The sequence below is a fragment of the Corvus moneduloides genome, chromosome 3 (assembly GCF_009650955.1).
Source record: "Corvus moneduloides isolate bCorMon1 chromosome 3, bCorMon1.pri, whole genome shotgun sequence".
NCBI lineage: Eukaryota > Metazoa > Chordata > Aves > Passeriformes > Corvidae > Corvus > Corvus moneduloides.
Genome location: NC_045478.1, coordinates 54,289,678 through 54,361,766, shown reverse-complemented (window position 1 = coordinate 54,361,766; position 72,089 = coordinate 54,289,678). Strand labels below are relative to the sequence as shown.

Genomic DNA, 72,089 nt, shown 5'->3' with positions numbered 1-72,089 from the left:
TGGTGAGGTCAGCACGAATACTGGTCGAGAAATTTCCAACAATTGCTACTATCTTCACACACAAGCAGCAACCTTGCTCACAGTCTGTTGCTCATCACATCCAGTTTTCCTGTGTCACATCCTTTGGATAAAGCCTATGAGTTGTTTCAGGAGCGGGAGAGAGCTGTGAGTGCTGGGCAGCAAAGAATTGCTGTGCTTGCAGCCCCTTTCCCTCTGCCTCTGCTCCTTCATACTTGGCATCAGCTCTGCCCAGTGCCCCACCCCAGCAGAATGAAGTAGCAGACTCAACCCCATATCTATGCTTCCCCACAGCCTTGTAACTGTCTTCATTCCTATCAAAAAACATGCAAGTACTTATCTCACCAATGAGGCCTGATGTACGGCTGCATGTTTTTGGACATTTGGACAGGCATAAATCAGTTTACTAGTCTGAAAACAAACCAGTGGGAGGCACCAAGTCAGAATAACAATTTAATAGGGAAATTTAAAAAAAAAAAAAAAGGGCAGAAAACACTGGTTTAAACTGACAGAGTCAGGATACAACCTGACTCCCTGTTAGTCAGTGTGGTGGTAGCAGTCTGATAAGATGGTGGCTGCAGTCCTCCTGAAGTGGTGGATGCGGTTCTGTCAAAGCAGAAATCCTGTAGGAGGATCTGCTCTTCATCAGAAGGTCCAGTGGTGGCTGTGTAGCTCCTATCCTCTGGAAATCCAGTGGGAAGGGTTGTCTCTGGTGTTCAGAGTCCCAGATTATATCCACGATGGGATGCTTGGTTCCTCCCTCTGGGTGGAGCATCTCACAATGGGGTAATGAGTCATGAGGCAAAGTGTTGATGAGGCTCATTAACAGAAGATAGTCCGGAGGGAGTTATCTCTGAGTCAGGCGGCAGGACAATGATGGGCAATTAACAGAAAGATAGTCTGGGGGGAGGAGGCAAGGAAACACTGCCCCACCTGGTTTCAACAGCTGATGGGGATGGTAATAGAATACACTGCAACCCAGGACAATCAGATATGCATTTTTTTCAGCAAGATCAATCTTTGCACACCCATCACATTCTTGATATTTAAAAAAATATTTATGTTTATATAGTAAAACGATAAGGTAAATTTTATAAATCTTCAAATAAGCTTTCTAACAATGACAAATCTAGACCCACAAGATTTCTCGGCTTACTACAAGCAATATAAAAAAACACATTACAGATTTATGCTATAAAGACAACTTTCCCCTTCCTCAACATGTTCTATTCATCAGATTACACAGCTTAAATAAGCATATATAAACTACTATTGTTGACTAAGAATATAACAAGTTATTAGATATACATCTGCCATCCTTGGAGTCATAGCGCTACTGAAGATAAAGATTCAAGCTGCTTGGACAATACAGAAATGTCTAATAAGGTTTCTGATGTTAAAACTTCCCAATAAACTAGTTTAGACTACTCATACTAACATTTCAGACTCATCCATAAATACATCATTAGATAAATTAGTCTTGTTACTAACTGGAACCTTTTTTTCCACTAAATGAACTTATGCCCAATGTCCAAATGTCCAAATACTGTTTTGAAAATTTTTAGGTACCCATCCAAAAGTATACCTGCTTTCTGCTTGAATATGTAATGTTTAAAACACTCAGTAAATACCTTCTTAAATATCAAAATATCAAATTTTGAAAAATACAGTAACATGGTCAGTCCTTATACTTTCTCTCATGCACTCAAATTTGACAGGAAGGTCCCTTCACATTGTCCCTATATCAGAAAAGGAAACTGACCCCTGACCAGCCCATATGTGAGAGCAGGTAGACACATGCCTTCAGACTAAGCACACACTCTTGTTCTCTTCCTAAAGCAGACAGAAGAGAACGACCCTTTCTACCCAGCTGAAAGGGGGCCTTGCCTTCACATCCAAAGACTGAGAGGGGTGCTTGCAAGTTATGACCACAGTGAAAACTAAAGACATGTCTGGAAATAAAATGTCTATCACTCCTTAAAACAGATGGTTTGAGTTGTCCTTTATAGCCTCCAGTTCTTCAAGGAGCTCCATGCCATCCAAGCTGGAGACTGAAGTTCTAGCCTTCTCTTCTCACTAATCCCTTTTGGAGACACAATACAAGAGACCATGCGCTGAAGCAGAGGGTTGTAATGTCATAAGGGATGGGGAACATAATGCAGACCTTCTCAAAGGAGGCCCTGAAGCTGCAGTCTGAAGTGCCAAAATCACCTAAATCTGATCTGTCTCATAAATTCTTCTTCCCCTTACATTTACAGTTGCTTTTTTTTTTTAATGAATAATGCACCAATCCTCTAGCATGAAACCAAGCTAGCTCCAAATCACACCGACTTGATTCCCCAGAATCCCAGAGGAAAACCATGATCAATATACGATGTCTTTTTGCAAGAATTTAAACACAGTAGGACTACAACCAATTAATGTACTTTAGAGATGCCAGCCATCCTAAATCATTGGTAAACACAAGTCCAGAAGATTAGACTGCGGCAAAACCTAACAGCGAGGTGCAATAGATTGCTATTATTAAAGTTTCTAGTGGGTTCCCATGGAAGAAGTGATTGATTTGCAGTAAAAAGCATTGGATTCACAATAGGAAAGCTACCACCTGCTTCTGTGTAAGAAAAAGTATAAAGTAGTTTGTGTACAGCTTTCCCTTCTCCTGCTGTTAATTCTTTAAATTACCTTTTAACTGCTACTGATACCACTTCTTTTTCATTCATTAGTCTTAGGTGGCCTTATCACAGAATCCTCATAACAAGAAAATATCCTTCAAAGCTTTATAGTAAACATTGTCACCATTCAACACTTCATAGAAATGTAACTGGATAATGATACAACATGTACAGCAGATGTATAGACAATTTCATGGCTGGAGCCAGAAGAACGCAGTATCATGATGTACAAGAGGGTGAGAGCTATTCCATGCGTTACAAGCTCAGACAGTTCATGGAATGACAGAGAGAAGGGTTTTTTAAAATTACTAAGAGGAGCAAGTTGCCATTCTGAAATAAACTCAGGCCACAGAGAGTTCTGATTTCTACTGAGATGGATACTGTCAGGCCATACTTGGTTTTCAGGCTCCCAAATTTTCTGATGCTGCACTCAGTCATTCAGAAAAAAATCGCCAAAGTCAGACACACCAGCAATACACAGACTTTGGCTCTAGTAATGTAGCATGTGTTTTTTGAAGGAGAGCCATACACATGTTGGTTCATCTCCAGCTTCCTGTGTCTGCACAGCCTGCAGTGCCTCTGGCTGCTTTCAATACCCCATGGCAAAGGGTGGGTGGCTGCTTAGAGACCTATTAAATTTGAGAGCAGGTTCCAACACTGGAGAGAGTAAACCTCCAACAGACACATCGAGATAGACATCCTAATACATTAAATACTTTGCTGTCATCCCTTCTCTCGCTTCCCTTTTACTCTTTTGCCTCCTTTAAATCCTGCACATATGAGCTTAGTTGTCTTTTTAAATTACAGAACAAGTGAGTCCCAAAATAATTTTCTCCTGACTGCTGCAAGCAGCAAATAACAATCCTTCCTTTGCTGACTGGTAGGTCAAGAGAACCAGAGCTGTGTCTCCACTCCCTGTTCCCATATGAGTCAATGTTCAGCCAGTGCCCAAACTCACAAATTCATTGCTCAGAGTAAAGGTCTGAGTTATCGACATCTCCCAACCAAATTACAGTAAATGCAATCCCAAGTGAGTTGCACTGCTAATTCTGAAGATTTCCTTCACTCTGTGAAAAATAGAGTAATCTGTAATTCAAACATGTGGTAAGTTACAACTGCTCCACTTAAAACAGCTGTGGATGTCTGCGTTATGATACCCCCTCAGCAAAAGGACAGCGATACCTCAGAGCGAAGCCTCCGAGAGAAGCTTTTGGGTCTCCATTGCTGTTTGAATAGAGGCTGATTTTTTCAGGTAAGAGATTTAGCTGACCACAAAAGAAGTATTCTCCAGATTCATAGGCAATGAGTCCTTGGATCCAGCACAGGACCCTATGATTTTTGAGATTTTTTTTTTTTAAGGAAAGCAGAAGAATGTCAAACTGTAGTACACACCCATCGGATAAGCTAATTTAATGTTCAGTATGAGTTGAATGTAAGGAGGCACAATTTGTTAAGAGACACTGCAGTGTCTCTTATTGATCCATCACCATGCAGATTAGTTGTTCTTGAAGCCTGAACTTATATGACTCACACTTCTGAGGATTTGAATATTCACCATAATAAAGATCAACGTGGGAAGGTTTCATGCCATATCAGAGTCCATTGCTTTTGCCTTGCCTCTCAGAAGTGTAGCTGGAGCACATTTCAGTACTTTTAACATGAGCTGGCACATCTTCTGAAGGAGGTGAAGGAGAGGTCAGATGTGTGTGCAGCAGTGCCTCTTTGATGATGCAGGCCTTGATTGACTGCATTTTATTAAGCAAGTATTGTCCTTTAGAGACCTACTTCTTAATTACAAATAAAAGGTGTAAAAAGGGCTTCTTCCATTGTTTAATAACTTATAAAGAAATAATTCTCTTCTTCTATGGACTGCCTCTGTACAGTGCATGTGCTGTTTCAGGTTCCCATTATGCCTCCCCTGCCAGTCATACCAAGTTTTCCCTAGCTAAGATCTCTGCTTTAAGATGAGTAGTGCCTTAGAAATGATTCTTCCTCTTTATTGACAAGGGTGTATAGAGCTAGGTCACATGTAAATGAAGGCTGGTCAAATGAATGCCACCCATTTCGACTCAAGCAGTATTTGTCAGCTGCTCTTAGCGTATGTTCTCCTTCATGTAAGTATCCAGCAGCTGTATTTTTGCATCAAAACACCATAAGAGCAAGGAGTTCCCTACAGACTGACAATGCAAAACATAGCATTTGGAGCATGGATTATATGAAGAAACCTGGCATGGATTGTATGAAGAACCACAATCTTCAAAGCATTGTGGTACATTTAATTTGTCTGAAGAAGGAGTGGTGGGCAATTTAAGTGTCATCATGAAGAATCAATGACCTATTACAGATGCAGATCAAAAGGAATTGAAGAGAACGATTTTTGGCTTTGAAAATAATATATAGATAGTTGAAGGTGTAGGTGTAATTGCAAGTATAGACACAGATAGAATTTGGGAAACAGTTTTTCACTGGTGATAGGAAAAACATTGAGGTAACAAACTTGTTCCCATATGGCAGAAAGCCAGATGATTTTATCCTGAATGCAGAAACAATACTCAAAATAATATGTCATACACCTGTTACAATTCTATTGTGAAGGAATTCAACCACCAGGAGCTAGACAGTCCAGTTCCTTTGAACCTAAGCAATAGCAGCCCACTGTTCCTCGTGCTGCCCTTCAGATGCTCTGCTATGTGTACAGCACCTGTCTAATATCATTCTTAGGCAGTGTCACTCCCATTATAAAGCTTTTAAGAACCAGGAGTGATTTAAATGCATTTTTCTTATTCCTAGCTAGCCCTCTGAATTGTAGAACTGGGATTTTGGAAAAACTACATAATAATAATACAATTAACGTATTTTTTCTAGTCAAATGTATCTTTTGCAGTCATGCTACACTCACAAAGAAAGAATAGGATCCTTCTGGATAACAAAAGGTGTCTTTAACGTCTTTGTGGACCCCAAACCTGGTTGAAGTCTGTATGCCAGAGAGATTTTCCAGCTGATGTTCCCTTGCACTCTTGTTTTAGAAAACACACCACTCTCTCCTTGAAAAAAGTTTTGAAAGCCACATTTCCTGCTTTTTTTTTGCAATGTATTCCATGAGGGAGGAAGCAGAACCAGAATACAGCTCTCTACTTACTTCCCTTTCTTACCAGTTCTCCCCTCACATTTTCTCCACTGTGGACACCAGTCAAGGGCAGTGAGAATTAATCATTTGGCTCCCCTTACAGAGAGTTCTGTGTTTCACAGTGTACAGCTTATCTCCTAGGGGAGATGACAACAGCCACAAATTCTCTTCTCCACTGATCAGAGCAGGGATTCAGGTGATTACCTCATATATAGATGTCTAAAGTCAGGTGAGGTGAATTTCCCACATCTATCTTAATGATAGCAAGCCCTTGTAGCATAACTGTCTTTGAAGAATCCCAAAAGAGGACAGCTTTTACAGCAACCAAATCTCAAATCCATCACAGTGTTGGACACTAAATAAACCTGTAGCATACAAGCTATTTTTAGTGAACGTAGGAAAAGCCATACTGGGGAAATGAAAGTCTGCCTAGTCCAGTTTCTCACAGTGGGCAGCAGCTGATGCCCAGGAAGGTTACGAGAATGCTGCAAGCAGGAATAGATGCTCCCCTGGTGAACTGTCAGAATACTTCCAGCCCTGTGTCTCAAGATCTCCCTGAGACAGTGGACATATTCCTTTTGTATTTAATGACCCTAAATAAATAAACCTTTTATGAATATATATTTTGGAAGTCATCTTCGGCATCTACAGTGCTCTGTGGTAATGGTGAAAATATTTTAATTAGAGGGTGAATGAAGACTCATTTCCTCTTATGCATCCTGAATGTGCAGCCTGATAATTTTGTGTGGTGACTCTTTGCTCACGTAAGAAAAAAAACCCCAGAAGGCTATTCAGTTTCTCCAAACCACCCATGAGTTTTTAGGCTTTCATCATACCTTAAACCCCACTGGCTATTTTCAGGGCTGAACTGTCTTAACACATTTACTCTCCATGTGCATATATCATTACATCATATTTGTTATAAATCTATTAAAAATTTTTAGTTTTATGGTATTCTCTCTGTGCAAGCAAGCTCAGAACTGTATGTTCTAGATTGAATGTTGATGGCAGTCTACAATGCTGCAAAGAGAATACAATTTTTTTAACAAATAACACAATAACGTGCTGTGCTCTCTGTTAAAGCAAATTGATTTTCAGTTGAGAGCTGATCAGAAAGGAAAGGAAACCATTACCTCCCCGTCCCCAGTGTGGTTATTTTTGCTTCCTTGATACACATGAGCTCCTTTTCTATCTATAATATTGAGAAATGGGTTGGTTTTCACATGTGAAAATGAAAAATTAGAAAGTGCTTCTGACATCCATGTCAGAATAGTAAGATTTTGAAAGAAAAAGCAAAGCCACAAACTTACTTATTTAATATGCCCCTCAGAAGATCTCTTTGGTTGTCAGCAGGTGACAGAGGATGAGGCAGAAGCTTTGGGATGGATGAAGAGAAAAGAAAAAAAAAATAAACCTTTGAATGGAGGAATATGGTTCTGAAGGGCCGGAGGCACATACTAATCAAATCATGACCTTTCTGAAAGGCACCTACAGCAAACAAGAGACGCTGATACAAACAAAAAATAAAAAAGGAAATTTAGTTTGTAAGAACAGTATATGGATTTTGAAAATATACTTGCCTCATATTATAACGAATTGTAAAAATCCCAAGGGTTTTAACAAAATAAAATATCCAAATTGAAGCAGAATTATTTTATGTCATTGTTTTAACTAACATATCATCAAAGGAATAGTTTTATCAAAATAAGTGTATTTAAACAGTTTTAAAAATTTACTTCAAAAATGTAGATGACATTGAAATGTTTTATAGTTTCGACTTTGCTGTATCCAAAATCTTCAGTAGAAAAGAGCTTCTTGGACAAATTCTTGCCAGCCTCACACCAGAAGAATAGGGAAAGATGGGGAAAATTCAAAGGCTTAAAACTGTCCCTTCCCACACAGCCTGACTCATCACACAGATGCAGGAATCCAAACAGGGTGACATTAATCATCTGTGCCCTGGAATTATGGACCTCACTAGCTGAGGATGGAGCCAATAAAGCTGAGGAGTGCATTGCTTAAATTTATAGAGCAGGTGGAAGCATTAACTAAACTTTTCAGAACACTAGGCTTGCATTTTAACATGGACTTGAGTTAATGACATGATTATTTTTCTAGTTCAGTAAATCAGGAAGTAAGTGAGTTTTAGTGCCCTCTTAGACTCTTTAATATTATTTGAGTTAATCTCTTAAAGGAACCAATATATATTTGTGATTTATGACTTTATATGACAGAAGCCAAGCAACAGAGCACATTCCATTTAAGGGTTTCTCTTCCATGAGAAATTGTGACAGTTTGGCAAATGGGACACAGAACCAAACAGGACCAAACAGAACCAAACAGGACCAAAACTTCCTTTAAAAAATGCAATGCTAATCATTCAGACTCATGATATCACTTTAATAATTGGAATAGCAGGCTTGATCAAAAAAAAAAACAAAACAAAAACCCACAACTGTTTTAGTTATATGTTATAAACAGACAGAAAATCAATTTTAAAATCAAAGCCATTTTGAGAAGGAAAATCAAAGACAGATCATTTTAATCAAAATGCTCTTGCAAATGACTGCAAACTTGAACATTAAAATCAATACCAGTACTGCCACTAGCCTCTGGTAGCTTTCCTCACAAAATAAAAAGGCCCTTGAGAAACTCTCTCAGCTTGGAAAAGATGACAGTTTTATTCTCTGCCTTCCCAAAATTAGTTCTCTGATGGCACTGATACTTTTCTCCCTACGGTGCAGCAGTTTTGTTCAGTGAAGCTACATGACAAAAAAACCATGGAAACTAAAACCCATGTAAAGTATCATTTATAAAGAAGAGGTTTCCATATCTGAAATGCAAACCAAGGAGCTGTGCAGTAACTGGCCTCTATTACCCCTCATTATTTAATGACTTCAGCCAAACACAAACTTACTTCTGCCATCTAAAACCCACAAATATCACTCTGCAAACAAGCAGGGGTGAAAGGCAGCAGGCGAGCACCTCTTCCTTATGTGGCACCCAACCAATACACAACTTTCCCTGGCAGCGTTTTGTAGTAGATAAATTCTTATCTGAGCTTTAAAATGTAAATAAATAAATAAACAGTGGTCATCTTATTAGAGCTTTTTTTTTCCACGTGTGAAAATAAAGACAGCGTAAAACGAATTCTTTCCTGTGGAAAATACTCAAGATAAACCACATTATTTGCATTTTATTGTCTCTGCAGAGGTGTAAATTGCTGTCATCTTGGGCTTTATATTGCACTGTTAAGGTGCTTCTAGGAAAGGGAAACCAAGCAGAAAATTGGCATCATTATGCATTTCTAAGATCACTATATTTAATCATTAAAACCAGCAAATCTTTGAATAATAAACTGGGGGGAATAGACAGTCAAAAAAAAAATTTTGCAGCTGAAGGGTTATGAAAGCATCATTTGATGAATTACCTTGAAACAGAAAAAAGGACTCATCTCCTCACCTTCCAAAAAAAAAAAAAAAAAACCACACCAAAAACCATCCCACAAAAATCACCTCATCATCAATAAAATTAGAAGACAGGAAAATGGCAAGAAATGAAGATTAAAGAAATTCTTCCCTAATAGATCCACCTTCTTTCTTTCATAATGCAGGATATTAGCAGAGAAATTTAAAGGCAAAGAACTTGAGAGAACTTAAAGAAGAGAAGAAGAAATGATCACAGGTCACATTCCCAGCTTCCCTGGAAACTTCTGCAAGAACCTCAACAAAACAACTAGTGACAGGGGATGTTACTCACAGGAATTGTGACTTCAGGTCAATCTCAGTTAATGACTGAATTTTAATTAATCCACACTGCACTGCAGTTACTTCTGTATTTTACTAAATTCTTATAATGAGGCAGTTTTATCTCAGTGAGAAATTGACAGTAGGCTACATCTTAGAATCACAAAATGGTTTGGGTTGGAATTAAAAATCATTTAGTTCCAGTCTCCCTGCAATGGCCAGGGACACCTTCCACTAGACCAGGTTGCTCAGAGCCCCATTCAACCTGGTCTTGAACACTTCCAGGGATGGGGCACCCTCACCACCCTCTGAGTAAAGAATATCTTCCCTACATCTAACCTATATCTCTCCTCTTTTAAACTGTTCCCTCTTGTCCTATCACTATCTGCCCATGTAAAGAGTCGTGTTACTAGAAGATATATTCCTTTTCCCCTGTCTTTAGTTCTGGAGCTTGAAGACCATCACTCCTCAAAGTGACTGCAAAGCACTCCTCTTTAAGAGACCATGTACCTGACAGGTAGGTCTGCAAGCATTTTTCAAACACTCTCAAGTGCAGCATCTTTATTCACAGTTAACTTTAGTCTACATTTTTTTTCAAAATACACTATATGTCAAAGGGTTTTAATGACTCTAAAATAACTTAAGAGGCTATTGTGGTTTAGTTGGCTTGTACAGGGGTGCATCAGCTTGATGCACCACATGAGCTGAGATCCATGGCTACAGTTTTTTTAAAGAAGAAAAGGAAGTCACATGTAAAAGAAATTAAATCAAGAAAGGTAAGTTGTGATATTCCAGGTCCATGTTTCCTTTCTCTTTTTTCTGCAAACAAGACACTTTGTTTCTCCTTCAGGTCTTCACATATGAGCATTAAAAGGATCTAATAATGATAAGGTAAAGCCTTAATAGAAAATATCCAGCTGATAGCATAATGCACATTTGTACCTCACACTTTATTCTGAGCACTTTCATATTTCAGGGTATATTCTTGGTTTGTGGTAGCTTGATTTGAACTGTAAAAAGGTATATGTATTAAAGGAAAAGAAAAAATTGTAAAATTCTTGAATATGTTGCCATTTTCCATTACTGTGTTTATTTAGAATCAAATTTTATAAATTTGTGGTTTATACACCAAAAAAAAAAAAAAAAAAAAAAATCCTACTAAGATCAGCACCCCAACATGGTGGTTAGACTTTATTTGGTGATTCTGGGAATGGGATATGGTTAAGACCAATCTGATTTTTACTTCATTGCTCCATGAGGAAGAAATTACTTGTCTGTTAAAAAAATGTTTTTATTTATAGAAATTGAAATGAAAATTAATTCTATCAAACCATACGATTATCTGTTTTCTGTAGCATTATCGCTCCTGGAGATAAAATTTAAACAGCTATGTTTAAATAATACTTTTTCATTAATATTTTTTCTGTAAATTTCATTAGTCTTTTCATAAAAGACGGAAGTTGCAAAGTTGTATATCTGAATAGAAGAGAATGACAGTGTAAAAAAAAAATATTATCTCCATTTGACCAGTGTGACACATTTTTGCTACATAGGCACTTTCTCAGCTGCTAATCTCCAGGGGTTTCAGCAGTTAAGCTGATGGATGATGGGAAGAGGATTTCTTGACAGCCTGGTAATCTATCCAGAGGGGAGAGGATGCTGTTGGTCAGAGTTCAGGTACTGGAAGGGCTTTTGACTAGCCCACCATCTGTACATGTCTGGAAGGCCAAGGGCTGTTTTTCCCCACTACTCAGCTCATGGGAATGAAAACACCACTGCAGAGAATCATGCAGGCAATGAGACAAAATGCTTTATTTGCTACTCATACAGAGAATTTATGGCTTTGTGAACGCTTACTACGTTTTTATTGTGCTCAACAGACACTTAGAGATTTGTGTAAACACTGCCAGTACTATTCAAATTATCAGCACAGCTCCCAGTTATCCACTCCAGTACCCTCCACCATTGCAGCGCTACTCTGGGCTGCGCCAGAGCTGTGGTAGCATGATAGGTAATTAATTCCACAGACAAGACTCTCCTACTCCTGCACACCCTCCTGACCATGCCACCACACCAATGGTGTGACATCGACATTCTCCTTTTGACTGGAGGTTGTGTATGAGCTCCTGCCCATACAGAAACACTGGTGCCTGGCAGCACAGGGAGCAAAAAGGATTCCTCTGCCACCTACCTACTTTTATGGTACTACATGTCTAAAAGATCTGTGCAGCCCTACTGCAGGTCCTCATTGCTTCCCAGATCCCTCAGAACAAAAGCGGGTCTGGTACTCTTTCCCCCATCCTCCAGCCCACAAGCTGGTCCCTTCTGGTAGGAAACAAAGGCACTAGAGTTGCATGTGAGCTATGGGATGCTCCAGCCAGCTCCGCATCAGGGCCAGGTGTGCTGAGCATGTCACAACATGCTGTCACATGTCAACACAAGATGCCAGCTTTGAGGCCTCTTTTTTTCCACAGATAAATGACATTAGGGAAGGGGGTCCAGCATGGGAGGTGGGGTGAGACAAGCAGATACATGCACACACACACACACACACACACACGGGTGCACACACTGGGATCACATTGTTTGCAGGGAAAAGCTGCCTGGCAACATACAAATGGGTAGTGGTTACAACTCAAAACACTCTAGCGAGGCATTGAAAACCACATCATTACAGGGGATTCAACTCTGGTCAGCCAGAGGGATGCAAGTGAGGGATTTCCAAGGGAGCAGAGAGCTGTATTGCCATGCAGCTCGCACAGCCATGTAATGATGAAATGCACCCTTGTGCAGCCATGGCTTACGTACTGTGTACAGCCACGCAGTGCCTGGGAGCTGAGGGACTATTTTCCCATGTAGATGAGAAACCATCAATATTTTTTCAACATATTGCAGTGCTGGCATAAGAAATGCATCTGCATACACCACTGAGATTATGTGTGAAACAGGAAGCTACTGCAGCCTATTTTTTTTTTTTAATCTATGTAAACCAAAGATAAGATATGGAAAGTGTACAGAAGAGGTGAATAAGGTCCTTGTGTCTAAAGCAACTACAAAAATGACATTAAAAAGCACATAAACACATTACTGTAATTCACTGGGTCTCTCCCTCCCGTGGAAAAAAATCAACATATAGAATGAAATACAGTCATTCATCAGGCAGTGCTCCAATGTCACACAGCCTCCTCTATCCTACCCTGGTTAATCTCTCCTGAGAACAAAAACATTTTCCCAAAGAAAGGGACATCTCTGTGCAGAGCTAATACCATTTCTCCCTGATGTGGCATCAAAAGAAAAGTCAATGAACACAAGACAGTGCTAGGGAACACACTACAGACAAGTGTTAGAGGCAGGAGAGTAGGAGTTATCTTTGAGGGGGAAATGAGCTTTCCTTGCGTTGCATCGCTACATGATCTTCACCTGTGAGACAAGAGAGACTTCCAAGTGACAGTTCAAAATAATATTGTAAATGTGAAATATGTTAACTCTCTAAAACTTACTGCTGGGTGGAAAGAGACATTCAGTGTCACCAGACTTCCATGCTGACATACCACTCAGTTTTCTTTCAATACCTTGGTAAAAAAAAGTGCAGTTCATCCAATTGAAATATGTCTTCCATACATGTTTTAGCACAAGGAAGCCAGACAAACACTCCCATGTACAAACACAAAAATATATATGTATTTTAATTTTCATTTGGTCATATTTTATTTAACAGAATGTCATTCTTCCTCAATAACCAATGATGATTTAAAGTAGTAGCACTCTCCAAAACAGCCCATTGATCACACAGAATTGATGATATTTAAATATACAATATAAAGAGTGATGTTTCACAAAGTTGTTTTACCTTCAGACTTTAAGTTAGAACACAACAGATCAAAATTAACCATTTCACTAGATCCAAGAATAAAATTCAAACTAACAAGAAGTTGTGAAAAGAGAACAGTTATTGAAACTTTACAGAGAAAGAACATGATTAATAAACTTGTCCTGGCTTTACAAATCTCAGACCCCCTGAGTCCTAACAGTACTGAGCTGAGAAAGAAACAAATTTTATCCTGAGGATACAAGCACTGTTTGTAAATTATTCCTTATTTTATTTTTGAATTTTGATATGATGCTGTAATATTTTCCATAAGGCTCCAAAGTAGATTGCTGCATGCAAAAACCCATTATTCAGAAGTTACCGCTACACCAGTACTACAGATTACAAGAGCCTTAAGGCACAGATTGCCAATCTGCAATTTTAGATGTTGCCATGACTAGCTGTTAATCATTATTCTCATAACAGAGTTGTATTAATAGATTATGTGAGTGCTTTTGTATTTGCATGAGTGCAGAATCAACAGAGTTAACATGATTTGTGAACAGCCTTCACTGGGACATGAGTACTTCTGTAATCTGTTGTTGATTAAATGTTGGGGCAGTAGTTCCTACGTGAAGAATGACAACTAACAGTCAGGGGAAGGTAACATCTTAAATCACAAGAGCTGTCTCATCTATACTCCTAGACAGACTCTTCTGTTTTGTATTCCGCTATCATGTGGTTGGCCTTGGTCTCATTTTCCATTTCTCCCTGTTAACCAGAGATTTATACAAGGGAAATATTTAAAATACTCATCCTCAAGATCTAGTCTGCAGATTATCAGTGTGGTTTTTTTACAGTTTTCTTCTGTTATTCATAGAATAAAGTACACACAGAAGACAGGATGGTGTTGAATGCAAGAGGATAGGAGAAGGGCTGAAGAGCTGGGAATGTTTTGCAGAACACATTTCACAATAGGGTGAAAGAGCTAGAGAAGCAAATGATTTATAAGAGGCATTATTCTCAAGTTGAACACTAGCAAACTGCAAAGCCGTTTTTTTAATAGTGTCAGGTAATCTATTCATAATTTTAGAATGACATTTTTTACTATTTAATTCTTTCTACCATTGCTGCATCAAAGATGCAGGTGAACCTCAGGGACAACCATACTCAAAGGAAAGTGATTATACACTAAGTCCCATCAAGGATACAATGCAACCAAGCCCTGGAAGTCTTTAAGTTATCATAATCTTAGGCATTACTTGTAACAATCACCAATTTGATATTCTTAGGCACTGAGTGCAATGCTTAAAGCCATCAGTTTCCTTTAAATCCTCTGTGCTCTGAGTGACTAATGGCTACAGTTAACATCACCAGCAGCACTGTTCAAAGACATGGGACACAGATCGCCAGCTACAGCTCGAAGGCTGCACAATTAGCACAAGACACCCAGGTTTGTAGGGGAGATTCCCACAACACTTCCAGTCACAGCTTTCCACAGAGTAGGCCCTGATGTCAGGGCAAGGCAGGCTGTAACTCAAGCAAGCGCTGAATTCTCCCACACAATTTTCTCTGCAACAGGGTCTTGCAGAATACATCCCTCCCTTCTCTTCCTATGGACAGGTTGGGGGGTTCTACCCTTCCAGCTCCTGCATGCTACATGATACCCACATCCTGGGAGCTACTGTGGAAACAGCAGCAGCAGAGGCACTTCAGGTTCAGCATATGCATCAGGTTTAAATATATTGAAACTGGGTTTGTGTGGTAAAGCGAGAAATATGTTATTTCTCCTTCCTGATGACAGATGTGTCATGGGGTTTGTAAGCCCTCTCATATTACTGAGCAGGTGAAAGCCTCCCTCACTACAAAAATGGCCAGCAAGTTCATTCCAACTCACTAAGGTTGTTTTCTCCATAGGCCTTCCACCTTTCCTTACAGCCACAGGGGTCCTTTCATTCTCTGCCTCCATGACTTCTTCAGCCAGGCAGGACACAGCACTTCACATATTCCTGGGACCCATTTCCAGGTGAGGCTCTGCTGTCATGTTCTGATCCCTTAAACCATGTTCACAAGCTCAGCCACAGTACCTACCATTTCATATGGTAACTCAAACATTTTATAAAGATTCAGGAAACTTCATCGTGGCCATACATGGTAGATGGTGTGAAAAATGGAAAATCTGCTCACAGTCTAGGGGTGGGGGACTCAGGCTACTGATTAATTTCTTGGAAGTGTCAGTGCAAATTCTATCACATCATTTTTGTCATTCATACAGCTTTCCACTGCAAGCTTGCTTCTGTTTTGATTTTTTTTTTTTAATTACTGTATTTTATCATCTTCTATTATCTCTTCCCTTGATTTTTTTCTACCCTTAAATTTTTATTAACCAAGGGACCTGATTTGAGATGCCAGCCTTCAGGCACTGCTGTGTGTTGCTGATGATGCGACAGCCTCTTTAAGGAATCACAGCACCATTTCCATATCAAATAAAAATCCTAACTAACTCCCACCATTTGTCTACAGCAAATTGACAGATATGTCAATTCTCTGGAAGTGAATTCTCTACAAAAGGAAGCTTTGTCATACCTTTATTAGAGAGGACTTGTTATAAGCCACTAGTTCAGAAAGATCTGGCTGACCACTGTCCCCACAGAGAAAATACTTTGGCCACATTTTAACAAAACGTGTACCATAAGGAATTATCAGCATCTTTCATTTGAAGTCTATTTCACCTGTGTGCAGTGCCCCACCTCCCTTTGGATTCCACAGCAATGGCATCAATTCTGATTTTGAACTCACTGCAAAAACCTCTTTTTTCTCTATTTTTAAATTGATATCATGCAAGTGTTAACACGTCTTTTATCAATCAAAGCAGTTTACACACACAAAACACCGGAGGAGAAGTGACAAAATAGTGGGAACTCGTGCCCCATGTTTCAACTTTATCACTGCCCAGCCCTGCACAAGTTGTTATTTTTTAACAACAAAACCACTTTGCAACTTGTGCAATCCAACAGGGGTCAATGTCATTCTAAGATCCCAAAAGCTGATACGAAAAAAATTCCCACACAACTGAAAGCTGCAATGCAGACTGAAGGGAACGTCCAAGTGAATCTGCTAAATATAGACTTTTGGCCCAGGATCATTCAAAGTTACAAGGCCATACAGAATGTAAGGTTCTATCTACCTGGCTTGCACTTTCATTTGGGGTCACTTGAGCACGCCTCTAAATGAAACACTGATGTTCCTTGTACAGTTAATGGGAAATAAGTATCTTGTTTCATCCCTGACCAAGTTTAGAATTCTTTACGGGGCAAATTTCCTTTTGGAGGGTCTTTGAATTAAACTACCTTTTTTTCCCAACAATCAGACAGGGAAGAAAGGCATTTCATTTGGGGGACATACTCCCCTTTTGCTATTTCCTCAGCAGAAACGGTTAAATTTGGATTTAACTCCACAGGAAAGCATATCACCCCTGGTTTGCAAAGGTCTCATGGTAAAGTGTTCTAAAGAAACTAAGCATGAGTGAATCGGAAATAGGACCTTCTTACACAAAATAGGGACACATTATTTTCTCTCTGGCAGTTAAAATCAGACTGGGTGATCAAAGTGTCATCTTTGCCATATAGAAAAATGTATTTCATTGACATATGTCTCTAACTTGCTGTGTTTCTCTTTTGCTACCTGAGAAACAGGATAACTATTATTTTCTCAATTTCATAGAGTGTTTTGAAGTTTGTGGACAAAAGAACTATTCTCAGCACCAGAAGTACACACTCACAAGCTACTTGCAAAACACCTTTCTTTAGGGGGACCTGATCCAGCTAGCCATGTGATTAAGTGTTTATTCAGTACAGTCCTTTGAGACATTTGCTTTTGTCTTTCATATTGATATTTATCTTCCAAATTTCTCTTGGAACCCAACACTGACAATAGCTCAGCAGGACATTCCCCAGAGACAATTAAAGATTATCAAATCCAAACTCAGCATCCCCCTAAAATCCCATTTTAATATTCTAAACAAAATCCTGAAGCCTGATTGATTTTGGGTTTTTCTCTCTTGCATGCTCTTTCAAACATGACTTTATCAAAAGACTTGACAAATACATACATCGATAATAATAACAGAAACAATATAATAACAGGGATATGACCAAAGCTTATTGCAGTGTTTTCCAAGTAATGCTAAATGGTAGTTCTTAGGATGCTTGACAAACTTTAATTTCCCAAACAGAACAGGAAAATAATAAAAGGCATGAACAAAACACTGCCAGGTTACAATTTTGTCAGGTAATGTGCTTAGGCTTGGCTGTGACTATGATTAAATAATACAAAGAGCATTCCATGCAAGGTACTGAGCTAAAACATTTGAGAGCGACATTAAAGTGAATCTGCTCCTCCACATATGAGTGACCTGTTGAGGCCCCTTTTACTCCTCTTTTCTTTAATTCTGTGTTCAGTTTGTGGCTAGGCATAGCATGTTTGTAGAGTGCAAAACATCTTTTTAAATATGCTATACAGTAAATTTACATTTCTGTAAAGACATCTCAAACTATTTTACAACTAATAACTATTGGGAGTCTGTGTATTTGTTGGAGCTTAGTGGGTCTGATTACCTGTCTCTATAAATCAGAGTCTACTGATATCTCTGATTACAAGGAGGTTTTGGTCATGAAAGTTTCCATAACTTTTACATATATTTTTAAACATCTGTGTCTTGGAAAAGTCATCATGTAAGAGGATATTTTTACATCTTAGCAAAGGCTTAAAACTATCAATTTTTACATTTTTTTTTCTAAAACCTCCTTTTTTTTTTTATGTAGTTGGACAGGTATATCCAGTTTCTCCACTAAGTTCCTCATATTGCAGGATATTTTTAATATGCATATCGGCATGCATAATTACAACAAGGTTTTATTCTACCCAATACACAAGAAAGGTAAGAAATTAAGAGGAGTTCCTCCCAAACATCTGCATTCTGGTTTTAGCACTTCAATTCTGCTATAAAAATTAGACAGCAATTCCTATGGTAATAAAGATTGGAAAAAGTTTTCAGTCCAAATTCATCTAATAAAAATTGAACTACCTATAAAGATTTTCTACAAGAAAGATGGAACCCTTTATGTACCCTGATATGTAAAAGAGAAATGCCTTGAAAGAATACTGAGAGCAGGTAAAGTATATTTATTTCTCTTACCCATTTCCATATTCTTTTTCAATGTCACAACTGCAATTACCACTGTCAGAATTTGCTTCAGTGAAATAAAAGCTGCAGCCAAGAAGACCTGAAGCCCGACTCTTTAACAGAGAGAATCTTATTGAAAAAGCAGTTTTGTTCTTCCTGAAAGATGAGGTCCTAGTTACACAAAATTATAATATATCCTACTTTCACTTTCTGGAAAGAATGTATTAATACTTATTACCTTAAAATTGAAATCAGGCATCTGAAAATATTACATAAATTACAGTTAAGTGCACAAATAAAGGATTTTCAAACAAATATTTATAAGCTTCAAAACAAATTTTAAGTTCATACAGGAACGGATTTGCATTTTTTGATTGGACAGGTGGGGTACTCTGAAATCAGCATTCTGCTGTCTTACAGCAAAGTCAGGCCCATGTATCTAAATGGATCCATGAAGATGTTGATCACCACTGTGTCACAGTTTGTATGCATGTGGAGTACTGACTAAATCCTGAAGCCCTTACAAGGAGAAAATTTCTACTGATGTTTAAGTTTTATCTGATAAGGATTTAAAAATCATATCAATGACGATATACTATTTTACTAACCAGAAGTGTGGAAATATATAACATACATTCAAATATGGCACTTATGCGAATACTGGAGACACATCTCACTTATACAACATGATGTTACAAGGAATGTGAAAAATAGAACTGAATAAAATAGTATATAAGAACAGATCATTTTTTCAAGTCTCTCAAACTACAGAAGTAGTATTAGAACAGTTTCTACTACTGAAAAACTTGTAGGACAGACAGATAAGAAGTTCAGGCTCTGTATCTCTCCTCTCTGCATTTCCTAACACGTATCATGAAAACAGAATTAGGAAAGCAGAAAGGTGGTGAGTTGTTCAGAGAAGTTCCTGCAAGGTGATGGCATATTAGGGAATACACTATTTATCAGTGCTGCTAACGACCTGTGAAGTAGGAGAGCTTTATCTGTGTGTTGCCTGGGCTAATCAAGGGTTATGCTGGAAGAGTCAGGGTCCTCTCAGCCCTGAGAAACGCTGAAGCTGCCACCACAGGAGTTACAGCTAAACTCTAGATGACAGACTTTCAAGATTTCACTCTCTGCTCTTAACTCATCTCAGCCTACCAAATCTTACAGCTGTAATCATCCTGGATGAGAAGAGGTGGCCTACAACCAGTAACTTTAAAACTTCACTGATCACTGAAGTGATGGAAGAAATGTTTCAAACTCTAGCACTTGGGAGGCAGGGTTGTCGTGAGCCAGCACGTCCACTGTGGTCAGTGTTTTCCTAACTAATCCCTCCATTGCCTGGACATGCTCTTACAATACCTCTAATTATTCAGATGTCTTGCTGGGCACCCTGTGTGTCTTCCCACTCTGACTGTCGATGTAAATCCTAATAAGAAATTACATTCTCACCTCAGCATACCACAGGCTGCACACACATCAGCCAGCACACAGAGATGACACAATACCTATGTTTCAGCTGATTTACCCAATCCCTAGTGAAACCTGTTGACCTTTTGAGGTAAAATGTATTTCTCTATTATGGCACATGTTCAATATATACAGTTACACTACAACCAAAACAAAGGTATCCTAAACATATAGGCTGAGATGTTTGACTACAACTTATTAATATTAATCCTTGCTTGGAGTGGAATGCTGTTATCTATGGAAAGTTTTACTATATTAATAATGACAGTGTCTCAATATACAATCTATAATATATCTAAGTACATTGAATAGGTATGATTTCTTGTATAAATCTCCAATGAAATATACTTATCTAACAATGCCACCTTGTATGCTTGTCAGAGATTGGTAAAAATATATATATATATGTATCCAGTCTCCCAGTGCACAGGATTCAGTGATTAACTTCTAACCTCTGCTGCCAGGCTTTACTTTCAGATACTGGTTATTACCCTGCATTTAGAGGACTAATGTCTTGCTCCAAGGGAGAACAAGAGTTCTGGAAAAATTCTTGATGTGCACCTAAAATGCAAGAGAAGTAACTCCAACGTGTCCCACATTACAACACCCAGATTACGGTACCAAGCCAGGTTACTTGTGTAAATGAAAAGTTAGGGAAGAAACCTCAGAGATCCATATAGCTAAACAACAAGGCTATCCAAGAGTCGGTTCCAGTTCACCTGTGATCTTTCTCACAATGCACATGGTTTATGCTAAATTACAATCCTAAGCCCAAGGGTTATTTGTTAAACCAATTCCTACAGTTAGGAAACATTCCATTGATTACAGCATCTCCCAAGTTCTTATATTCCCTCTTTATCTTAGCAAACACTACATGAACATTGCAGAAAAAACCCAGTAGCCAATGTACTAGCTGGCTTCCCATGGGAAGGACAATATTTAATTGACTTTGATGTTTCTCTTTGTTCAGTACATGTTTCTCTCTGTTCAGTACATGTTTCTCTCTGTGTATGTGTGTGTGTGTGTGCGCATGTGAGAACACACATGTTTTCTTCTCTTTTTTACGGTGCACTTCACTTCACTGACATGTTTAATAGTCACTCATTTCCATAGCACTTGTTTACCATAACTTACAAAGTAAAATTGGAGGATTATATTGTATTTACAAACAAGTTGGCACTTACAGAATAAATTATTGATTCCTTTTCTTTTTTTTTTATTTCATTTTCTTTTTTTCTCCATTTCTTTTTCACCAAAGGGCATCCAGAATTCAGGCAGAATAGTAAAACCTGCTGCCATTATGCTACATTAACACGAGTAAATAGGATTCCAGCTGTTACACTCTTTCCCAACGATTTGCTTGTTGCTGAGAGGCAGTGCCTTCCACCTCAGTTCATGTCCAATGCTCAAAAACTGTTAGTCAAGTGAAAGCAAAGGCTGCATGTTTTCTTCCTCATTCTTATCCATGCGTTTCAGCACCCCAGGATCCACGACTGACTGAGACCTGCAGAGGGACAACATGTTTATCTGACATTTCTAGATCAAGACAAATGAGGGTAAACCTCAGCTTTCTTTTGTTTATTTTAATTTCTGTCAGGGCTTAAAAATAATGGTACAGCATTACCCAAGCATCTGATCATTGCAAATCATCAGGAAATACCCTCATGGAAGGATAACAGGGCTTTAAAGGGCTCAGTGATGATTTGTAAATATAGGAGCAAAAGGTAGAATAATGTGGATCCTCTCTTCAGTGAAATCATGAAGCAGGGAGTATCCTCCGGACACAAGAGCAAACTAAGCTGTCCTCTGTAGTGACTTAAGCACTGACCGTCTCTCCAGAAGGTTATACAGCACTGGACTGGCAAAGAAGGTGCAATTCAGCCACCCAGCTGGCTAATCACACACTGCAATTAGCAGGATGTGTCAGCTGGAAGCACAAGTTGCTCCTTTTCTGAATAGCATCTTAATTCAACAGTGCGAGATCCTAAGCCAAACCAAGGGAACAGTGCCATGGTTAGCAGGATTTCTGGAGCAGTGAACAAATGTGTCAAACTCACTTTTCAGCTCAACTGAACAGGGCAGGGAAGGATGATGAGGGCAAATTCAGTGGTGATTGTAAAATTCCTCTGGATTCTCTGATTCAGCCCAGAAGCATAACATGGTACCAGTACCGTGCAACAGCCATATGTGACGGACAAAGAGGAAAACCCAGTCCTCAGCAAAATCAAAATGCTCCATAGAAAACAAAGCCTGAAGTGTCAAGATGGGGTCCCATATCAGCTATGGCTCAGCTGATCAAAAAGCAGCCAGTTCTGGGGTACAGTAAATGCAACCCCTGTTAGATGTTTCCTTTAGTGAGATGAACCTCATGCAGGAAATGCCTATTTCTTTCTGTAAAGAAGATTTAAGATGACTAAAGAGCATGTATACATCTCTACAATGCAGACATCTATTTTTGATCAGTGGAAGCACACTGTGCCTGCAGCATTGCTACAGATTTGCCCATTTAGAGGGCTACAGTGCAGAGAAAAACCTTTACAAATTCTAACCTTTCCTAAAATAAGCATATGGAGTCAATCTGCCACTCTCATAAACTGGCATCATCCAGTGAAAACAATGAATGAGGTTGATGAGACCTTTCTCAAAAAAATCTAAAGAAAACTTACAAAAACACAAGAAAAAACATCTGACTTAAAGCGTAGATGAAAACTTTAGATACAAGGATATTTTCTAGTAATATTTATCACATTCTCATACTAATACTAAAATCAAGAAAATTAGCTTTAAAAATAAGACCATCTCTCTTGTGGTAAGCATAATTTAAACTTTTTTAATTAAGCGTGTACAATAATAATCATCCTGAACACTAGTCAGTTCCTCAGGCAGAAAACTAAACTGCTGAATTAAAAACGCTTTTTTAAAATCTTCACAAGGTACCATGCCAATGCAAAGCTGTTTGAAAATTTGCTGGTGGGAAGCTGCACTCATGGAAAATCCAGCTCATCATGACAAAAATTGCTGTGGAAGCAAATTAACTTCAAAGGTTTGCCAACTGGATGTAGTGCTAAAACTGAGCCTTTTCCCTCGGCTGACAATGACTGAGCAGACAGGGTTTCCAGTTCTCATCTGGGAAAAACTGAAGGGGAGCTGGAATGGCTGCAAACCTGGTCTCAAATTCCCAGGGCTTCCAAAATCCCCAATGCCCAGGCAGGTGTAAAAATTGAACTGCACAAATCCTGATCTATGGTTTGTAAGCTCAGACGCCCAAATGCCTTAAAGAAAAAGGAGAAACAGTTTGCACTCAGTTTTAAACAGAAATTTACTGTCATGCTTCATCCCCTTCAGCAGCAATTGACAAATGAAGGTATGTGAAAGGAAAAACATTTGCTTAAGTCTAAGCTCCTTCTCTTCTACCTACATCTCCCAAATAACTTTACAAACATTACTAAATACATTCTCAGAAAACACAGTGGGACAGAGTTATACTACAAAGACCCATTGCAGAGGTGAGGAACCAAACCACAGCTCCTCTGCAAAGCTTATCAACACAGATATCTGCCCTGCTGGGTTAGGTGAGAAGAGGATGCAGGTCTCCAGCTGGGTGCCTCAGGATGACAGCCACGGGTGAGCACAGCCACAGGCTAAACCTGACTGCTGAGACAGCTGCAATGTTGCCAGATGACATAAACAAGCTCTCCCCAGAGGTCTGTGCTACAGGTGGCATTAATTCCTCCTTATCTCCACCATCCTCTCTGCAATCAACCTTCCTTTCAAGGTGAAGTCATCCAATTAACCAAATTCAAGGAGATCTGGAGGAATGTCAGTGGTTCACATTGGGGGCAAAAAATGAGTAAGAAAGAAATGAAGTCTCAGTAGGATTGTGGTATTAAAAAGACATTCTTTCAGTACAGTAAACTAATTTTTAAATGGTAAGCCAAATAAAACAAGATAATTGTTGGAGGTCTGCTATCTGCTTGTGAAATTTGTTCTAAGCTAAGCACTTTTCATTGACTTAGTCATGGCTTTTTATGTGTTAAAAATCTTCTGCACTAACGTATGATACTGACTGTGGGTTTAAACTGAGAGAAGCAACCTATCAATTTCTGAATCCAAGTTAAATTTAATTTTTAATGAAATAGAGTTTATTTGTTTTATCTTAACTTTTCTATTTGTGTTTTAACAGAGTCTGTGCACTTAACATGCTGGAGGTCTTGGGACTTTCTGCCAATCTTAGTACCAGCATATTAAGTCTACTTAGTACTCTTCATGTCCAGCAGCAGGGAACAAGGATTCCAGCAGATGCTCGGGGCATGCTAACTGAGAAAGAATGCATAGAAGGTGAAGAAATTTTAGTTTCATATTATACAGATATAAATTTCAACATGTTTCTTTTCTGCACCAGGTCTCCTACTGTGTCAGTTCACCCAGACTGAAAGAATGTCAATTTGAAGCTTACACTGAAGTGTAATACTGTATGAAAGTTTTTAAGAAAAGTTAAATGAGAATAAAAATTATTTGACAAAGAATAAAGAACATGGTCAACTCATTGCTTTTCCACTTAGTAATATGCTTGCCCAGGACAATCTGGAAAAGTCTGCTCCAAAAGGACTTATCACAGGCCTTCTCATATTTTTTTTGTTGCACCCTTGGATGAAGTTATTTATTCTCACTACATCATTTTGCAGCAGAAAGATTTCTGCATTTCAGTTCCTTAATTCCATCCTTCTGTCTAAGACAGCTTCTCTATTGTCTCATAATTCTTGTATTACATGCAAATCATATATAAGTGTATTGCTCACCTTTCCCCTCCCCTGGCTCTTTTTCTCTGTCCCATTTTCTCCATTAATTGTATTAATTACATAATTCTAGCTTCATATACCTGGGCATTGGGGATTTTAGAGGCTCTGGGAATTTATGGCCAAAGCTCCCTCACTGGGAATTTGAGACCAGGTTTGCAGCCATTCCAGTACCATTCTATCATATAGTTTCAGAACCCTTTTTAACTTTTTATCCTAGCTCATTCCTATACAGTTTCTTGCTATTTCCTACTTCCAATGCAGTGTAGGTTTTTTCAACACAAAATCCTTAAACTTTATTGCTTTTTTCTTTTTTTATTTCCTATAGCAATCTTATGTTGTCTCCTCTGTTTCCACAAAAATATCTCCCTTTTAAACCCCACTGTATTTTCCAGTCTAGGCAATATTTTCCAGCCAAAATCATCTTCCTGGCTGAGAAATCTGAAATTATTTTATCCTGTTTGATCTGTTTCCAGAGTCTCTTCCCCTTTTGCATCACATGCTATCTCCTGAAACTGGGTTCCCAGCCTAGCACATCCTAACTTAATTTTAATGATTTTATATATTGATTTCTGACTTGTTTGTTCTTTTCTGATCCATTGCTAGGCCTCCCCCTCATGAGCTGCACTCTGACTTTTGCTGCCCTTTCTGCTGCCCTTTCTGCTACCTTTTATATCACAGTTGTAATCCTTACCATTTTCTCAGTTTAGACTACTGCCCTGTCAAGGTTGGATCAGATTCACCCCTCCCAAGTTAATGACTTCACTGCTTCCATAGTTACTGAAGAGATAACTAAGCTCTTCCTATACTTTACTCTGAAAGGTAAAATGCAGCAAGCAATTACACTGTACCTTTTCAAAGAGAAGAGTATCAAATGCCAGGATGTTTACCAGGCTTGAGTATAGCAATTGGCACTGATTTTGGTCCTGGTTCTCCTCCTATTTTCTCAGGCATGCAGTCACTGTGACTGATGTTTCAAACACTGTAAATGCCCTGGCCCTTACAGGCTGGTGGATACCAGGCAGTGGGCTACGAGATGGAGGAAGATAAGAGCTATCATCACCACCCAGAAAGAAAACTGGCCCCAATTTACCCTCTGCATGGAGGCTCATTCCAGCTAGCACTGTTTCTCTAATAAGTACCGTAGGCTGAGGTGGGATAGCAGCTTATTCCAAACACATTACTGTGTACACAACCTATATGGCACCACAGAAATAATCAGCTGCACTGCGTTCACAACTCACATGAGTAATGATCAAGGCCATGATCTCTCATCAACACTGATCTTTTTAAGAAAGGAAAAAAAAATAATGGTCCTCATATATAATAGACTGATAGAATTTATCTGACTACCTACAGCTTCATAAAAGAGGAGGAAGGCAAATGTTAACCTTATGGCAATAGTAGAAGACAGCAGTAACTTTAACTCACCTTTTCATGGATTTGGGAGAGAGGTCCTTTTCTATATCCTTTGCAGGAGTATTGTAGGAGTCCGCATTGCATTCACTGTCATCATCGTATTCATGGTCAAGCAGTGTTCTTGCCCATGTCCCCATGTCATAGGGGGGCAACATTCCTCCAAACTCTGAAGGCAGGATCTCGGGGTGGATGAGCTGATGCAGGCTGTTGAGGTTGTTACCATGCAGGAATATCTATATGTATGCATGCAGGTAAAAACACAGGTGTATCACCAAAAATCATCAAAGCCCAAATGAGACCATCATCAGGAGAATTTTGTACAATTTCAATATTTTGGTTGTTTTGGGCTAACAGAGGTGCAGAGGAAGGCACACGTCACCTCTGCGTTAAGCATGGTCACACCATGTTCATAAATCTCCAAAGTGATTAAAGTATAAATAACTTAAAATGTTGGCAGGGAAAGGGACTTAAGGAGGGCAAGAACTGATGTCTGGTAGCTAGATGGACAGAATATTAGATAGACAGACAGCCTTGTTAATCTCTTGTTAACTGACCTCCCTAATTCTGTGAATTAAAGTAAGTGAATTAAATTAAGATTATAATTAATAAATAAAAAAAAATATTCACCATATGCAACAAGGAATATATATTGACTGTCAGCATCCAGCCATGAGTTCTATAAATAAGATAAATTGTGCAGTGTAATGATAACAGTGCTGGAAATATTTTCTTCCTTAATCTAGTGATAGCAGTAACTGCCATTTATACTTGACAATACCTGAAGTAAGTAATAACAGTAAAATAATCCCTGTGACAACACTGAATAGTTGATGGGAATAGTTGATGGACTATTTGATATTTACCATCAATGTTTTGGTAGACTGACATTCATACACATTTACATATCTGTATATTAGTATGACGTATATATGAATACTTGTATTTATGTTTAACTTTATTGTTTCCCCTCAGAGATCCTTAACATTCCACTTCACCTTGCAGGGACCCCTCTGAGCAGCTATACCCTTAGCATGATTTATCAAGAGTTAAATTCAAAAGGCAGAAAGACACAGACTAAATATATGCTTGTCTTTTATTGCTTATATTAGACCATCTTCCCAGTCAGCTGTGGAGACAGAAAAGTTAATGTGACCATGGAAAACCAGTGATTTTCTTTCATCTCAGAAAGGAACTTGTCCTTTTGTGAAAGAACATTTATTAATGGTGAAAGTAATTTGCTTTATGGTGCCTTTACAGCTGAGTGTTTTACTTCTTAGCAGTTGTTTTTATATATGCCTAGTACTACATTTATCTGAATATAACTATCAGTTGCAAATCTACCTGACAAATTTAAAAAATACATAATAATTCAGGATAAAAAAACCCCAGATAAATAATAAGCCTAATGAAAAAAATCTAAAGAGAATTCTGTGGGGTTTAGGTTTTTTTTCCCCCAATTGTTTGTTCTGCATCCAATACTTTAAATCTGATTTAAATTTTATGTGCTGGCCATAACTTTCACATTTTGACACTAAGTTTAGAATTGTAAATCAATATTTAACTACCTGACTACTTTTTATAGGTATTTGGTATTGACAAAAAACAGTTGTAAAAAGTCAGCATTTCTGAAAATATATGCCATTGATTCAGGTGTCGAAATAAAAATTTAGATGGTTACTGATAAGCCTCCATGTTCAACTGCCTTGTCACTCATTTTTAATGCTGTAACACTCCTATGAGCTGCACTTTACTCCCTTGTTATGCATACCCAGCACTTGAGTTGAAAAGGCCTCAGACATATCTGGCACTACAATGTTCTTCGCAGAAGCTGCAGTCAACAGAGTGCAACTGAATCCTGCAAAATGGGGCTTCATTTGCATATTCATAACAGATATTGCATAAAAGGCTTTGTGATCTATAGTTCAAAATCTGTAAATACCAGAGGCCTCTCAAGCATAATCTGTCAGTGAAAAACAGCTACACACCAAGGATCATTGTGGCCTTGCAGACTGTGTTAGAGGAGAGAAAATACAGAGCTGCTTAGAGAGCTGGTTCCACAAAAAAATGTAATCATGTTCTTTGTAGTGCCTTTGTACATGATGTTGATTGTGTTTTCCTGGATGACAAAGTTCCTGTTACAGAAATAATCATTCTATAAGCTATCACCACCAAGCTCTAATTTAATTGCACTGATGCAAGTGGTACAAATTCAGCAACATCTTGGAGGCTGCTCATGCTTATGCACAGATGCATGCACACAAATTCCCTTTTATTGGCTTTCATTCAAATTAGTATTTGCAAACTAATACTACTAGATGCCAGCTGGGTATTTTAGTTTGTGCTAATCTCAAGGAAATCACACTAGGAAAGGACTTTGTACTCACTAACTCTGTTTTTAAAATAAAGACATAAATCATTTTAACAGAAATTAAATAGAATGGAATTGAATACAACCTTAATAGAAACTGTAATGTGGCAATATTTTTTATATAACCCCCAGGAGCAAACATATGCTTACATTTTAAAATACATTTAAGCACACTGCTTGACTGTGTCCTTAAAGGATAATGTTGTAAAAGTTTCTAAAACAGCTGAAGGTACCTTTTACCATCACAGATATATTTAAACATTTTCCACCAATAGCAAGCTGATACCTCATGTTGATCTACTTTATTAGACTATGATGCATCTGCTGACGGCAGCTGGCAGGAAATGGACAATTAAAAAGAAGAATACCCTTTTTCGTGTCTTCTCCTTTAGAAAGGGCCGGATGACTGTGTAGAGGGCATGGATATACCACGGCTGATTGACGAAATGTATTCCTCCAAACCGAGCTGGAAAGCTGTCCTGTGTGTCACAAAACAAATACATACAATTTGAGCTGACTCTTAACATATGTAGGGCATGCATCAAATACCTTATTTTTTTCTCTGAACGCCTTTATCTTAATAATAAACCTTTAACAAGAAGAAAGATTATTCCAAACTGTGTTCTCTCAATTGGGCTCCAACCTTCCACACCAAGGAGTAACACAGCTTGGACAGAGTAAGCGTGGAGGAAGTGTGCTGAGATAGCTACATTCTTCAAATAAAGGCATGGCATTTCTAACCTCCAGAAATGCTTTAAACATTTATGATTTGCCCATAATCCATTTATACAATGTATTTTTCTCTTTTCCACTTCTATGGATTTTATTCATTTTTAATAGTAACGATCTCAACTCTTCCAGTGACATTGAAGAGCACTAAAAATGTCCCTCGTCTCCACCTTAAAAAGAAAGTGTAAATCTAAACTACTATTCAAAATGTCTCCAATATTATCCATATTTCATAAAACTGAGACTGCATTAAAGATTATGCATAAACTGTTATGCAATATCCATGACAGTAATTCTTGTCACATAGTCAGAGACCTTCTGGGAACTTAAATGTAAGGACAGCATATCTGTATTGAAGCAGTGGCTTTTCTTTTTTACTTGCTGAAAATCACAAGGGGCAGATAACTCACTAGGAAAAGATTCTGATATGCATTTTCAATTTCTAAGTCGAGAGAATATGCCAGAGGGTTTGGCAGTTTGAGGAGGGCAGCCACTCTGTCCTGGAATACAATTGCCAAATTCCTTGTGTGTCCTCATTTTGTCTTTGCCTGGTTGATCATATGCACAAACGATGCAATAAGCCGTCTCCTACATTGCCCAGAGTTACACCATTGAGGAAGGAGGAAAGAAGTGTAAACAGGTGCAGTATATGCATGCTCCCTTTTTTTAATGGCTTATGTCAGAACCTTCTCAGTGAATTTTCTCTTAATTATACACACTTATTAAATTATTGGCTTTCATTTGAAGCTTAATTCAACAGGTGACACAGCATAGGCAGCCACTCAGATCAAAACCAGGTTCCTCACAGCAGCAGCAGCTCCCATCTGACCATACAGGTAACAAACAAGGACATCCTTTCCAGCTATACCTCCTTCTCTTCCTCCTCTCTTTCTCCTCCTATGTGGATGCAATAAAGGCAGCTTCAGGTCTGTGCCAGTGGGATCATAGGCTCAAAAGGAGGCAATCAAATGGTCTGACAGGGTGCATTGTGCAAATAGACCTATTTTGCCTCCTCTGGAGACAAGAGAGGAGGCCATAGAGAAACATACAGCAGCCTAGATGTAATCTGCAAAGCACCACTTGAAGCATAGGGTCATACAGCACACACCAACAAAATGCCCAAGAAAAAAATTATAAACTATTCAAGCCAAACAAGAACTGTCACAAAAGGAAGGCAGAAACTGCAGGAAGGAAATCTTTCATTAAATGTTTCCACATAGAGATATACTTTGCAAAAGTGAAACTGCATGCATATTCACAGAACCTCTTTAGTTCTGCAAATGTGCTCAGACCTGGGGGAATAATGAAGTACAAATTGCTTACTCCTCTCCAAGGATCCATTCACATCCTGTCAAGTACGCCTAACCCGCAGGCGCTTTACAGCAAGGTACCTCTGACCTTCAAATTGTAACAACTTGCTGGATTTTCCATCAAGGAGGCAGTACCTTGACAATAGTTTACAGGAAGGATGACTACAACACACACTGCTCACATCTGGCTGGCCAGAGCACAACAGTCAATGCAATCAATGGTCTGTTTTGCAGCTTTTCTCCAGAAACTTTTGATTAACAGCAGCTTTGCAATAAAACAATCCTATTGAAAGATTGCTGCAGAAGCCTCATTTTGCTAAAGGCCCAACTCCTGTAAGCGTTAACTAAATATTGAACAGGATGGTTGATAATTCGACGCATAATACACCCTGTTCAGTACTGTAGATCCCCAAACACCATTTCAAGGACACAACTATGAGTAAATTATGTTTGTATCACAGTGAACCAAAAAATCCATTAGGCAGGATAAATCACTGGATGACACCTTAACCTTTAGTTACAGAATTTACAATTTGTCTACAGAAGGTTGTGTTTATTTGGATTATTGTGGCCAGCTCTCCAGCAAAGGAATCCAGGGCTTCATGCTGCATACCATGCACAAAAGAGCACGCACTTAGAGCTCCAGAAATCTCAGTGGAGCTGAGAGTCACACAGAAACTGAGGACAATTTGTGAATAAGAATATCTCAATAGGCATGAATAGAATATCTCAAACTGACGTACAAACACAGATTCAGAGCAGAGTGCCATAGGCATTTGTATTCTAATGTGGCCTCAGAATGCTCTGTGTCTTTTTAAAGATATAAAATTTCCAGCAGACAAAAGGATTATCCTTAAAAAGTACCATTCTGACAAGTATACTCTCTTCTCCTGCATCTTGGAAACCATTTACATGGAGGATCATGAATATATTGGGAACAATCCTCAAATAGAAGATGCCACTTGATCTTAAAAGCCAGTTTGCCTCAGTGTTTTTCAGAAATTCTGAATACATTTTCTGGAACTAAAGAAGTTGGGTATTTCTCTGTTTCTGGAACTGAACTGCAGTGCCCAGATTCAGAAGCACTTCCTAAGGTGTAATTAGGACCCCTCAAAATTTGTGCCAAAAAAAAAAAAAAAGGTGATTTGGTCAGAATGATCCTGCATTCTACACAGTACTTAGACTAGTATTCAAAAGCTGCTGAAAGCAGATCCAAAAGCAAATCCCTAAAGCACCTGCTGAAGAAAATAAAAAAGCAGAATAAGCAACTACATCTGCTGGAGAAGCAGGTGTCAGAAGGTTGTCTTGCTCTTCTCAGATGTATCTGACTTCCACGTGGGGATTTGCCAGACAGATGGTCATCCTACACAAACAGCAGGTAGGAATTTCTTTCAAATCACTGATTCTTCTGGGGTTTTATGCAGATTAGGTTACAAGCACAGTGGCAGTCACAACTGCCTCTGCAGACGTACTGTACTTCAACAGACGAGCCTGTAACCCATGAATCACATGAATTCTAAGTAAATGGAATCTCTTGCCAGAAAACAGTAAGAGATGGAGATCAGCTGTAAAGTGAGCTGTGCTTCTGACTGGAAAAGTAATAAATCTGATGGGGTATTACCAAACCACAAAAAAGAACTAATTATGTATATAGTGGGTGGATTTTTCATCCCATTCACTGTAACCTCTGTTTCAGCAGTGGAACACAACTTTTGCATGTTTCTGATGAGCACAGTTTGGGACACGGCCATGCCATAGACAAAGGCAAGCAGGTAGTTACTATCAGAGCCCACAGTTCCTGTGACACGAGGCTTGCAAGTGACAACAGTAGGCTGCCAAGGAAGAGGCATGCCCCCATGCTGCTGTCTGGAGGACTGGGGGACTACCAGTGAATGGCCAGCACCGCAGAACGATCCCAAGCAAACTCCCTCACTTAGTTTCCATCTCCTGTGATATATGGTTCTGTGGACTCACAGCACAGCAATTTTACCTCTCTGCCAAACATAATTTATACAAACTATCTTTACAAGCTTTCTCTCCAAGGACCCAGCTGCTGTTGCCTGCTACCACCCTTGGCACATACTAAGAAGCCAGGTTTCTACTTGCCAGACATAAAATTCCACCCAGTGCTGGGCTCAGCCATCACCTACGCCAGCTCTCAGGGTTTCACAGAGGGTGCCCTGCTCCACTTTGGCCAGCAGGAGCTCTTACAGCACAGGTAGTAACAAGAAAAACAGTATATGACATTTTCAACAGTACCTAAGAAAGAAAAGTGCCAAATTCCTACTGAAAACCACTGTGAGTCTTCTTAGTGGTGTCAGGACTGTCATCATAGAAATAATAAAAATGACCCACCTTTTTCGTCTTTACCAAATGAAAAAATCAAAGAACTTCTTAAAGCCCATAGCATTTTCTTCTTCTTGAGTATCGTGTCTACATTTAAACCTCTGAAGATTACTTTTAATGAAGTAGCCCTCCTAGCTGAGCTCAGTACTGTCATAAAATTTGTTTGCACAGCTTTTAGAAGTGTAGTCTTAGAAACTGCTGAGACCACTGTGTGCCCAAAGGTGCCTTGGCAGCCCATTCTCATCAGAGCCTTACAAGTATGCTGCTCATCTCCTGCAAACAGACTGTCTGGACACACCTTGCCACACACTAACACCAAGAGAGTTCTTGGGCACATGTTGCTCTGGGGTTATTTTTGAGGGTTTGCTGTCCTTATGTGCAGTGAAACTGTTTTCGCAGACAGTCTAGAGACATCCTTCAAAGGACAGTCTGGACAAACATAATGAATACACTCACACACTTCACTTAAGGCTGCACTTGAGTGCTCTGATGAATTCAGGCTGTAGCATCTGCAGACAACAAGAGGTTACAAAGTCAAAACTGTAACAGCTGTACCTTCCTAACAAAAACTGCAAGTTCAAAGAAAGCATACAAAACTATTAATTTCTTAAATGTGACTTAAGACTTGTTCCTGAAGATAATACATTATTTCTCCTTTAGCTTTTCCAAAAAAGTCAAGCACTTTAGGGAGAAAAAAAAAATATTATGAACAAAAATAGTATCCTTATAATGGAAAGCTCCACTAGAAAGAAACTGAAACATTCTGTCTGCTACAAAATGCAGCATGACTAAACAACTAAGCTTAATTTTTATCATTTTTAAGACAGTCTTCTTTAAAGAGAAGACTATAGAAAATCATGGAAAGAGAAGGCTCTGACTAGAAGGAATAGTTCACTTCCTTAGTACTCCAAGAGCTGAACTACCAGAGGAACCAAGAATCACTGCCATCCACATCAGGAAAGGACACCCATCTTGCTACCAAACTGTTAACTTTCACTGAAGGTAGGAAAGAACAAGGCATTCCTAATACCAAACTTCCTGCCAGCATCCATCCGTGACACGAGTAATTGCAACACCTCAAAACAAACAAACTTGTGTGTCAAAACTGATCACTCATGCTCAAGACATGACTGGAACCAGTGGTGAGGATTGGATGATTAAAAGACTGGAAAGTGAATCTGTAGCATCTAAAAGCATTTGGGTTGTTTTTTTTACAAAAACAGATGCTAAACACACTAGGGAGAATAAATAACAGGTGAGCAAAGAACCTTTCAAAACAAAGGACAATGTCGACACCCAAACAAAGAAGAGAAACCAGACCAGGAGCACAGTTAACTAGTCTGGAAGCTGGTAGACAGCTTTGAATCACCAAACATGCAGCAAGACTGGCAGGGAATAAGCACCCTAACTCATTATGAGAAAATTAGTAAATTCTGAAGAAACTAAGCTTCAGGTTGTCCAACAACAGGAGACTTTAAGGTTCAGATCCAAAAAAAGAAATCTCAGGTGGTGAAATTTTGCTTGATCCCTGGAACAGCTGCACAAGTGATTTCCCTCTGTAAGACTAAAGAAGAGAACTGTTGTTGTCTCCTAGTCTCAGCTTTTCATTTTTATTAGACAATGTTGAACCATTTCTAAGACAAACAAAAAGTGCCCAAATAAATTTTTGTTACTGTGTTCAACCAAAAGCACAGTACCTAAAGGCAAATTAACCTCATTCAGTGACATTCCCACAAAATAAGATTTAATTATCTAGAACTGGATGTTGTCATTTTGCTAAGAAGCTTCCAGTGAAGCAATTTGACTTTTGGCAGTCCTTTTCACTTCTATTGGTCATTTTATCTTACAGCTCATATAGAAATATGTTAAGTTGAATGAAATGAGAAGAGAGATGGTATCCATCCAGTGACAATATTGCTTTTTTTATTGAAGTATCTGTTTTAATTTCAAATAGTCTTCCATCTTTCATTTCAATATGCTACTCATAAAAATTCTATATTGTTTAAATTAATTAGGTGGGATTTAAAAGCCATTTGACCATATGTGTCTGCATGTTTATATATAAATATAATAAAATTTAAAACCTACATAGATTTTGTGCTTTCACTATTTGGATAAAGGGATTATATCACTCTCAATTTTTAATTAGGTGGGCTTGATAAAGAAAGTATTTTGTCTAAAACCTCAATTTTAATTTGAAATTACTTTATTTCTTTGAAAATTAATTTCAATAGGTTTTGACCTGATTTTTTTTTTTTTTAAGTTTTAGTTAGAAATTGTGGGATTCTTTTAGCAATTCTTCATTTTGACAGGGACTTGGGGTTTTGGACATTGGTTCTTGGCCCATTAGTTTAGTTTAAACCTTGAAAATAAAGGCTTTAATTTTAAAGAAGAAATAAAAAATGCTGTTTTCCAAGGACAATACTGTTTTCAACTATCAACACTGACTCTTTTCTAACTCTTAATTTGGAATGTGAGATATTAAAAAGGGGGCAAAGAACCCAAAACTTTTTGCAGCCTGATGCTATTTTCCAAATCAGCAAAGCCAGAAAAACAGTAAGAACTACGGTAGAAGTAGGTTCTTCCATTCTGTTTTCTACCCTGTGATGAAAATCATTCTTTACAATATGCAATTATCAGATGGTGATTCTTCTATGGAAATTCCCATAGGGAAAAAAAAAAGTCTGTTTTCCAGGCAGCTTGTGAATGTCTTATTAGATTAAGATTACAGACAAAAAGAAAAAACACTATACTGCTAACTGCTGTGCATAAATACAGTAACAATGCTTTCATAATACTGGTGGAATAAAAATAATGTGGAAAATTACTGTTCAAAAATGATTCCATACTCAATTCCTGAAGGCAGAAGTCTTTGGCCAGGGACTGCCTAGCAAGAGCTGAAATGCCACACCAGCACCTCAGCTGGTACCACCCTCGTCCTGAAGTCATCCTCTTTTAGTCAGTGAGACTGTCCAAACAGCCCTTGGTCTCTGCCAAACTGTTGACCACAGGATTACTGTCAGGATGCCTTTCGTCACGCAGAAAGCTTCCCATGGGCCTGAGGTAGTTTCAAGGAGGAGCATCAGTAGCTATCAGATACCACCCCCTTCCTTGTACCTGACGACTTCCAAATGTGACTAGGCTAAACAGCACGTGGGAAGGAAGGGGAATTTTCAGATAATGTTAAGACAAGGATTGAAAGAAATGAGGCAAGGCAGAAACTATAGAAAGAAGGTAAAAGTGAGGAGCAGAAGAGATTAAATTAAAAAGTAATTCAGGGAGAGGCATCAAGAAATTACTATGATGCTCAAGAGAAAAACATACTCATCTTGTTCCCTCTCTAGCCCCTTTTCAAAATTTTCACAGGAAGGTAGAGAAAGAGAAATACAAAGTATTCCTGCGTGGAAGACCCATGTTTTACAGTCACATGCCAAGACTCATTTTGCAGACCTAAACTCAAATAAAGTAAAAAAATACCAAATCTTACGCCTTCCATATAATTTCGTATATCATCCCAGCTGACAATCTCCTAGAACCAGACCCAGCCTAAGGATTTTCAGTTCAGGATTGGCTTCTGCCAAAATCTGCAAGAAACTACTCTGAGCCTGTCCAGGCAATAGGGTGCACAGGTCTGCAGATGGATAAGGTGAACGAAGACCCTGCACAGAGGCAAAAATGCATGTTTTCAAATAGCATTGCATAGCTATGCAGTACCAGTAAGTTACTGAGTTGAAAGATACCATTTCTCCTACCATAATATTCACTTTTTCTCCCCTGAAATTGGAGAACTTCTAAAGTGGTGCCTACAATTTTATTATCCAAAGCTCCTCCAAAACCGCAACTCTCAGTTTCAGACAAGATGAATTAAAATTGGATTAGGCCTTTGTAAGTTTCAATTTACAACAATACAATAAACTGAAAGCCATAGTGTTTCAAGAGTTATTTCATGAGCCATATGTTTCCTCATACTATGAGGAATCAATCTCCATCACTGCAGTAAGCACTAAGAGTCGTAATCATTTGAGCTGTCCAATTTTAATCTGTCACTCCATGCAAATGACAGTCCTGAGAATTGAACTGAACTGTAAAATTGGAGGGATAGTGATTTAAGAAAAATCAGCTGAGGGCAGACACTGAGATCTAGAGTGCAGCACAATTAAGCTTTAAATTACTGTGGAAATTGAATAACTGACTTGAGATCCATTAATAAGTATTATATTTTATTAAGAGTAGAGGTATCATGAACTATGCAGTATACATAGTTTCAAGAAGTCAGTTCCCCACAGGACAAATCTATTTCCAGTTCCAAATAGTGTTCAAATGTCTTTCTCATAGTACAGAATAAAGATTTATTTCAGACTTTCAGCTTTAAGGAAAGCCTCAGTTTGAACTGCTCGGCTACTTTATCTTTAGAAAGATACTTGAAAAGATATGATTGCCTACATGCTAACTCCACTTCAGCTTCCCTCTTCTTCTGCACTCCTGAACGACTGCTGGTGGTACACACATGCAAAATGTGCCTGGGAGTCCAGGGAACTTGAATATTGTTTGAGGGAGAACTGTCATTCAAGTTATTACTCTAGAGGACCACAAATCACTGCTGTTGAATTCTAACTTCAGACATCAGCCCCCTGTCTTTGCAAAGCCATATAAGCATGGGTGTCTCTGTGCCGGCTTCTATGGAGGAAAACTTCCAGTAAAAACAGAGATTAGCAAAACTGGGAAAATAAATAGTTACATGTTTTATCATACATATCTAGGACAAGGCTAATGTGTTTGCTGTGCTATCAGGATATGCCAGTAATGACAAAATGTGATGATAGGATCTCTCCTAAAATCACACCTTGGAAACTCTTGAAAATTCATATGCAAGCAGTTGGGAGATCAAAATCAGAAATGCAGATGTCTTCTTGCTAAAATAAAAGTGGAACCCATGTGAATGTATTGTCAGCAAAAGAAAACAACAGTAGCCTCAGTTCACGTCACATGGATACCCACAGAGAAAAGAACTCAACTCTGAAACTGTCTGGAATGTGGGCTTCCCGGTACGAAGCAGACAAAGACACACTGGACACAGTCCAGCAAAGGGCCAGGAAGATGACTCAGGGATTGGAGCATCTCTCATAAGGACAGAGACTGAGAGAGCTGGGAATATCCAGCATGGAGGAGAGAAAACTCAGGGGAATCTCAGCAATGTACATGAAGACCTGAAGGGAGGGTGTAAGACGCTGGAGCCAGGCTCTTTTCAGTGTTGCCCAGTGATAGGACCAGAGGCCATGGGAACGAACTGAAACACAGAAGGGTCCACCTGAACATAAGGAAACAATATAAGAGCACACAGTTCTAAACAAGTCAGACACTGATGAAAAATATAAAATCACTGAGGTTAAATAGTCTTTTTACCTAGTATATTTCAAATCACTTACCAAAGTTGTGCTATATTTGAAATTCATCACCAGCAAAAGTAACCAGTGTGATGATAGACTTCTCAAAGTCAATTAAAAACTGAATTGCAGATAAATGCTAATATTTACCCTATGTAAAGTACTCAAGCTTCTTGGCTTGCACGAGGTCACTCATCTTCACAAGTGACTGTCGAAAATGTGCTCAGCTTACTCCACCTAAATGCAGGCTTACCTTACCTGCAAACCCTGACATTTCATGCATCACTTTCTCTGAACCAGGACTGCAAAACACAGCCACTGCCAAGCTGTCTGCACAACATTGAACAAGTTCAGTTTTCAAAGGCTGGGAATGAGCTGTCTCCCCAGTTCTGGCACCCACCAGTGCGTCCAGCTTTTCAGAAATGTCACAGGGCAACACAGAGAGCTCACAGACCAGGGAAAGCAACAGTCAAATTAACTCCACTCATTAATGAAACCTCTAGGAAAGAAGTTCAATTTCCATTTTGAAACTGACAATTTGCTGTTCTGCTCTTAGCTCTACCAACATCTGAAAGTATGTCTTTTTCTAAATATAGCATTATTTACAAAGATATTGTTTTTGCATAAGTAACATCTTCCGATGTTTGTAACTAGAGATTGCAAAATGTTTATTGCTCTGCTGCTAAAACCATATTCAAATTGTAGCATCTTAACTCCAATGCAATATACTACAACAGCGTGGCCTATTTTTTACAGGAAGCATAAGAATATGTGCAAAAAGACCCTCCTTCCCTCTCCTTCCATTCTACTTTTCTGATTTGGCCACATTCCGATTTGCAATCCTCCTCTACAGCGCGGCTTAAATTTTCTGCTTTCCTCTACTACTGTCACTCTGGTGCTAGTGCTTCATGCTAATCAGAGAATTAAATCCCCAGAACAGGGATGATGGCTTATGGTATGCATGAGTGGACTTAATGGAAAGCAGAGACACCCTGCTGGCTGACTCTTACTTCCCATCCATTAGTACCACACAAGCCATGCTATCCAGCACACCCATGCTACTAGTCCCACAACCACGGAGCCCTCACCCACTTGTCATTCACGCCACAGCTGTAAAGGCCCCTGCTGTGACCACCGTGTGTACCTCAGAAGGAGGCTGGAAATACAAAACTCCTCATTTCAGCAAGAGTATCAATGAACATTAAACCTTAAACAAGCTTCTACCTCCTCTTAACTGAACAGTCAAAGAGTCATTCCTCAACAACACAGGACAAGCTGAAATAAAATCACAGCCAATGCTAATATGAGCAGACATGGCCTCTTCCAACCTATCCATTCACAAACGGGTGCTGTTGTTGAGACCATGTCACAAAGCTCTTGCACCTGTACAAAAAAATAGTTGATGCAAGCAAAATCTTCTGTTAGGTATTAACAGGTGTGGGGTCACATCAAGAGGCAGATACAGACTCAGAATGTACCACATTTTCTAGACGTAAGATATTTTCAATTGCCAACAAACAGAACTGCATTGAAATCTAAAAGGTACATGGCAAACAGAGTGCATGTGTGTCTGTGTATAAAAATCCTTATGCCTCAAACATCAAAATAATCTCTTAAAAATTATTAAAATGGATAATTTGTCCATTTCCAGTAGTCTATTCACTTTAAATTAACATAGATTTAAGAGCTCAGGCTAACAGCATAGGACAAAAAAGGCATTTCCTATCTAGGAACCAGAATCAGTTCTTTGTGCCCTACTGGTAGATCAATTATGTATTAGAGCTGCAGCTGCTTGACTTTTAATCTACATTAGTGCACAGACCTTGAGCAAATTTGGTGCTACCATATTAAAAAGGAAAAGCACTAGAATAAGTCATACATAAACAAAAAGGAAAACAGATCAAGCAAGAGACCAATTAATCAGTCAGATGCTGGCAATAAGGGGATGGGCTGCCTACTGCCAGAACATAGCGAAATAAGAAACACACAGATAAATCATCTAAATTTTCTTAAATGTAATTAAATCCAAGCTGGAATAACCATAAGATCATTTTTAACATGTTTCTTTGTTAACCTAATTTTTGGCAATTCAGACAAAGAAATTTGCAGATGTGTATATATGTGTACAGTACAGTACTACAGACCTACAATACCTGTTCTCATCCTGAATAAACAACACTTCCAGCCACATTCTAGATATCAGACACCAGCTGTATGCTTAGCCATTTAAAGATCCTGGCTGTGTATTTACTGAAATAGATCATTTAAAGCAGTACTCCAGTCAGCTCTGCTCATTTTGGAGCCTGGCTGATAAATCTTCACACGTAGCCGAAGCATTAAAAGTCTTCCATTTTCTGAGCCCAAATTCCTGCATCATCGTATCCACTACAGTCTTTCAGCACTAAAATTAAAAGCAGAATGAATATTTAAGTGTTCTGTGACAAGAATGCAGCAGCTAAATCTGTCAGTATACGAAAAAGCAAAGGCTACCTTAGAATTTGAGTTCAGTGGATGGAGGGAGGGAAGGAAGGTAGATGTAAAAAAAAAAAGCAGGGGGGAAATTATCACAGAATGCTTGCTAGCTATTGCTACTGCCCTAGGAGCTGTACTTTGAGTGCTCTAAGCTTCCATTTCCTTACAAAGACAATGTTATTTGGTTGAAATATTTTTTTCCTACACTGCACAACAGTCTCTCCTGGAGACAGGAACAGATACAGCCTGGAGGTAAATGGGGATGTGAGGTGTCTGAATGCTCCACTCAACACTGGCAGCTTTCCCAAAATTAAATACTTCTGTTTTGACCCATTTGATACTTTTCAAATAAAAAAATCTCTAGAAGGGAGACATTTCACATAAACATTTTCTTTTTGTCTTTATGGAAAATTTGTGATTCTTCTTAGCAGGGATGTAGAGTCATAGGTTATAATGTTTCTGTTTAATTTTGTAAAAGAACTATATAGTGCCTTTGTTTTTGTGGAAAAGAATGCAGCCTCTTGGAGCTATTCTCACAGATTTCATTCTGTTACTTGCTACGATCATATACAACACAAGCTCATATCAGGATAAGAAACTGAATTTCATGCAGATCTGATATGGAGAGTTATGTGGTGATATAAATCACAGACAAGCACAATCCTGTGTGTCCCAAGACACCCTCAGTATTGAAACAGATTGCTTTGTTATTTTAAGCTGTTACACTGCTGCAAATTTCATCACCCAGTCCTGTGACTGTGACAGATCTCACCTGCAAAGTGAGACCATGCAGAGTAACCTCCAGGTGGAACCCAAAGTGATGTCCAGTGGTTGTTGGCACTTCAGTAATTGGTTCCTCTCCTCTGGCTCAACTCTGCCCCAGAGTTCCAGCACAACTGAACAGTTGGTGTGCTCACGGAAGCTGCCAAGTTTCAGCAGGAAAAAAGCAACAAAGGGTCTTGACCACTTCTGGTTGTATAAAGTCCCATGGTGCCATTATGGATGGAGAAGCATTAACCTCAATGACTTGGTGAAATAACAACTTGAGGAATCTCATTCTGCCTATCTAAACCCTCTCTATACTTTCAGCTGACTCCAGCATTTTTACAGCAACATTCAACTGCCTCTAAGTGTCGTCAGGAACTGGAAAACACCAGACGTGACAACTTATCCGATGCAAGATGTGACCGTGTCATCACTACAAATGTTATTAGAGTTAATAGCAAGTGGGTCTGATGAGCTCAACTAACTCTGTGACATTCCAGTCCTGCTACACCAGCCTGCAGGGGTGAGTGCAAAGCTCTCCAAGGCAATGCTCTTCACATACAGCTCACCCACTTGAACTCACTGTGGGCCTGCACTAATCTGATTCTATCGGGTGTACTCCATTTCTGACTGCAGAGACAGGCCTTTCCCTAACAAAATGTACCATAAGAAATACCAAAATACACAAAATAACATTCTGCAAAATCCCAAGCAGCATCTACACTGCACAATTAACAGCATCCAGAAACATTCATGGAGGAGAAACTCAATTTTCTATACTGTGAAAGTGTAAGTCATAGCCACCGTCCCTCTCCCAAACAATTTGGAAGGTAAACAGAAATCAAGCACCACTTCCAAAATGACCTTTGAATGCAGCAATCTGCTTAGGCTAACAAAAATAATAATAGTCAGGACATAGCCACTGCAGCAGAAGGGAGCAGCCCTGGGCATGTCTGTTTTATTAGTACACAGTTACGGTCTCTTAGAGGTGTTCTCCACTGACAGCTGCCCAGTATAAACCAGCAAGAAACTCAGGAAAACATGAAGCAATTTTAAATTATTGCACCTCATACAAAACAAATATATTCACTTTCAAATGTCAGCCATGGATTTTTAAAATTCTATTAATTACACAGATTAAACCTTTTAAATACCATTAATTAAACAGAGTGGCTACTCAAGCACTATGAGGGCTATTGTGTAAATACATGTTCAGGAGTCCTGAGAGATGTTTGTGTCCACTACAGTGACCTCTACTGAAAAGTTTTTTTTACAAAAATTAGTATCACACAAATGGTTCTGTTCATACCACCTCCATTGAAGTTTTTATTGTCCTCATTCTGTATTGTCTGAAATGGTGACTAGAAATGGCTGCTAGATACAAGTAATTCTCCATGCAAAATATGCATCATTCTTTCTTTCTTAGCCATCAGGTCATCAGCATCCCAGTTCCTTTTCAACAGCACTGAGCAATGTACTGCCATTTCTATTTAAGGTAAGTTATAATTAATTAATTAATTAAGTTCAGTCCGTATTCGCATTAACTCAGCAGGCAACTCAAAGGTTTCAACCAAGAACCATGGGATCAGTAACAACATTCGGTACATGGGGTAAGTAAGTGAAGACAGCACAGATTTGAGTATCAGTCACAAGTGAAGGACACACCAGAGCTCACTGATCAGCAGATCTGGTGAGAGCATGCATGGGTTTTGGAGAACCAAAGCTACAGTAACATAACTGCCTCTGAGGAGCTGCACTCTGCATCAGGTGAGAATCAAGTCCAGTCTGAGTACACAACTAACAAAGCCAAAGTAAATAAAATCCACATGCAGGGTTGTAAATGTTGATGATAACAACTATTTCTGATAGTCTTAAAGAGTAACTCATCTGGGCTATGTCATTCTCCTTTTTCAAAACAACGTACCTGTCTGAAAACAGTTCTCCACTAATGAGTATCTACTGAATGCGTTTTCTGTGTAAGAGGCTTCATAAGCAGATAATAAAAACAACTTATTCCTTATTATCAGCAGGGTGAACAGCACGACCCCAGTGGGAACAGGAGCTGGGCTAACAGACAAGCTGAATTCATAGTAAATAAAAAAATGTCATCAAGACTTTTGCATGGTTTTGCATTTCACAGAGAAAAAAAATTTATTTACAAGCATTTTATGCTTTTGAAATAAAACTCTCCTTCATTGTGTTGGTTTTCTCTGACACTAACATAAATATAGATGTAGATGTGTTTGCAAAAAAATTAATTATCTTTTCTACAACACTATTGTTAAACAAGTGCTGACAGATTAATATAACTCAGCATCAGTGCAAAGACCTTACTATGTGTATTCCAATAGAGCACAAAGTTTCTAAAATAGAAGCATTGTTGCATGATCAGCAGGTTGTATATAGTTTTGTATAGTCCACACAAGTTATGATTCTTCCCTGATCCATACCAATCAAACTGGCATGTGCTTTTCAGCACTACACAAAGCAATAACAAGTACAGATGCTATTTTCTATCAAAGCATGTGCACAAGTATGTGCATCACCTACAATTGCTGCAGATGAAAAGCATTCCCAGCAACGATCATACTGCATTGCCCTGGACATGGCTCCCAGCCAGGTAGGGAAGATATTTTCCCTTCAAATGAGAGATCTGAAATAATGCCTGAAGCAAGAATCAAACCAGAAGTCAAAATTTTGAAATTCAAGCAAGTAACTCTCTGTCCAACCTGGCAGGCCTAGCTTTGTTTAAATCCACATCAAATTGACACCAACTCTGATGATCTCCATGGACAGGCGACCGCTGCCAACTCTCCAAAGCTGCAGGGCTTTGGAAGCGTAGGAGGCTGCACCAGAGCTTGCAGGAGCATGAAGATGGGCACAGAGAAAAAAGAGAAAACATAAAGACACAGAAAGACACCAGCATCATGGATGGGAAAGTTTGGACCTCCTGCACTGAACATCTTGTCTAGCTCAAGAGGAAATAGGGTTTGGTGAAAGTCATCTGTACACTCACTGCAGGTAACCACCGAGCCTCTTCTGCAAGCATGGAGAGCAGCATTCATTACTTTAAATGTGTTAACTGGAAATCTGATTGTTAAAACTAATTAAAGATATTTAAAAGCTGGGTTTGACTCACTGTTATGTAACACTAAGGGAAATTAGATCTATTTTAGGACTCCAAAAATGAGGGCAAAGAGAATGGCACACGCAAACATGAGCCTCTATCCCCAAGCCCCACTTCCCAGCCTGGACATCTCTCAGACTCAACAAACTCACCTGTTACCTGGGAAACAGCATGGAAATTTGACTTTCCAGCCCCAACTCCTCTAATTCTATGCCTGATGATATTTTCTTGCAGTGACAGCTCCTACTTTCACCCCTCCTGCTCCTTCTCGTTAATATATAAATGCATTATAGTATATTTCATTCTAAAATAACTTGCTGTTCATCACATTTCTATTTTACAGCCAATGCTCAAGAAACAGGATGCCCCCAGTTGCAGCATTATCCATCCTCTCTGCCTTCTCCCCAGTCTCCCTAGTCCATACCAACTGTTCTCCCCAGGTTTCAATGCTGTGGGTCACCTTTCACCATCCCACAGACTTCAGTGCTTATTCCTTGCTCACTTCACACGGAACATCATCCCTAGAGAACTCTGTTTTCATAGGAGCATTTCAGTGTCATTCCTGTGCCAATATGCACATAACCTCAACTTGTGTCTTCCACTGCCAAGCCTCACCTGTCATTACTACTTGTCTGAAAGCTGACTAACAGCACTAAGCTCAAATTCATTCAGTTTTTATTTTCTCTAGTGTTGCAGCGATCCTCATGAAGCACTCAGCCAGCAAACTCACAGCCCTGGGTTTATCTGTAAAAGCCTGTTCTCCTCCAACACCACAGCTTCTTCTGCAAGACCAACACTTACCACATCTTTCCACATACAATGCTGTGGGAAACCTGACCCAGTTATCTTTAATACCCTACTGCCACATTTTGTGCTGCCTGAAAGTTATTCTAAGGGCTGGGAGTTTTTTTAATCCATATGGGTTTGATGAGCCCAGGGCTGTGAATTTCAGTCCATGTTGAAAGGATCAAACCCAAGAGAGAAAAGACAGGAACACATCACCCACCTAATAAAAGCAAAAGGGAAACCAGGCTGACACTATTTCGCTGACCAGAATTGTGATCTATGTGAATCCTGACTGAATTCCCTTCTACATTTTTATCGTGTGTTGAAAAGAAAATCAAGGTTCTGAACACGGCAGGATAAGAGAAGCTAGCAACACCTGGCCCAATATGATGCACTAATAGCAAAAACATTCATTTTGAAACCATCTGCTTTGAAGCAAAACATGTCTCCTGCAATACAGTATGTGAGTCAAAGCAGATTATGCCCGGGGTTCACTGCAGAACATGGAACAAAGCAAGTTATCCCAAACCAACCCTGCCATCAGACCACAACTGATGCAAGGTCGGGAATGGCAAATAAAAAGCAGAACAGCATGCCAGGGCTCCACTCGCTCCATCCGGCCTTACCTCAGGAGAGGGACAGATGGTGCCAGTGACTCAGAAGAACGCCAAAAGGCTCTCATCTCACAGCAATAACCTACATCCCCGCCCTGTGACAGTCTGTCATCCGAGCAAATGGTATTTTTCAAGGACATAAGTGTGAACTCGGTGCTGGTAGGAAAACATGACAGAGTGCTCTCGCAGACAACCTCTCTTTTTGCGACCTGGGCAAAGATAATTCTATTCTGCAGTTTCATCTGTGTGGTCCTCTGTGTGAGAAGGCAGGGCCTTGGTTAATAATGCCTGGCAACATAAATTACAGCTTAGTGTACTTCTTCTGACTAGTTTTAAATTGTCAAAAACCTTTCCAGGAATAAAAAGCATCAGGGAAAGCATAAAAGATTTGTGAGCAAGACTTCATAACCTTAAAGGAAATCAATCCCAACTTTAAAATCTGTAAAAAAAAACCACAAAAAAACCAGATCCTCCAGATTCTGCTTTTCTATTTTCTGGTTAATTTTCAATTACTGTATTTGCAAAATAGAACAAAGCAGTTGTTGGTCTGTTCCCTGCCTCTTTAATTTTTTTTTTCCGTTTTCAAAGTGCAAAATTATGGCTTCCCATTTCTACTTTAGGAAAAAAATTGCTATTGGACTCCTTTACCCCAAAAGCAGGCAACTGAGAGAACAAACACAGGGAAGCACTGGCACAACATCTGGGCCCATACAGGAGGCAGGACTGATTTAGGACAAACAGAGTGGGGACAGATAGACCAAGACCTTGGCAGACCAAGACCTGGGCAGAAACGAACTCCTGTGCCAGTAACAGCTCCTGTGATGGCATTCTTAGAGACACAATGCTGTAATGACATAAGCACATTATGGGGAAGAATAATTTTCTCCTATTAGACAAAATAGCACAGAATGAGACAGTTACATATTGGCCCAAACTGCCACTCTGGGGAGCCGTTCCACAGCAAAAGCTTTATACTGCACCTTTATGTCCCTTACAACACAGGTACTTCTACTCTTCCAGTCTCAGCCCAGTACACATAACACTTGGGGGCTTGTCAGTAACAACTCAGTTTCTATTTGCCCTCCCAACTCAGAGTTGTTTCTCAAAAGACCCATCCTGATTTACATGGGCCCCAAAGTACTCTTCCCTCTGTCCCATTCCTTTTTCCCCATGAGTCAGTCTGAGTGTGAGTTCACACATCACCTCTGTTCTGCTAGCTCACACGGAGATCTCTCCAGTGCCCCTCTGTACAGTAACTTAAACTTGCAGATTGTTGCTCTAAGAAATGTCCAGCTAAAGCCCAGTGTAGCAAGAAAGAGATCCTAAACTTGCCAGCCTTACCTCCATTCTCAAACCTTGCACATGACAGAGCTGAGTCATTCATCATATTCAGGCCCTGTCATATTCCATTTCAGCTGCTCGCAAGCCCCACACATCTCACCCCTGTTTACATTCTGCAAATTCTCCTTGCATGGTGTTGCTTAGACAGTAGAGGTGGCTGAGAGTGTGCTCACCAATGCAGCAAATTCTCTTTTTTTTCAAAAACACAGAAGTGTGCCTTTCCTGTTTTTCAGGGAAGACACCAGTGCTGCAGATGCATGTTTTTTCATCTCAGTCCTCATGTCTGCTTTCCTAGCCTGTGATTTAATGAGAGATTAAAGACTAGCTTATGAACGTTCACCACGGCAACTGCTGATGTCATTGGGAACTGGATTCCCAGTCGGGGCTTAAAGAAAGATGAAGACCATATTGATAATTGACAATATTTCTGACATTATTCATCTAGCTAATTAAGCCACAACTCCACGCCACTACATAAGCTCAAAACTGAATGAACAGAAGATGTAGTACCATTAATATACTTAGCTATTGGTGTTAAAAAAATTTAGCCCACAGACATTAACTGTTCGTGGAAGGTGTAGATTATTTACTCCTTTCTTATGAAGCAGCAGAAAAACAGAATTATTCATGCATCTACTTCACGATGCCATGCCTTTAATTATGCTACTGAAAAAAAAGTATGTGCATTTTTCCTCAAAAAGTGAATCTAAGTGTTGCATCCCACATGCCGCAAAATGAAACAAGATTTTTATTCATTTAATTGCAAGCACATTCAAGCATTGAAGCAAAGGAGACACATTGACAGCCTGGACAGCTTTGCCTGTTATCATTGCCATGTTTGCCATCAATCAGAGAAGAAGTAAAACTTTTGTCTATGTAAAAACACAAGAGCAAAAAGCACATTCAAAGTAACCAAAGAGTACATCTGTTTCCCCTCTGACTCCTTCTGAAACAAGTCACTGCTGAAATGCCTTCATGGTAGTTTGTTGCTTGCTTCATCCTCCTACAGCAGCCCAAAAGCAATGTACTGATGGTCAGTCAGCCCATAGCATGGAAATACACCCAGTAAAGGAGAATATCTGCCACAAAACCATAATTTTCAGAGATGGCAAGTAGGGGGCTCCTCAGGATTTAGCAGATTTCATGAGGAAAACATGAAATTAGAGGAGGAAGCTAAGGTCCATTACACAGATTTAAGAAACACTAGCAATGAGTACAAACAGTTATGCTTTACATATCTACTGTGGTCACAAGTATTTTGATGACAGGAAGGAGAATGGAGGTAGACAGACCATCTTCTCCCTGCATTTAAGTGAAAGCCATGAGACCTGGAACTGTGCCCGAGTGCTGGACACACAGCCAAGAGGCTCTGCAGTTCTGCTACACAGTGTGGCTGCCATCCTCATTACAAAAAAAAGGGTAAGGTTGTCAAGGGGGAGATCTTAAAAGAAGACATTTACAGTCCACATATGAAACTAAATCCACCAAGAAGATTTAATGGGACAAGAGGATGAAGAAAAAAATACATAGTAAGGCTCACCTTGCATGAAAGATGCTGCTTTGACTTTATTCCTACATTTTAAAGCAAGAACACACATGGTCCAAGATGTTCCCCTGGATCTTCAAATAAATTCATTCTTAACTGGCTTTCACGCAGCTGCCTTTAAAGGCTTGTGTGCTACTTTCATTTGATACTGCATTGATTTTCTCTGAAGTTTCCTCCTACCATGGCTACCCTGATCAATTAGTGTGCTATAAATAGAGCAGTCAGATTCCTTTCACTGGTCTCATTAAATTGCACTCCTGCTGAATTTCTGTGGAGAGCAGAATTGGATCATACTGATAGCAATAGTATGAAGATGTCCTAGGGTTTTTCAGAGAAAATCAATTGCTCAATATTCCTAACAAAATGCCTTGAAAAGCGTGACCCAATGGATCCCAACTAATGCCCAAAACATATGTCAAACCTTGCTTGCAATTCTGCATCTCTAAACCCCTGAAAGATAAAGGATGAGAAAATAAGTGGTTAAGAGGCTCAGACAGCTTCTCACTGATACATAATCCCTTATCAATCACAACTATTTAACTGCATCCCCTCATAATGGAAACATGTTGCTGGAGGTATGCAGTTAACCCCTATAATTCTTCTGGAAAGTGAATTAAGAATTTGAGGAAGAACACAGTCTCAAAGCACACTTGGTGCCTGTCAAAGTCACCATGTAATGTGACTCACTGACTAAAACTGGAGGGGAATGATAATACCTGGTGTTATTATATAGGTTAGTTATTGCAGATGTGTGACAGCTAAGATTTCAAAAATGTTAATCTTTATTTTCTAATGGTACATCAGTATAGCTTTAAAAATTTTTATTTTAGAGATGACATTTTACTCAATGAGATTGATAACAGCCATAAAATAGGAAATGGAATTGTTTACTTGGAAACATTTCAAAATCTACACTGAAGGGCAGCTTATATGTCTGTCTTCACCCTGCCCTTTCATAACTTATGCTTTCATAACTATCCCATCTTCTACTAAAATCCTTAGTGTTCTCTTTTCTCCTCTGTTAAGCACTATCCTTCAAAATCTTTTTCATCTTCCTCTCAAAATGAATCTACATTTTCACCATATACTCTTCCACAGGTTGAAAATTGCTACTGCAAAGCCCGGGTTTATAACTGCACTTGAACTACTGAATGTATCCAGTGTTTCTACATGGACTCACTACGTCTGGAGCATAATCCATGGGGTTTCTGCATAAAGACCGGAAAGATCCATTGCAGATTTCAGAGGACTGACTGTACCTTGCAAAGACTTTCTGAGGAAAATGCTGGAGGACTACCAGTACTTGATGATTTGCACTGGCTTCTTTATACTTTGCACGGTGGCCTTCAGCGAGAAGATGCAGCGCTCTAAATTATACTTGCAGTCAAATAGTTTAGCAAGAGATGAAGGCACATCCCAACAAACTCAGAAGCTTTTCTAGGTAATAAGGCACATTCAGTGCAGTGTCAGGTAAGAATTAATGAAAACCACAGTTGAAACACACCTTTAGGGAGGCCCTCCCCTGAGTCACAGTAGAATCACTTTCTCCTTCCAGAAAATGTTTTCAGTGGTGGAAGTGGCCAAGGGTTGAAGACCAGTTCTTATCAGAAAGGAAGCCCTACCCCAAAAGATTCTAACAGCTACAACGATTCTTGAGAACCAACTAAAAAGATCAGGAAAATAACATATACATTTGAAAACACAACCTTTAATCACCAATTAAATATTGCATTTTCCAATGACACCGTGTGATTTTAGGGTCAGTCCTATAAAATAAGGGAGAAGAATACATATTTCATAGTCAAAACCTAAACTGTGAGGGGCAACATAAAATGCAACCCAAAAGAACAAGCAAGCACCTCGGCATAGCCGAGCTGGGGGAGATGCAGACACGAGGCTTTCTCACTATCAGGTGCTGGAGTGAAATTCTTTTTTTTGATTGAATGTAAATTTATTTTCCTCAGAAAGGGTGGTATGTTCAGCCACCTCGGATTTCAGTTCATATCCATGTTTGGATACTCATTATGTGTAAACAAAATGTTACTACTCAATCCTTTTCATTACAGAAAACTCTGGAAAAGATTGCAAGCACTCTTGTCATATTCCATATAATAAGAGATGTTTTTCAAGAACTTATTCTGATCTTTGCAAAATATGCAGCAAAAGACTGCAGAAATGCTTTTTGGGGGAGGGAGCTTTTTTTTTAAAGTATATTATCCACACTGGAGTATGAGATTTTAGAAACAATAAATACTTAAGTTTTTTCTTCAGAAATATAATTTTCTTCATTTGTTATATATCTAAACTTTCAGCTCCTAACCTACTTTAAATCACCAGCAAAGTATCACTTATTTAAACAGTTATGCCTATTAAAATGTACAAAAATTGAATTGTCTTAATTGTTTCATGATTAGGAAACCTGAGATGAGAGAAACCATCACCAGCCATATAATTTCACATTTTTATGGTGCTTCCCCCAGAGATGTTTCCCACAGTTGTTTTTAAACATTAGCAAATTATGACAGCAGTGTTCTTCCTGCACAGCAATCACTTACAACCAAAGTTAAAATTTTGCTTATAACCAAAGGCAAATTGGATTCACAAAAATAATTGTCATAGGAGGTGAACACTTGCTAAGGAATATAAACCAAAATCACAAAAAAACCTACACTGTATTGTTTTGTGGATGGAGCCCTGTAAGACTTTGCTGGCAGAGGCACTACATGCAGGGGCAGTATGTGCAGAAGAAAGTAGCATAAAGAAAACTGTGCACAGCCTAATAATATCACAGATGATTTATTAGCATCATGGAAAATAAAGGTTAGACTGGTTTCAGAAAATAATTACAAAAACAATCCAGTGTATACTTTTGAGGTAAACCTGAAAGATGCATATATAAAATAACACAAGTAAATTGAACACTATAAAAAAAAACCACCTAGATTTAGACTCTCCAAATAAAGAGGATCACACTGATTTTCACATCTCACCATCTCCAGTGCTAAACAAGGCCGGAGGAACATCTCCAGGTCCTGATTCCAAATCACTGCTGCTGCAGATAGATACTGCATCAAAGCAATTCCTTTCTATGAGTTACTGAGTGTCACATACTAATTCCTGCTCTTGGACCCAACAGCACACAGTGAAACAGCAAAGGGTTTTATAAGAGTTGACATTTTGAAATAGAAAAATTAGGACTAATGCCGAGAGGAAATCTGAAAAGCAAGAAGTCGTAGGGAAGTTTCCAAAGAATGTGCCAGACCTGCCTTCCAGCTTTTAAATTAAACTGTGAGAAGCACTAGAAAATATAATGCAAGGGATAATCTTGCCTTAGCAGGAAGGTGAACTATGATCTTAAAACATGTCTTCTGTCTCTAACATTAAAATTTACAACAAATTAGTTTTATTTCTGAGTGACCTTACAAGGAAGGCTACTATTTATTCCCCTTATGGCCTTAAGATACTGAAGAAAAGAGAAATATTTAGACCTTGACTGAGAAAAATCACTTCCAAAAATAAATAGATATTTTGAAGCTGAGGAATGGTTATAACTATATAGTTGTTGAACTGTGGTCTGCCAGAGACAATAGAAAGTCATTCTCAGTGGCAAGAATTAATTGCCTATAATAAAAATAAAATGCCTATACTGAGTTTGTGCTACAAACCTCTTCATGTTTGTGTCACTTTAGCATTGTATTAGTTTTTCAGCCTCATCAGAACAATTTAGTCACTACCTTTAGTTAATGCAGATAGATTCAGTTTTCTGATAAAGAAAAGCAGAAAAGTGGCTAGCATTTAGCAAAAGCTCAAGAAAGAAGCAGGCCGCCTGTACAAAGAGTCTCTTCTATTTCTTTCTCTCAAGATCCAATAATTTTATTTGGATGTTTTTCTCTGTTGACTGAATTGATGGAAAAATGTCAACTATGAGCATTTTCATTGGTTTCTACACTAACCATATCTACTTTGTTGAGTAGAAGAAAACACCAGATTCAAAAAAGAAAATTCTTCTTTTTCTAGATCATGCCATGTCATTCCACTAACATCCTCAGAAGCTCCCAATGTCTCCTGCCTGGCCCTGTGAGCACCTAGTCATGTGTACCAAGTAGACCAGCTCCAGTGTGAGGAACTAAAAGGAGAGTTTCCTTAACAGCCTGGTGTCTAGAGGACTCACTTGGTATGTGAACGGATCAGGACACACGCTCCAGTGCTGTTTTCATGACTGGTGTAAAGAGCAATGGGAACACTGGTTAAAAGGAGATTTGGAGATGGGAAGCTAAGATGATTAGAAGCCAGATGTGGAGAGCATCTGGCCAGAGAGACCACAAAAGGCTGAGATCTCCTAAGGGAGTCTAAGATGAACTTAATGTGCCATGCAGTCATCTATGGTGACTGAGGTTTTGGAGGATGCCATCAGAACACAGCAACAAAAAAACCCACATCAGTGAAGCGTAGTACAAAGTAAGACAATGTCAGCAGGAGTGGGCTGAGGAGCTGGGGAAGCAGTAGGACTGTGGCAAAGCCTGGTCAGAGCAAAAAGGGCAGAAGGAACAAGTAAAAGAGTCTGTGCCAGTTAGATCAAAGTGTCTGAACAAAAGCCAAGCTCCCCACAACTAATCACGCCTTGCTTACAGCAAATATCTGCAAACCACTGGCAAAGTGCCCTCTGTCTTTCTTGTTCAGGTTCACATGGGAGGATGACAACCTACTGCAGGCAGATACTCTGCTAGTTCCAGTAGCAGTTGTTTGCAGGGTGGATATTTAACTCCATTAAGCTTCCTTGCAGTTTTCAGTAGGATGCCACAGAGCAGAGTTTCTGGGGGGGAAAGGGGAGTTTAGCTAGCTGCTTCTTCTCATTCGTTTCAGAAGTGGTAGCCCATGTGGCATTATGTGCATTCAAAGAGAATCTAATGAGAAGCTCTTAATTTAGCCATGCTAGAATTCAGACTCCTGGCTTGGGGGCTCAAGACTGAAGTCTTGAATCCTCCTGATGAAAAATAAATGGCAGCTGGACTCCAAATATATAAAAAGTGACTGAAAATCAAGACCATAGCCTGTCACAGTAGGCATCCCAAATTAGAAAACACTTAACAGTAATCTTTCAGTGGAATTATTCTCAGCTGGGGATAGAAAAATAAAAAGAAAAAAGATCATGGTATCCCCTTGTCTTAAAAGTGTGTTTGCGAGAATACATAAATCAACATTCCAAAGGCATTCAGTAATTTTTTTTATGAGCATCACAGAAGAATCTAGCAAGAAAATTAATTATTCTGTCTTCAGATAACAGGGTAACAGCTGGGACCACACTGAATAATGGCTGTGTCTATACAGACACGCCTGTTTGTAGCTGAACTCGAGCTGTGGTCATAAAGTCTCTTCTCACCCAGCAGGTTAAGCCCATCCAGACAGCAGGTGAAGAGCTAGAAATAACAATCACTTCCAGTCCACCCTGTTTACACAGTAAATTGCTAGTAAGCCTTTTTATGGCCTTTTTTACAAGTAAGGAAGACCAAGTGTATGCAAACTCTTGAAAATAACAAGCTCTTAGGAAAAATATCCCATTTAACTGCTGTTGCTACAGAACATGAGTTGAACTGGTATGAAATTAAGCTGTTTACAAGCACATCCCTCTGTTCTCTGAGAAGTCATGGGCTCAGGGGACTCTAGCATTTACAAACAACTTAATTCTTTGATTAAAAAAAACCAAAACCTGAATGAAATTATTTACTAAATTTCCTGAAAACAGAAGACACTCCCATTAAAAGCTTGAGTCTGCTACTTTCTAATATTCTCTCAAGCAATATGCAAAGTGTCAGGACCCTGTTCTCAAAAACTGGTGGAAAATTTAAGCGCTGAATGAGAGTGATTTATGGTTTTAAGTCCGGATGCAAAAACATTTAAAGCTCTATTTTGTGGTTTGCAGCTCACTGATGCTCACTGCCAGTGCTAACTCTTCCTTCAGCTCATTATTAATAATCTTATGCACTGCACAGAGCCTGTAACCACGTAATTATATGAAGTCAAAATACTGGTTTTAGAGGCGTCCTTAGTTCTGGAAGTTGCTGTCTCAGGAATTCTTGGCACTGCAACATGCTGTTTGCATAGATGTAGTCCAGAACCAGGTGGCAAAATTTAAGCACTCTCTGTGCTTGTTGAACCAACTGTGATGTTCAGCAAGACTCCCTGCAAGATACTGACAGAGTTCACACTTAGAGAAAATGCAAGTAGGAAGTCCTGTCACTTCCATCACCAGACTGTACATGGTCTGTGTCTGGTACTTCCACCTTGCACTGCTGCAGCACATCTGGTTGGAGATATTGTTCTTACAACTCACAAGAGCAGCTGTGTGAAAGACGTTTTTGAAAGTAATAGTAGCTGCAAGGATGCTGCCTTCATTTACTTTCTGGTTTGCTTTCATTTTTACAGGAGTGAGTGTGTTTTAGTGTATGAAGCCTTCCTCTGTTACAAAAAAAAAAAAAAGGACACGGTTAAAAGCCCTGCTTTGTCCCCCACAACACTATCACTGTTTCTTCCAGTAAACACCCTCATCCCAGAAGCAAGAGTCTTCTATCTTCTGCAACAATGCTGACTGTCCACATATGTTCAGCTCCCCATTTAAATGTGTATCATCTCTTTTTCACCAGATTTTTAACTAGAGGAGAAGCATTCACATTCAGCCACCAATAACGACACATTTTTGCAAAGCATTTGGATGTACAGCCTGCCTGAGTGAAAACACGAAAAAGAATCTGTCACACATGCAACTACTATTATGCACTAAATAGAAATCAATATTTAAGAAGGAATTAGTGGTTCAGGTTTTAGAATACTAAATATCCGCTGATCAGTTAGTGTCTCATGCATACCTACAGTGTTCCATTTTGCAAAACTCAGTTATAATTACCCCCAAAAATTATTAACTGTCAGAGTTTCAATATAATTTTCAAATTGGATTTTCAGTCTTTGAAACTGTTTTCACCTGCGTTATGAAAACAATGCTGTCTCGATAATTAAAAAGAGTCCGTATAGGGGCTAGTGTAAAAAAGGACTATCACAAAGAAAATAATCATAACCAGAACCTCCTCCCTCTTTCTGTGTTCTCAGCTAGGTGTTTTGGTAGAAGGGGTCAGGGGAGTGCCAGGAGCAGTAAAATGAAAGGAAGGTTTTTAAAAGCAGGAAGAAGGGGTGGAATATACACTTAACTTAATTATGCCATACCAAAAGTCCATACTCATATCCTATCCTTAACAGAGGCCAAAAGTGAGAGCCTAGAGCAGCCACAATTTAGACAGCCATATGTGATTATTCCACTCAGCATCCACCTCATCTCCAACTTTGTACAGCCTAAGGAAGGTTTTTATGTACTTACTAATACTCAGTTCATCTCTCCATTTTCCCTAAACACAACTAAACTTTAAGCATCCAGAATTTCCCATAGCACAGAGTTCCACAAGTTACCCAGACGTTGTACAACAGTTATAAAGAGCCAGGTCTCCTCCTAGTATCACCTGATGATGCCCATTTCTTAAAATGATAACAAATAACATCTGCAGCTTGTCCACTCTCTCCAGCCACCCATGATCTTGTTTGTATCCCGGTCTAACCTCACCAGGGATCCTGCTTTAAGAAGGGGGTTGGATTTGCCAAGCTCCTGAGGTCCTTTCCAAACTGAATTATCCGATGATTCTATGGTTTTATAGATTCCTGTACCTTCCCTCTACAGTTTTTCTTCCTCCGTCCAGATGAATTCCAGCCAACTTAATTGTTCCTTATATTGAAACCATCTGATAAATTTTGGGTTTTTTGCTCAGAGTTTATCACTGTCTATGGAAAGTTAGGACTGGTTTTCTTCAGAGCTCTCAAAAGTTCTCTCGTCTATGAGAAAAACAGCTGAAGCACACAGATTGCAACCCATTACTGGTGAAAGAAACAAAATTCTGTAAAGTTTTTGGAAGAGACTTAATCGGGGCACTCAGGTATTGAAGCACACAACACTGTAACACTCCCTGCTTTCAGGAACACAGCTGCTGAGTAATATTAGCTTCTTCACGAGCCAAAAAGCAGTGTCTGGCTACAGAAATCAATGAACGGGGAAAAGTGGGCACCTAAAGACTGGAATTCACAAACATCCATACATTGAATACACTAGGGAGAGTCAACACAAAGTGCTAAAGTCAAGGCATGTGTTTCAGCTCTCAAAAAGTTCTCCTTCTGACCTTGTTCTATATTAGGGAAGGTGTAGGAGCTCAAAGTGCAAATCTTCCTCACTGATGAGGAGCAACATTGAGTGCTGTAGCCACAAGCATCTGCAAGGAAGACTGTTGCTCCTTTTTTCAAAAAGCACACAGCCAGTGTATGAGCTAGGACTGGAGCATCAAGGGTCCCAGCCAAGTGCCGACACCTCCACATGAAGTTTTTGCCTCTTGTCTAGCAAAACCATTTGATCTAAAATTCAGCACTGACCTACACTGCATCAATCGTTTGGTACAGCACTGCTGCGATGGGTATGCTAGAATTTCACATCAGATTACAGATAATCAGTCCTATAACATTAAAAATGCCATGACCAAAAGTCTCTTTTCCTGGAAACAGCTACCTAGGAACTTTTTCAAGTTTATCCAAGTAAGTTTGGGGTATGATTCTTTTCACACTCCCATTTAACACATATGCAGACAAAGTATATACCAGAACTCATCTTCTTCTATACAGTAGAAAACTATGTATTTACTTACCTTGATTTCAAAAGCAATTTCCTAAACAGCAAGCCATTGTAAAAAGCCAAAAATGCAATAGCTTGTAAAGTCTTTGGTACGTACCATATTGAGTATTCTGCTCACCATGGAAACTAAGCAAATATAATGCAAAATCAGTAGATTTCATTCAGGAGGCAAAGGGATTTGACTAACATCAAATTCAGTGGTCACTAATCCCACTGACACTGTCCCCTTCCACCTAAGCAACATAAATATTTAAATTCTCCAAATGGTAAAGTTCAGAATCTTGAGCCCTGTTAAATCTTATAAGCCAAAGTAAATTTCATTTCTCTGATTAAATAGAATGTGTTTACAAAGATCATAAATAAATAGTGTGTGTGAGTTGTTCTTGTTCTTTTTCATACTACCTGATTAAGCACTTTTTACTTTGACATCATTCAGAATGATGTTTTCGCTATACATTTTCCTCCAAAATAAAGGGCAGAAATGCCTCTTCCTTCTCTCTTTTGCAGCATTTCATGCCCACTTTTGCATCTCTGCAGTAAACAGCACTGAAGGCAGTGGGCACAAAACGATGCCATAGGTGTTGGCCACCATCAGACTTGGAATATTTGAAACTACAAAGCTGGCGGCATGGGTAAGTTAAGTAAGCCAAAGGATTTCTCCTCAATTCAGTCATGAACTAACCAGTGGCAGGAGAATACAGAGTCTCAGAGCCCACCTGAAGTTTGGTAGGCCACCCTTCACATTTTCAGATGCAACTATCCACTGCAGCTCCCCTCAAAATAACCATCTCTGAACAATGCCCAAGAAGAAACACCACCATTTGAAAACAAAGACTACAAAAGCATTTATTCATCTTCTAAACCAGAAAACAATGGCTAACTTTGAAAAAAGCACAAAAAAAAACCCCCAACTTTGAAAGCAATAAAAGGAAATGCAGCACTACTAGAGCACAGGTTTCACTGCTGCCTTCTAATGCAGCTCGAAAGAAAACAGAATCATACTGTTGCATAAGGAAACACAACAAAATGAGATTTGAGATCTTTATCTCACGTCACTACCCTTCTGTGTGCTACAGCAGGCTGAATATTAGTTGAGCCATTTCATCAATTCAATCAAAACTGCATCCTGCTGCTATATAAGTTTTTTCAAAAATCACACTATCACAGTGAAGAAAGTTCAAAGGTAAGGCTGTTATTTTGCTTTATGAGTAATAAAAATGTATAAATGATAGAAACCTCACAGAATAGGAATACATGTCCTTCTAAAAGCAAGGCACACTGCCACAGTAGTGAATTACAGATATTCTTAACATGACAACTCAGACTTGTGCAGAAAACAACTACCTTAACAATTTGAGTTTTTCATTTTAACAAGAATAAAATACCATAGGAAACAGATGCAAATTATGCAGTATCCTTTCCACGAATGTGCCTATGCCATATAAAGTGAATTTACAATGAGATGAAAGAAATTTAAATCACTGTATACTCAGTCCCAGAAGCTGCTGCTCAGATTAATCTTGACCCAGAAAAAGAGCCAAGCATATGCTGAACTTTGAGTAAATAAATAGTCCCAGCTAACTGCCTAATCACAGGGCCCCACACTTTATTACAAATGATGTAGAGACCGTCTCCAAAGGAATCAACGAAAAAAAACAAGCTGGCATGGCAGCAGCAACCCCTATTTCATTAGCCCTGTGCATAATTACAACATAAACTGATTACTTCTAACTTTCTGTTGCAGAAGCCACCATCTGAATTTACAGAAAGCCAGTCACTTTGGAATAAAGACAAAAAAGTTACCTCATATTTATAGCAAGGAAGGAGCCTACACATCAGGAGTTACTGCAGTTAGCTGACTGAGTTCACACTTTTGTCACAGTAGCTTGCCTGTACACCCACACCTTAAAGTGTTAATAGCCTTGCTATTCAGAAGTTGTTGAAATTTTGTTTTGTTTAGGTCTTTTTTATCGACCTAGATTTGTAATGAACTGCAAAACGAAAAAGAATTAGGAAAAGAAAGAAAACAATAATGTTACCTGAAGGCCCTCTATGGCTAATCTAAGCATGCTTGGTGTGAGCTTGGAGGCCTGCTTGAAGGTAAAGTTGCTCCAGTCTATAATCAAAACAAATCCATTCACTTGCAGCTCGGGGTCTTCTATCATGGCTTCTAAAGAAAGAAGTATGGCACGCAAAATATCCACCAGTGTGTACCTGAGAATGGGAAGAGGAGATTTGGTTAGGGAAGGAGCAACAGCCACAGAGGTGGAGAAGTTCTGAGCATTCTCTCTTTGTCAGAAGTTTAAATCAAAGAGTGCGAGTGTGTCCTCAGAAGTCATGGGTACATAAAGCTGGGAAATCCTCAAAAGCTCAATTAGTTGAGCTCATCTTCTGCAGCAGGATTATGTACCTATAGACCATCAGCCAGGCAGAAAAAACTACAAGAATGTAACACATCAAAAGCAAATTTGAACTTTTGTATAGTATCCTAAGCTGCTTTAGTATCTTTACATGTAATTACACGTCTATGTAAGAGCTTCTACACAAATTATATTTTTCTAAAATCATAATGATACCAAAAACCAAGATTAATACCAGAAGCGTAGATCCAATGTTCCCTTCTATATTTTCCTAAGGGAATGAAATAATAGGACCTACAAAATTATCAACTAAAAAGGAGAATTTCCACATGCTCTCCTTTTCCCCCCCCCGCCCCCCCATGTAATTTTTTCTCTTAAATCCACAATTATAGAAGGCTGATTAGTCAAGGATCTTAAAAGCAGAAAGTGACACACACTAGGGCTTTGAGGTGTTTCTGTCTAGTGAAGGTGCCCCTGCTCATGGCAGGGGGTTAGATCTAGATGATCTTTGAGGTCCCTTCCAACCCAAACCATTCTATGATTCTAGGATTTTATTAACAGTTACCAAAACAGACTTAAATTGGCCAGTCCACTCCATGATATCAAATGAGGCACTAGAAAGTTAAACCTAAAAATATCAGATATACAAAGATTCCAGAAATGAAAGAGTTAAATATTCAGTGTACAGATATTTTTAAGCAAGGCCCTTTAAATATCTCCCATGATGGCATCAAACAGAAGTTTTCAAAATTGTGAGTCCCTAGAGAATTCTTCACCATTCTGCATATGTAGCACAGAGCATGTGTGCCTACTTAGAAATTACATTAAATTATACTGAATTTTACTTGCTTTAATACAATGAGTAGACTGTTCTGTTGTGGACATAACTGTATTTTGAAAATATCTGCAAAAGGAAATAACATAAATGAAATTAATCTGTTGTGGCTGACTCCTTGAATCTTTCCATCTTTTTTTTTTTTAGCCAACTAAAATTCAGTGAACTTCCCAGTTATGCATTCACAGAAAAGGGATTAAAAAAGGACTCTCCTAATGTCAGAACAAGAGAAAGTGTGCTTTCCCCAGAAAACACTAGGGGAAGCATTATTTTACAAAATTCTTCTCTTCATTTTGGAGATCCTTTTTTTTTTTAATTTTTTTTTTATTGACTGGGGTAATTTTTTTCATATTCACTCCTCTCCTTTGAACTTTTCTGAGATTTAACTCTTTTCTAATGGTTTACTTTTCTGAGATCTAAGGTTTACAGGAAGTTTGGAATGCCTTGGTCTGAGGACAATTTTAACCACAGTTCATACAAGGAACAGACATTAAAAATGTTCAGATTCTAAAATTAGCCTCAACCCTACTTGACATTTAGTTTGCCCCATTCAAAAGATCTCATTCTCCAGAAGGGCTCCACAAAGCAGAACCCCACATTCAGTCCCGGAAGAAGGGTCCCAGGTCCCTGATGTACATCTCTCTAATATCCTCCCTAAGGAGTTTAAGGAGACGTCACATGCCTTGGATTAACAGCTTCCTAGTGGCACAAGGCTGCTGGAAATCTGGTGCATCAGACATCAAGATTCTTTGTTTATGAGGCCAGTCTCTAAGACCAACCATAAAATGCTTTTTTAATGTATACCTAAGTGTTAAATACAAGATGTATACATGTAAACACAAATACACCTAATTACGTGTTGAATTCATTTAAGTCAACGGGAAAACTGTCAGGCATCAATGGGAACAGGGTTTCAGCCACCACAGAGAGTAAATAACAGTCACAGGGCTGGGTCTCCATAAATCCATAGCACATTCACCATCACCAGAACTCCTACTGCAGTTTGCTTAGTGTAAGAAATACAGTCCACAACAACAATGACAATATTTATGTTTACTCACTAAAAAAAAGAGAGAAGTCCTGCACAAAACAGGTCTGGCTAAAAGCGAGCAAGAGCTCTTTCTGCCAGAGGGAGGTATCTGAAGTACTCTTAAAGTCTAAAAAGCCACATCAGAAGTATAAAAGGACATGTCACTACCAATCAAGCCTCCCACCTCAAATACCCTTCAGGGCAATTAGTTGAAGATAGGAGCTGTTCTTCATTCTGTACTGGATCTCTTCTCTTGGTTTCGATACCTTACTTAACTACAGTACTGAGCATCAGAAAGACAGACAAATCCATTAGTGAGCATTTAAAGCAGCTTTTGCTCAGAACACGGGCTGAGACAAGCCAGAAATGTAAACCTGTGGTGTGGTAAATGAAATCTTAGGTGGTGCAAAAAGCCGAGTATTGAAAGTATCAGCTGAACAGCCCAAGCAAACAAAACATGATTGAAGAAACTGCATGGAAGCTTTCACACAGCACAGAGTTATTTGCGTAAAGACTCATCTTTAATCCACTCCAGCCCTGTGTTGTCCGACATTTCACCTCACTGCTACTACTGTTTGTGTCACCAGGATGCACAGGCTCTGCCATAAAATACACTCCACCCTCGGCTGGACTTTAGGGAAATCAAAATCCTATGTAAAACGAGGTTGTGAAAAATTACTCAGGATTTTGTTGCTGAAACTTTTATTCCACGCTGAAATTACTTTCCATATAGATACAGAAATATGACGAGTCAAACATGAGAAAAACAGGATAAGCTAGTGAATGTGAAATAAATTGGGTCCACAACAGATTTGACTGCCTTTCTACTTTGAAGGAAAAGAAAAAAAGAAAATATTAGCCTTTAATTTGAAGAGACTATGGTGTAAAGTCTGAGGGGAAGATGGTATTGTTTTATTCTTACCAATCTGTGCTAAGCAAAAACGTGTACTTAGGGAACAGCAAGCCACTCATTTTGCCCTGGCACCAGTTTTTTAATGACTGCCCCAGTGCTGTCAGGTATGTAGGGTGTGCTGGGCCCAATTGGCTGCAGTGCATGTTCTGTAGCAGCCTGAAGTCAGGCTGTGAATAAATAAATCCTAATTTATTTATGGCTAAATCCAGTTGCGTTCACTTGCTTAAACAGACTCTTATGGGACATACTGTAGCTAGCAATGTATTACTAATTGCTAGGATAATCAAGAACTTACAGTTAATTTAAATGTATTTAATGCCTTCTATTTTTGGAACCATGCTTAATTCAATGGAAAACTTGGACAAGTTTTTTAGTCCAGTTATTAATCTGAGTAACAAATGCTGGAAATACATTATCACATATATAATGCACTCTTAATGTTCCTTTTTTATGTGAGCCCTAGCTTGAGACTGACTGAAACGGACTGGTATGCAAGACACACTCTGCTACCTCTAAAAATTTTTCATTCAGGTTGACTTTAAAGCAATAGAGCCTGGGAAGGCGTGACAAGTTAGTAGCCACACTGACAGTGATTCTTTCAAATGCTTTTTCAGTCCCATTTTTCAAATGTGATGGCTACCATTTCTAACCCAACAGTGCCAGAGCTTTCCACGGAAATACCTCACTGGGACATTTATTTGTCAAGAACAGAAGACCACAAACAATTTACTGAGCATCCCACTCTCTTTTAATTTAACAGTGGCAGCAACTTTCCCTTTACAGAAAAGTTATTTGAGATTTTTTTCTGTGGCACATGAACAGATTCAACGTATTTCCAAGGATTTCTGGGGAAAACGGTCTGGCAAACATTGCTATCAACTCTTGGTGATACTTCACTAGGATCTTTCACCTTTACCTCTCAGTTAAGTGGTCTATGCATCCTCTTGTATGCATCCACTGTGATCTCCACCAGGCCAACATAAAGAGAAGAGACGGGGAGAATGCAGGATACAGATGTCTCATGTCAAATTCAGCTGTGTCAGCTGTTTTCAATACTTTATGTTCTTGATGATGAGTGTCATCAACCATATCATCTGTTTAACCAGATTCTGGTTCCAGTCAATTCACTTTTGGACTGAATAACAGATAATCTGATTTAGCACAGTTGCCCTACTATCTCTATGGCTATTTGTCATCTCCTCCCTACAAGAAAGAAATTTTGAGTTATTTTAAGAATTAAAACTGAATGGCATGAATCTGCCTCCCAGGATGTGAACTAGAAAAATGCTAAGTCTCCTTTGCTTGGATTTGAGCCATATGTCTCTTGAAGGTCCTAAAGATATAAAGAATACACAGTCTGTATTTTAAACTCACCACCATTTGGACAAGAAGAGGCTTCTGTCAAATGAGCTCTTGTGCCACTGTGGTTTAAAAGAGAAAGCTGGTCAAGTCTCTGAGCCATCATCCCATTTCTAAACTACTGTTCTGGCTCACTATTTTTAGAATTTCAGTGAAACAAGAGCCCTCAAGATACACAAAGGAGTACTTAGAAATGATGCCTCATATCTCCTTGGTTTGTCAGTCTGGGTACAGATTTGAATGCTGAAAAGATGGGGGATTGAAAGTTCTCTTATGGCTATTCTGCTTAAGCAGCAGCAGCATGCCCTGGGGATACCTTATTCTAAAACTAAAAAGTACCACCAGTGTTACAAAAAATGCATAGAAAAAGTAGAAACAGTTTCAAATATTTTACCAGATTAACTTTTCGATTCAGATTTAATACCATTCATTATGCCATATATTAGCCCAGAGTCTAACAGTCACAGCCACAGATGAAGATTCAGCTGATCTAAATTTTACATTAGCATTGATGAAAAAGCTCCCTGGCCAAAACACCTACAGTCTAAATACAGGTGATGATAGTCAGATAGGGATAGCTGGGGGAAAACTAGGAAACAATAAGACAGCATCAGTCAGCAGGTGCAGTTGTAGAAATAATGACAGTGCTTACACAGTTAACAGTGTTAACTGTTAATAGTTATCGCTTGGAAGATATAATTTCTAAACAAAAATTGACTCTGCTAAACAGGGATTTTTAATGTTAATACGTTATTATTGTTAGCATTGCTGTTTATTTTGTCATACTGCCTCCATCAGAGCTTCAAAAATACCTTGCTGTCTTGCCTGTTGTTTATTGTGAGTTGAGGAGCAGACCAGCCTCCTCATAGTAACAGAAGTTAAATTTTCATTTAACAGGAGGAAAAGAAAAGTTTCTAGCACTTGTGCACATGAAAGCATGGTTTTGAATGCAAACCTGTGCACTCTGTCTTTGCCCCGCTGTAAACCATCTGATGCAACAGCAGAGCCAGCAGTAAATGAGTGCAGAGGATTTCCACATTCACTGAGGATGGTGTGAGCTGACTGGGTCACTGTGACACCGCCAGGAACTAGGTATCATTGCACTCTTCTAATGCACTTTCTAAGGAAAAACCTGACTAATACCGGAAAGGTTTCAAACACATAGCAACAAAAAGGACTGATATTCCTGGGGAATGTGTGTCCAGGTGCCAGGAAGCATACAGAAGACCATGCCTTACAACAGATCCCTTGCAGCTGAGAGCTGAAGTTAATTACACTAGTCATTGAATAAAACTTCACCAGCTGGACACATTAAGAAAAAGGGAGTCTTCAAACACATGTAGACACCTACAAGCCAATAGGGAAGGCTGATCACTCCCTGAGTGCTATCCAGCTTCCTGGCAGGAATGCCACTGATCTTCATTTTCCCAATAGTACAGACAGGTGGAGAGTTAGGCTGGGTCACACTGAAAAGTTGCTTAGTACATTATCTTTCACCTTTCCTTTTTTTGTTTGTTTGTTGTCTGATACATGTCTAATTGGGTTGTTCAAATGGCAGGACATCTGGTACAGTTTTTAGGCCCTGCTTTAATTTAATGATTTTACATCTAGTACACAGGCTTGTTTTATCATAGGGATTTTTTGCCTCCCACACCTTTCTTTCTAATTGGAACTATGTAAATCATAGGCTGGCAGTGCTATATAAATCATCTATAGTATGTCTGCTATTCATTTAAATAACAAATTGGAACGTTTTATTTCTAATTGTTACATCCTAGCCATAGTAAGTTGCACATACATGATAAATGTGGAGGCTTGCTGTGCTCTATCAACTTAGTTTATGAAGCATACAAGGAGGGCATAACAAGACAGGCTTCAATAAGTAATCCTCCCACTGTTGCTGCAAGAGGAACACTGGGTTATGTACTGCAAGATCTCAAGTCATTTAAGGCATAAGCTTGAGACATATTGCACAGCAGCCCTAGCATAAGTTCCACAATGCTCCCCAGGATAAGCCACCGAGCATCAGATAATGGAAGGCACTAAATTAATTAGAAAACAAAGTGACCTAGCTCCATTCCCAGATGTGTCACTTGTCATGTGCCTTGGAGCAAGCCACTCCCCACAGCTGGGCTTCAGCTCCCTCCGCTTTGTCTGAGGGGTCTATCTGAAAACAAATCCCTCGCTCTGGAGGAGAGGCGTGCTGTGGGCATGCAGTGCTCAAAAGCAGTGGCACCCAATTGCAAACATGTCCAGTAAGTACTACAGTGTACCCCAGCCACTTTGCTGTCATAGCATAAGTACTATTAATCATACCAACAGGAGTTCATGAAAAAGATCACAGTAAATTTATTGCTGTGTCAGCTGAGCTCATGTACTTTAAATATCAGCACATCCGACATCAAGAAGAAAATAAACCTATTCTTTCCACATGACAATTATTGTTTTAAATGCTACTTTATCTCTGCACTTGAATTCTTGGTATTCTTTTGACTAGGATCAAGTCAAGTGATGATGTGACAAGTGTCACACGAAGCTTTAGGATTTTTTCATTAATAAGAAACAGCAGTATACAGTAGGACACATTACCTTTAGCAAGGGGACTTCATCATAGACATACAATTTAATGCAAGTCCTAAACATCTGTTTCTTTGCTAATTCTTCCTTCAGGGATTTTAAGAGTTTGTGGCGTTGTTTTTAAAATTAAAAGTTGACTTGATCCTTATGTAGGAAACAAGGAAGGTCCTTATGTGGGAAAGGAAACCCACTCAGCGAGTCCTTAGCCTCATCACCACTGCTCCATGCTCAGCTTTTTTGCTCCATCTGCTAGAAAACCAAAGCAGAAAAAGGACGCTGGCCCCAGCTCTGCATATATTCATCCACCCTTTCTAGTTGTTATCCTGGCTGTGGGCAGTTTTGATTTGTGCCAGACAGCTTTCCCCTAGTCCCTAGACTTGATTCATGGGCTAGCAAGGGACAGGAAACTTCTCCCACAGACAGTGCAGGTGTGGCTGCCATGTCGGGAGGAGAGGAAAGCCAAGGTGGGCCAGCATCCCTCTGGGCAGAGACCTGTCCGTAGCTGTAACACCAACCAGTGCAGGGAGCTGTGGGAATGCTCCCTGTGATGGCAATCCACACAGCCTGCAAGAGGACAGCTAAACAAACACCTAAAGGGCAAACTTAAACATGCCTTTCCCCCAAATTTTGTCCCTTCTGTCCACTCTGTTTGAGTCCTCCCCAAAGTTTCAAAGTAGCTGAGCTGAGGATATCTGCACTGAGCACTCAGCACTGTGTTAACTGCAAAAAAGATGGCAACTGGCAAGATTCTAAGTGTTCTCATTAAAAAGTGCTTCAGACCCTAAACCTGTACTCAGGTTAGGAGCCAAAGAAAATAATACAGTGTTCACAGAAGCAGTTTTTAGAGAGTTTAAATGTACTGAAATCATGCCATTTTTGTGGATATAATTTTAGACTGCAGGAGAAAATGAGCATGACACCTCACAAGGTATTTAGAATAAACAAATAGTGTCACATAATATCAAGCCAATTGCTAAAAACGGTCTTGATGGGAGACAGATCTTGGGTCACCCTACTAAGTCATCTTCAGGCTACAGTAGTCCCAAAAAAAGATCAGAAACTCTTCTAGGGACTAGGCTTCCATTTGCTATCAAAGGTTTGTGTGCTTGGATCTTATTATGCAGAGAGTTGACATTTGGAGCAGCATGAGTGAGAAAAGAAGTGGTTACAGCAACTGCCATCCTGGCATTTCCAGGTGGCTCAGGAAGAGCTTTCTTTATCTGATGACAAGGATTCAGAGTCTCAGCTTCCTGCACAAGCAAACTTTTCATCTCAAAAGCCATGATGGGTACTCCTGTTCTACACACAGCATCTCCCACTTTCTCCCATGGCACTTGAGCAGCTCTGTGTGTGCTGAAGCAGAAAGACCAGCCAAGAGTGCAACCAGCCTTTGTCTGGAGGATAAGCACATCATCTACGTGCCAGCCCACTTCGGCTGAGGGGAGGCAGAAGGGTGTCAACCTCCTAGCAGACAGCTGAGAAGAGCACTCCAGCAGTGTCTACTTGCCTCCCAAAATTCACACCCCAAAGGATGAGCTGGCTGAAAGGGCTCTAACCTACAAAATACATTTCTTCTTTCTTCTCTCCCTCTGCCTTCCAGGCTGCTGCCCAGCCCCCTGTGGGCAGCGCCGGGTGTGTCCCTGCTGCCCACCCTCTCTCCCTCTGCTCTGGCACGGCTTTCCCACGCATTGCCCGGGGGGAGAGCGGGTTGAGGTGGCCTGCTTTTACCTGCTCTGGTCCCAGTTGGCAGCAAAAAGGACGAGGATCTTCCTGCCGTAGTGGTCCAGGTTGGCCAGCCCGCCGGGGAAACCATCCTTCAGCGCTTGCTTGATGCCCGGGTCTGTGGCCTTGAAGCTCTTAAACATGTCCAGGTTCTGCTGGCGATATTCAAAGTATTGGGCCAGGAGGCGAAACGCCTCGAAGTGCTGAAACTTCCTGGCCCGCAGAAACCGCAGGATGAAGGCATCGTCGGTGCGGAGGAAGCCGATGTCCGGCCGGGTGATGACCATATCCCGCACCTCCTGGATGTCCTGGTGCAAGGTGTCGGGGTTCTCGTTCAGCTCCAGCCGGGCTTTCTCCAGAGTCTCCGGGGAGAGACCTGCCTGCAAATGAGTCATGGCGCTGCCCTCCTCCTCCTCCCCGGCTCTGCTGCTTGCGCTCCTCAGCCTCCCGGCCGCTTGCCCCCCGGAGGCGGGGTGCCCCGGCACGGCCGGCCGCCGCTCCCCCGCCCCGCCGGGCCTCGCCCCGCCGCTCCCCGGCCCCGCCGCCGCGGCCAGTCCGTCCGCCGAGATGCGAGCGGCTCCCAGGCAGCCGGGTCCCGGGGGGGGCTGGCAGCGAGACTGCCCCCGGGCTGCTGGCGGAGGCGCGTTATCTCTCTGACATAGCGCCCTCCCCGCCGCGGGGTCCGACGCGCCGCATCATCCCCGCAGCCGGTCCGCGGAGGCGCCGAAACCCGCCGGGGACGGGGCTGCGGGCTGCCGGCTGCTGCTCACCGCCCGCCCCCGCCGGTGCCGCTGCGGATCTCGGGCAGGGCGGCAGCGAGGAGCCCGGTCGCTAGGCAGGGCGAGCGGCGCCCGGGGATGCTCCCCTGGCCCGGGGCTGGCAGGGGAGATGCCCTCCCCGGAGCAGCACCATTTACGTAAGATCAGCGCTCGCCCCGCTTCAGAAGCGTCTCCCTGGATTTGAGGGAGGGTTAAGGGGAAAAAAAAAAAAAAAGCACCACCACCACCGAACTAAAAAAAGCCAGCGAGGAGGAGGGAAGCCGATCCGCAGGTACTTCGCCGGTACTGCTGCCGAAGCGCCTCCCGCTCGCCGGCGCGGAGCCCGGAAAACCGAACGGAGCCTCGGCCTGGAGGATGCTCGTCCCCCCCCCCCTCCCGCGCCCTCCTCCGCTCCACGCCCCGGCTCGCAGACGGCACCAGCCGGCGCGGGGCTGCCTGCTGCGCGGCCCCGCCTTGCGCGCGCACTCACACACGCGCGCACCCGCTCACGCACGGGCGCGCACCCGGCCGCGCTCTGCCGTGCCCCGCGCAGAGCAGCGCAGCGCAGCCCGCGGGCGCGGGGCTCCCGGCGAAGGAGGGGGCGTTTGCAGAGCCGCGCCGCTGCGGCCACCAAGAAGATGGTGGTGGCCCGGTGTGCGGGGCGGTGGCCGGGGGGCTGCGGGGTCGGTGGGGCCACGCGTAAGCCCCCAGGGAGCATCCCGCGGGAGTCGGACCAAGCGTCCGGTGTCGGGGTCGTGCCAGTAGCGAGATGTTGTTCATCAATTGCTTTCCGAGCAATCCTCTCTTGTGACCGAATTTCCTAACATGAAGGAAGCATTGTGAGCTTAAAAATCTGGGAGTAAAATAAAGCAACCCTCTTTTGTGGCCTCGTGTTGGAGGCAGCATGTCTCTAGTTACATTATATTGCAAAGGGCAAAAATATCTTGCTTCTGTGTGCTGAATATTTCAGTGACGAAAGATGCCTTTTTTCACGCAGGAAAGTTTGATGCTGCAGTCTCTTTTGGGGAAGAGTTTCCACTGGAAAGCATTTGACCTTTGTCTGTAGGGCTGGACCTTCCCAGTGCAAATACATCTGTGAAAACCAAGCTCACACAAAAGACAGAGCAAACATGGGAAAGCCTGTAACGTGTGCCGCCTCCTCCTCCTCCTCCTTCCTATGGGAAAGGCAGCTCTTTGGTACTGCACTGGGCTCCTTTCCCAAGGAGCCAGAGCACACAGGCTGAATTACTGAAAAGGCACAAGGTCACTGATCCATACAGAGTATATCTGGGGTATGCATCAGCACAAAGCATAGGATGGATTCTCAGACAAATAGTGGGGCTCATAGAAACATTTCAGTGATACCCTGCATGTTCTGCAGGCCATCAGCAGGTGCTTGGCAGCAGGAAGGAGCCCTTTGCAATGAGCAAGGTCTAAGCAGCCAGCAGTGCTTGGGTAGCAAAATCGTCATTCTTTTGGAGGCTGAAAGGAGTTTTTTGGAGTTTACTGGATTTTATATGGGTTTGCAGCTCTTCATCAGATCCCTTCTTTGTGCCAGGTAAGGGTCAGGTTTTACCTATTTCTTCATAGCTGCTGGATCTCAAAATGTCTGCAAATGTGGGTGGCTAGAAAGGCGGAGAGAAACCCCAGTCCTTCCTGCTCTGGGACCAGACTTCCAATGTCCTAGCTTAAGGAGAATCTTTTGGAAGGACCAGTCTAATAATGCCCAGTCGTTGTGCCCCAGCTCTGTTCCATCTGAATTTCATGGTGTGATTTGAGATGTCTCACAAGAAAGAAAGATACGCTATCTATCTAAGGGCTGAATCACTCTCTAGAAATGCTTATTTCTCTTTGTCTGATAAAATGACTTTAAATTATGTAGATGTGATTCATCTGGGTTGATACCTTTTTCTTAGAGTTGTTATTGCTCCAGAAATAGTTTGTGCACTTTTTTTTTATTGTCTGTTTTTCTGAAATCTTCATTTCCCTTTGCTCTTACTCTCTCCCTCTACATTACCTCCTCAGGGAGCCTTTCAGAATAGCAGTTTCCATCACCCCTGTGGAACAAACTGCCAGATTTTCCTGCCATCATTTTCCATTTCTGATGCTTCTGCTCTGCCTTTTCCATTGTAACTAAGCTAATAAAAGAGTAGGTCATGTGACAAGTGCCTTAAATTCACTTGGTGCAAGGTGAGCTGCAGGCATCCAGTGTCTGGCAAAATCAAGTCCGTAACATATCCTATCTGTGACCTTGTAGTGCATTCACACTGGCTGAATGCCACCCACCAAAATCACTTCTCCCTCCCCTCCACAGCTGGACAGGGGAAAGAAAATATAGCAAAAGGTTCATGAGTTGAGATAAGGACCAGGAGAGATCACTCATCAACTACTGTCATAAAACAAGCTCGAATTAGAGATATTCATTGAATTTATTGCTAACAGAATCAGAGCAGGATAATAAGTAAAATAGGACCTTAAAACCACCTTCCCTGTACCCTTCCCTCCTTCCCAGCTCTACCTTCTCTCCCAGTGGCGCAAGGAAACAGGAAATGGGGATTGTGGTCAGTTCATCACGTTTCTGCCACTGCTCAGGGAGAGGAGCCCTTCCCTTGCTCTAGCGTAGGGTCTCCTCCCACAGGAGACAGTTTTCCACAAATTTCTCCAATGTGAGTCCATCCCACAGGCACAGTCCTCCACAAACTGCTCTAATGTGGGTCACACTTCCATGGGGTGCAGTCCTTCAAGGGCAGCCTGCTCCAGCATGGGTTCACAAATCCTACCAGGAAACCT

General features: G+C 40.1%; 1 protein-coding gene across 1 annotated transcript; it reads right to left on the bottom strand.

Moving 5' to 3' along the window:
* Nucleotides 1–13,222: 13,222 nt before the first annotated feature.
* CLVS2 (clavesin 2) lies at nucleotides 13,223–69,697 on the bottom strand. The gene is made up of 5 exons (XM_032101600.1): nucleotides 68,548–69,697; nucleotides 59,785–59,959; nucleotides 28,978–29,088; nucleotides 26,254–26,474; nucleotides 13,223–21,530 (listed from the first exon to the last, which is right to left on the bottom strand). Exons 1-5 carry the CDS (start codon nucleotides 68,934–68,936, stop codon nucleotides 21,443–21,445), a joined length of 984 nt encoding a protein of 327 aa, XP_031957491.1. The 5' UTR covers nucleotides 68,937–69,697; the 3' UTR covers nucleotides 13,223–21,442.
* Nucleotides 69,698–72,089: the final 2,392 nt, after the last annotated feature.

What these genes read in the sequence shown, in the direction of transcription:
- CLVS2 (XM_032101600.1), bottom strand. Translation starts at nt 68,936, where the DNA reads ATGACTCATTTGCAGGCAGGTCTCTCCCCGGAGACTCTGGAGAAAGCC. An exon ending in GCCAACTGGGACCAGAGCAG is followed by an intron (nt 59,960 to 68,547) that starts GTAAAAGCAGGC and finishes TCCCATTCTCAG; the next exon opens with GTACACACTGGTGGATATTT. An exon ending in TCTCCCAAATCCATGAAAAG is followed by an intron (nt 21,531 to 26,253) that starts GTGAGTTAAAGT and finishes GTCCCTCTGCAG; the next exon opens with GTCTCAGTCAGTCGTGGATC.